This window comes from Glandiceps talaboti, chromosome 15 (assembly GCF_964340395.1).
Source record: "Glandiceps talaboti chromosome 15, keGlaTala1.1, whole genome shotgun sequence".
NCBI lineage: Eukaryota > Metazoa > Hemichordata > Enteropneusta > Spengelidae > Glandiceps > Glandiceps talaboti.
This window is the reverse complement of record NC_135563.1, coordinates 12299888-12371976: the sequence shown is the minus strand read 5'-3', so window position 1 is coordinate 12371976 and position 72089 is coordinate 12299888. Positions and strand designations below refer to the sequence as shown.

The following is a 72089-nucleotide window of genomic DNA, read 5'->3' as shown; positions in this document are numbered from 1 at the left end:
AACTCAATGCTAAAAAATAGATAATTACACGCACTTTTGTTTCTTTTTCTAATATATCTCTCCCGTGATTTGATGTATTTTCAGTATGTATACATTTTTGTACATGCAGTAGACATGTGTGTGTCTGGACGGTGTAAATAATTATATGTGTTTAAACGTACGCGTGTCTGTGGGCGTGTAATTGATTTAAGTTCTGATGAAGTGTTTGGATTTTGAAATTGCATAAACTAAAGAGAAAAATCACTTTTAACACTGTGAAGCACAGAAAACTTAAATGAAAACTGGGTCTCAACAAAGCTTATCTCAAATGTCTGATGACAAATAACACCAACATGCTTTCGTCCTGCTTAATATAGTTTCAACGGAAACAATTAACATTCACATTAGTTTGTGTATACATACTAAGATTTCTTGCTTATGATAAGGTCAAAGAAGTGTCATCACATAATTGTTTTATTAAACGCTTTCATCAAAAGCGTATTTAATCACAACTTCAATCAGAGGTTTCAAATGTCGGTTACAGACTACGGTAAACTTATCTTTGACATTTTTTCTGTGGTCTATTCTAACGAGATTACTCTTTTCTTCGTTCAATGCCGTCTGTCGTTCCGTGGTATGCGATTTTGAAGGGTGTTATATGAGTAAACATCCACTACTAGAGTGAGGAATTAGTTATTGTGTAACATTTTACAAAGCGGTTTTCGGGGGAGGGCCTAGATCTAGAAAATGGAATTAGTGGAGGCTAATATTTTATGTTGACATATTGTATTATCCCAGACTTTGAGACTTTTTTGACACCCCACTGCTGCCACAGGGGTGACACATGTCAGTGCTGTCACATCGTACCAATGCCGACATTGTTCCATAATATCAGAACATATACTTATATCAGTCAAATTACTGCTGATGGCCATACAGCGAATCAATTGTTAGTTGTGGTGTGAGGAGGGGAATAGGTCCCACAGGAGCTAACGGAGAGACATTGGTAAAATATGAAGGACACTATGGTAGAGTGGGGTGTTGACCTCGGTCACGACAAACTCGGTAGTACACCAATCTGGTTTTTTTTGAGAATTCAGGCCTCTGCAAATTAGATCCAAACACGGGAATTATTGAATACATTGGCTTCTCACAAGTTCACTGTAGCGATAGTATAGTGGGTAAGAAACGATAGCATTTAAACACAATGTTTTGATGAACTATTTCAAAGAATACTTTTCAGATAAAGGAATAGGGAGAGGGTCACATTTTACGCGACAGACCGGGCTTGATTCCCCCATGCAAGTTCTGAAGCCCCCCCCCCCCCCAACTAAGTCTTGCTTCAAAACCTTTAGCTATATATTTCGTGGTATGTCATACAAACATCTTACTGATTGACTTCGAACGTATAGGATTTGTATTGTATAACATAGAACATAGGTGTACAAACGAACGCTACATATCTTATTATCCCGCTTCGCACTAACAGCCGTAGCCACACTTAATGCATTTTTGCCCAATACAGAATCATCTAAGCAAATAAATCATCGAACGTATTAACGTACTTGTCCACAGGCCTGGGTCAGTGCGCTCAACAAATGATTTCAATTACCCCGTGAAATATTTATGGCAACTAATTACTCAGTTTGATTGGTTTGCCAAATTGGCCGATGAATTTGTTTTTCATTTACAATGGAAACAGAAATGAAAATTCAGAATGATCGAGTATTGTGACGAAAGGAGTGAATTCTCCAGAGAACCTGCTTAAATAAGTCACATGTTATCAAACATGACAGTTCAAGCGAAGATTACCATAACTAGGTATATATGGAGTTAGCTTTCTGTGTGTCTACTTCCTGTAAAAAATAAGTTCTTGTACAACCAGTTGTGTTGTGTGTCTGTCTGTCTGTCTGTCTGTTTGTTTGTTTGTTTGTTTGTTTGTTCTCTTTTTGTTTGTTTATGCGTTTGTATGTACGTGTGTATGTATGTATGTATGTATGTATGTATGTATGTATGTATGTATGTATGTATGTGTGTATGTATGTATGTATGTATGTATGTATGTATGTATGTTGGTTGGCTTGCTTGCTTGTTTTTTTGGTTGTCTTTTTTTTTTCTTTTTGTTTGTTTGTCTGTTTTTGTTGTTGTTGTTTTGTTTTGTTTGGTGGGGGGCATGGTAACTTCAGGTTTTAGTTACTATAATATACGCCTTGTTGTAAAACTCATTCCGAACTAATATTTCTGGTCCTTAAAGAAACAATAAAGTAAATTTGGGATCCATGGTCTTGCATTTAAGGAAATCAGCAATCTGTTATTTTTCCATTTTATTAACAGTAAGACAGTATTCGTCCACAATGATCAGGATAATAGTGGATTCTAGAGTGGCTTGTTTTAGATAACATTTTGACCTCCATTTCAAACATTTGCACATTGACCCCAGTTTTTAAACAGTTTATATCCGACGCGAATTTTACGCTTAAAAAATCACCAAATTTAATAAAAAGCATTTCATACCTCAAAAATTAACCTAAACGCACACTCGATCCTCGCCAATATCAGAACATCGTGCCCTGTAGCCTCATTTCCACGTACATAGCTTATAAAAAATGAAACTTACAATTCTCATATGTAGACTGATTTTGTGTTAAAATTCATATAAATGGTATGCATATAAAATTTAATGAAATGAAAGTCTGAACACACTTCCTGTAAGAAGTGATGGTTTCTGATATATGATGACAGTTACCATGGATACCGCAATATGCCATCGCGTTTCTATTGCATTTGCGTGAGCGTTGTACACCGCAAGAATAAAGATGTGCTGCAACATACACGTCATCACAGTAACTATATATATTCCAACCCCATTCATATACAGTAACTCCGGAATATTGAACAAGATGAAATGTTACATGTTAAAAATGAAATACATTTATGAAAATAAAGTGTGACGAAACTAAGCAACTTCCGGTCGATATGTTATCGGAAAGTGATTTTTGAACGACATGACCAACTGTGTATAGGACATCGATTCGTGTACAAAGGCGAATGCATAGACTTTAATAAATACAGTGTTCATTTACGTTTTCAGGATATCTATTTGTATGCTAGAAACCCTAGCAAATAGTAAAATTTATCAACGAGACAGAGGCGAACGGGTCTACACATTAGTGTTAAATAGGATATTTAGATGATCATATTAAACGTATGTGACCAATTAATTCAGTGCATTCAGTGACAAGGTGAAGGAGACGGAACTGTATATATATATATCCCCTCAAGAAGTAGTTAAATAAGTCCGACTATCCTGTTACGCAATGGATATACATACATTTTACGTGTGCATATAGACCTTGACAATCTGAATTTCACAGTCAACTGATGATCGTGCAGATCGTAGAAAAAGCGCAAAACTCCGAGTAGCGACTCATGACATCCTTATACCTTGGAATATAAGTGTGTGTGTGTACTTATACATATTAGTGTGTGTGTACTTATATATATATATATATATATATATATATATATATATATATATATATATATATATATATATATATATATATATATATATATATATATATATATATATATATATATATACAAACCGATATGCAGACAGACAGCCTGGCTGACGAACTGACGTTGAGTCAGTTGGACTCACTGTAGACAGGTGGTGAGAGCAGTTTACCAATCATCTCAGACAGACAGACAGACAGACAGACAGACAGACAGACGACAGAGAGACTCACTCACTCACTCACTCACTCACTCACTCACTCACTCACTCACTCACTCAGAACGCCAGACAAAACAGATTGGCAGCTTTAGACATGTAGACCGAGATGGAGACATACAGACATTGCATAATGTATACGTGATAATACGTTTGAAGGGAAAACAGCCAGCCAGACAGAACGACAGGCAGTCAGTCAGTCAGTCAGTCAGACAGACTGACAAACAGACAGACAGACAGACAGACAGACAGACAGACAGACAGACAGACAGACAGACAGGCAGGCATACTGACTGACAGTATAAAATTATACATAAAAGATTCAAAATTGTAGATTTGTATTTGACGGACAGACTATATAATCAACCAAACCGCAGTTAAAACCAAACATACTGCAGCAAATGCGTTTTTTTTAAACTATGAAATACAAATGTGGTTTGATTTAAAACCGTATTTGGTTTCAACAAGGCTTTGTTGTCATCACCAGGACATGCACAATATTTACAGAATGTTTGTATTTTATTGAATTCTACGAGTAGTCAGGAAAAGCAGCATGAAATTTTAAGTGAGAATCATTAAATTTCCGTGTATTCATTTGCATAATAAGCAGACCGATTGAATCTTTTCCCCGGAGGGCCTACATGACTAGATGACGTAAAATATATCTTGGATAAATATTTGTGGTTGCCAAGCAATTGTAAATAGTAATGATTGAACATAAAATACGGCTGAAAGGTTGCATTTAACACCAGGAAAGAAATATGCATTATTTTGCGGAAGGAAAGAAAATCAAATTAAGTAATATTTAATATTTAATGAGTATCATCACTTCATCAAGAGGGAAATTTGTAAGAAAATGCGAAGTGTCACAAAACGTTTATAAATCACGCTGTGTTGCAATAACGATAATGTAAATGATGTTAAACTAACACTTGAAGAAAGGACAAGACTGATAAACACGAACCACTATCTTTCATATGATTGAAATATTTGCGTGCCAGGAAATCTGAAATATGTATCTATGAATTCAAATTTAATTAGGAAACGGAGAAATTCCCTCTGTGTATTTTTTCAAATCAAAAATCTATGTCATAGGTATGTCAAATGTTTGCATGAATGATAATTGCATTCTGTTCCATACAGACTCTGCCTTTGTAAACGATTCATCTGTAGTGTGTTAGTAAAGCAGTTTATCAAATGAAACATTCTTTTTTCACAAACATCATTATGTTACCGGTCACCTATGATCTCTTATTAGGCTCACGTGTCTGTAAGATCACGTGTTTAAAATAATGAGCCAATCTTTTGACAAGGACTTATTTCAGTCGGAAATTTCATTTAATAATTTTAAAGGTTGTGTGTGAAATAAAAGTTAATTTAATACTGTGATACTTTTGTCACCGATTAGCATACATATACATACGCACGCACATACATACGCACGCACATACATACATACATACGTACGTACGAACGTACGTACGTACGTAATACATACATACATACATACATACATACATACATACATACATACATACATACATACATTGTTTGCAGGTGATGTTTTTAGGTCGCATGTATATATATATATATATATATATATATATATATAAGCGATCAAAACGTGTACGCGGCAATTCGCAACTATTACATGCTATTCATCAAGTGTACTATTAACTATTAGTGATAGGATGTGTTGATAAAAATTGTGGATTTATATCGGATCAATTATTAATTAATAAAATGGGTCTTCTACATGCTTCCATTTTAAGAAATAAGTGTTTTGTTTTTTGAAACCGAGTAAACACAAATAAGGGTGACCCTAATCTTTCTTATGTTTCTCATTACTTTTCATGGCAATTATATGGGTCGGTCGGTCGATTTAACAAAAAAGAGTCGAGTAAACAATATAAAAAAAACCACCTTCCATGTTTCCCTGCCTTTCTATTTCCTCCCTTATATTCTTTCTGTTGGATTTCTGGTACCAAGCCCTTTCCCAACTTCTCTACACAATTGCCATGTTCTAAGCCCCCTACATGAATACTTTCCGTCATGAAATAAATACTCTGATTGGGAATTAGTGTCATCACTGCCATGACTGTACATGATGTTGACAGACTAGACACTTCCTTATTCTTGACAGAGAGGGCGCTGTTCCAAAAATATTAAGACTGGGCGAAAATGAAATATATTTTTTTGTATTTTGATACCAGAACTGAAAATTTGGGTCGGTCGGGTAATTAAAAACAGAAAAAAACTGGGTCACTCTAAGTCCAGTCTGTGCAGTCTTACCTCTTCCCGATGTTTCAAACGCCATCAATAGTTTGATTACACGTTTTCTGCTATTACAACTGATTACTTGTTTTAACCCACCGGCAGTTTGTTTTTAAATCATTGCCTGTACATACCAATAACAAAATTGTTAATATTCATTTCAAAGGTATTTTTTGCAATTTGTTGAGCTAAGAAGATGTACTTTGTCTATGCTGTTTCACAAATAAAACTTGTTCAAATAGAAAAATATAGTAAAGTTACGTTATTATTTTTAAAAAATCGCAATTTCTCATCTGTATATATGGCTGGCCTTTTAAAAAAAATATTTTTAGACTCGTACATAGGATAAAGGGAATATTGAGATAGTGAACACAAGAACAAGTCTTAGATTGGTGACGATGATACAAATGCAAATTCAATAAAAGATTAATAAAAGTGACAGATATACATAAGATAAGGATTTCACTTGATTATCTGCTGACAACGTCCTCTCCGTGACGCATATTGAAAATAAAAGACAATCTTTAAATCTCACAATGTTACGAGCTTTAATTTAATATCCGAAAATTTGCACGTAAATCTACCAAAATGCGATTTCTACAAAGTACAGTGACATGTTATAATTGAGAGGATTACAGTCGCTATACAAGTTTGTCAAACTTCTGGTTAAATGGACTATGTACAATAATAATTCGTTCTTCTTAAGAGGCACATCACAAATTCACCGATATTGCAGGAGTATGTCCATTTAACCAGATGTTGGGTAACCTTTTATAGCGACTGTAATCCTCTCAACTATAGCATGCCACTGTACTGTCTAGAAATCGCATTTTGGTCGATTAACATACATATTTTCGTCCTGCAATATCGATGAATCTGTGATGTGCCTCTTAAGAACGAACTGTTATTACTTTGTTCTGATCGTTTGCTGTGTACTTTAAATCTTATAGGACAATGGTTTACCCGCAGAACGACCTCGCACGTACTCTACTGGAGAGTCAGGTTATTTTTTACAACAAAATCCAAGGTGTTCAAATAGGAATTGATACAATCACGCGATCATTACAACATTCTCTTCTGATTAAAGACTAAGACTCAAGCGGGTGTAGTAGAGGAAATGACACTAATTTTGAAAAGCAATTAAAGTTGAAATATATATATTTTTACTTTTTATCATTGACATGGGCATCAATAATACATGTCAATGATAAAAATCAATAATACATGAGTTATAGATTGAATTGGTGATATGGAACAATTCGTTTCTAATATTGAATCTAAAACAGGTCCCTCTGGCACATCATTGATAGAGCGTCACGTCTGAAATACAATGATGAAGACACATCTACTAGGCGTTATCACTAACATATTACTTACATTTTGATCACTTGCATTGTATGTCGACTCCCTACAGATGCAGCGGTCTTGCTACTTAAAGGTAGGCCGCAAGATACCAATTGCTGAGTTTTGTTGTAGCAGGACTGTAACGAGAAGCTCGCTACTCCATTTTCACTGAAATGGTGCTGTACAACGTGCACGACAAAAGTAAAGCATGAACTCATGCATCGACACGAAATTCACAACCGATGGTTGTTTTCGTTTAGTTTTCTCTCACGTATTTTCTTCTGGCTATACGTCTCATGTGCGGTGGTTATAGTCCATTTGTGCTAAAATAGTATGCTTGTTGCGGATAATCAAAATTAACATGCAACAGCTGAGCAAGCTTCCTTTCATGACTTATAATTTCTCTTTGTCATGGGAGCTAAATAATAATAATTTGTAACTGACATATTCATATTCAATTTTTGAATTTATATTCATTTCTTGTTTTTTTTAATAACCCTTCACGATTTTCGTGAAGGTTTGGGTTATACTAACCTGACATCCCAACCGGAGCATTTTCTATCATTCAAATTGTGACATTAGATATGTCAGGCAATGAAACACCTACAGTACAGTTATACGGTAGAGGATGTGCGCAGTGTCTCTTCCATGAATATACCTGCATGTCTATAGATTTTCAAATATGTTATATTTAGCCACCAAATGTCGGAACTAATTTACATGATGGTCAACAATTTCATGGCCTCTATTCAAATTTGTGAGGGACGAAATATCTTAAATTGAATCCAATCAGAGTGTTCAAGGCCTTCTATTCATTATTTCATATTCATTATTGTCAAATATTTTATTGATGGAGAACATGTATCGAGTTTCCTTGTACGTTTATTAGAACATAATTATACCGAGCAATTTAACTCGGAACTTGCATAAATTGATTCGCGATTTAAACGAATGAGAATAGTTACTTAGACCAAGCAGAGACAGCTAGTATGAGATTAAGAAATCACAAAACGTTTATTATCCGTATCCGATTGGACGAGTTATTAGGAATATTTATGAAATGTATTAATTTTAAGCTAGTCTGGGTGTGCATAAGCTCTTTAAAAAGTATAAATTTCATCCCATAAGTTGCGTCTAGCTTAGTCTCATTCACTGGAAGTTTAAAGACGATATAAATAAGCGGCAATGATAAATTCAATTGAAATATTTTAAGAGTACCGTAATGATGTAAACGACAACATATAAGTATTCTACAGATGTTTCTTATAAGCAGTTCTTGGAATTGTCATTTCAAAATCTAACGTCTGAAAAGGTATGCGTCCTTCGAACGTGTTAATTATATGGAGTTTTGATACGAACCCTTCTTATGTCACCAATAATTAATTACGTAGTCTCATTCAATGAGTGACAATGTCTAGAAAATTCAATCTCGTTTCATCAGTTGTAGTTGCTTGCGATAACCAGGGTTTCCTTAGGCGTTATACCATACAAAATCAATCTTTAGAATAATTTGATATGGGAAGTTTTGATTCAGAATCTGCAAACAGTTATGTGAGCCTCCCTCCTCGACAATATACTGATGAATCCTTGATTGAGTGTCACTTACATCTGATAAAGATCATAAATAATTCTTTGAAAAACTATACGACATATGCTCTAAAGATGCACACATACATACATACATACATACATACATACATACATACATACATACATATTACATATACATCCTTACATACATACATACATACATACATACATACATACAGACACACATACATACATACATACATACATACATACATACACACACACACACATACATACATACATACATACATACATACATACATACATACATACATACATACATACATACATGCAGACGCGCTTATTTCAAATGATTTAATGAAGTCCTTGCAACCAGAGAGTAACAATTTATTTATCTAATCAAGCTTCCAATATCGTTTTCAACTACCCTATTAAAGGACAGTCATATTTCAAATGCCATTTTAGTGAGGATGCATTTTTAAATGTCAACACGATTCTCGAAGCACTCCACAAAGGTGTGCAATTCATGATTAGACACGTAACACTTGATGACCTTACTTATTGATGCTGGTGAAACTATTAGTGCGTGACTGATGGTAGTACAGAAACGATGAAATCTTTTTCAATGCAACCAAGTCACGAATATTCACCTTTATTGGTTTCTTGTTGCTATGGAAACGTATTAGTAACTGAATACTTGTTATCACTATTTGCGGTCTTTAAAATAGGGTAATTTTCATTCAATCTTCAAGTTGCAGTTGGTCAGGTCTGGCAAGAGCTATATGCTGCAGAACGTTTTCAAACTCGATCTATCGAACATAATGTTGTAAATCGATCTTGCTTAATCTAACGATTGTAATCTTATCACGAAATCTAGTCAAACTCTTTATACTAAGTGCTCCGTTATAGGCGAGCTATTTATTCAGCCGATACTCAGTTGCTGGACATTTAATGCAGATAGTAACATTTTCCTATCATTCTATTTTTTATCTTGTATAAATAACGCTACTTATCACGTAAATTACCACAAGCTTAGCTTAGCATATGCATTAAAGTGATAATATGCCATCTATGTGCAAGATATCATTCTAGCGATGTTATCTAAGTGACAGTACACCTACCAGTATATCTTGATTTCAGGTGTACCTGAAATCTAGAAGAAAGCTTTCTAAATGCATGTACCTTCACACAAACTTGAATTGACCCTGAGGAGAAAATGCAGATTTTTCCACACACGACCTGACTAATGGGAATACACTGGAATAGTATGGTAATGGCTTTGATACTGTGACCAACTGCGCTCCGAAATGCATTTTATTGAAGGCGTTGCACCTGATAAAGTAGTACAGTGTATAGTATTATTATGCGCATACACATTATAATTCATACTCAAATGGGTATGGAATACATTTAGTTAAAGACGTGTATTTGTATACATAATGCCTAAATGTAGCCCCTGTATTGAAGTTGCTTGACTTGCCACATCACAAAATCATTATTCAATATTTAATTTAGTGATTCAACATTGTTGTTAACAACATTAAATATAAGGGCTGATGTTTGTTGCATACATAAACACATAAAGGGCTTGCGTTCCTACCACCTTGCCCGGACATTCCAAAACTTTTACACATGTTCCAAATTTTTTACTGTGTGATTTAAACAGTTCATGTATGTAACACGGGTGTATTTTCTTTGTATCTGATGGACACTTCATAGGCTTTCTTCAACAGTTCCATTATTACCATGGCAGCCGTCTTACTATCACCCTGCCTTCGGTGGGAGAAAGCATTGTAGGTCCTTTTAACCTGCCGAGTTTGTTACATCAGGTATGAACGAAACCTTCAAAACACCAATGTCTGTATCAAAAGGTTTCAATAAATGTAGAATTTTGATATTTGTGCTGCTAGCCATATTAGTTATATATTCCAACATTCGGAAGTTAGTATCGTATATTGTATGTACTCTCTCATCATCAAAAAAGTATACAGGAAAACAAGTTGACATTTCAAACAGGTTACATATAATGTTTCCATGTTTTCTAAGTCGCTAGTTACTCATCGACTGTGTGATTATAATCAATAGTATCATAATAACAAAATAGGAAAGTCTCGCGTTAAAATGGGAGATTGAAACAATTTTGGACAAAAAGAAAAAGAGTGCACAGAGTAAGATTAAGTTGTAGAAATAATTGACTCTAGAAAAATGGGGAGATTCCACCCGGAGGTAAAAGTCGTCGGAATCGAAGTACAATTCTGCCAGGTTGTTTGATAGTACATTAATGGACGCTCCTAGCACAGCGTCGCGGCTGCAAGGCAGATTCAGTATACGGCACAGTGTGAACACTTTGGCAGATACGCTATATCATGTTTGTAATTTGACATCCACAAAGGGATGTTGCGATACTAGCCGCAAGCAAACAATCCAAAAGTTTTCAACGAAAATGTTAACTATTACCACTGTTTATTTTGTGATATTCTTTGATTTCCTGCTGGAATAGAGAGTCATAAAATGTCAGCGAGCACAACGACATACGTTTTAAAAGATGTATACAAAAAAAAAAAACGTTTTGGCTAACGTTAACAGTTAAGAACTGTTGAAATGACCAGCACGTACACATATAAGTATTGATAAAGGCAGGGATTATACAAGGTATACACAATGCAGACGTCTTAAAGTCTACATCCAACAAAGACACTTTGTTCCAAATGTCAGACTAACAAATAACTCCCCTTGGTAATCTCTGTTTATAGGAATGATTATCATGTCACGTTAGAAGGGTCGTGACGATGACGGAGAAAGCCATGACGATAATAACAATGCTGGTTTGTCATAAGCTTTTATGGTTTTAGGAAGGATTTCTGTAAGTTTAGTTGCTTGTTAGGAGTGTGACGTCAATGTATAATAGTCTATGCATCTAGTCAGCCTTAACGCAAATCGTGAGCCTATGGTAAGATTATTCTAAGAATCTCTCAAAACAAAATGACGTCTTCTCGAAATCGTGTTATTCCAATTTATGACTAGCTGGGAAAATGAAAGGAAACATGCTAAGAAAATTGTAATTCAAAGAAATTTAGTGTCACATGCTAGTAAGATGTTGAATGTGAATATTTAGTCATTCTTTTATTAAAGGTAGATAGATCATTAATATCATTAATTCTATAAATGGCGTTATTATTAAACAAAATATGACCAAATATTAACAAAGCATAACAAGTAATTATAAAAACGTTTAATCTTATTTAATGGTCCTGAAATGTTTGATTATTTTGCAATTTAAAGTAAAATCAATTCAGGTGAATCCAATTCGATCCTTGATTATTCTTCATTTAAAAAAAACGAACATTCTAGGGTCATCCTGCGGCTCTTCTGCCCAAAATTATATACCAAGCAATCAGTACTGTTTAACCCATTGACGGTATTTTTTTGAAGAAAGATAGCTTTGACGTATATGTATCACACTGCCATACCTCGTACTAGTTTGCTATTATTCGAGGGTTAGGTAGCTTAGGACGTTTCACACGATTCAATTTGGAACGGACTCTTCCAAATTACTTTATCATAACAAATCTCTGTGCTATGATTTTGTACATACACTGATTAAAACCATAGTAGTGACACAAAATGCAAATTAGTGATGGTAATTATTTTTAGTAAAATGTCAATTGAACGATTTATATCCAGATTTCTGTAATATTTAAATCATTATTTTATATTGCATCAAGACATAGAAAAGACTCTATATTACCTGTTTCGAGCATATCGTTCGTTTATGAGAAACCTATTTCCCTTGAACAAGTTTTTTGATATTCAATTCCATCTACCCCCTGTTTCATCGGGTATAATTTTATAAACAATTAAATATGTAAGCAAGTGTTTATTTGATTTGAAAAGAACGCTTTAAGATATACTGTTAATGACATGTTCACCTTAGCACCTAACTATCCACCAACTCAACGGAAAGCATCACAGCACAATTTTTACATCCCCAAAGGTGTACCTCATATGAAGCTAACCCATAAAATACAGTACACTGCAAAATAGTATTGGCATTCCCGCCACGATTATATATTTTCATAGATCGTCCAGTAACTCACTGTATAATTGCCAGTTTTCTTGAAACTTCCTAATTCCTGTATTTCAATTACCGCACACATCGACGTAGACTTAATTCTCCGGTAAGTCTAGATCCCCTTGCGAAATTTCTAGACTGTTTTGTTTTTTCTGAATAAATGATATAGTTGCTACACCGAAATACTGAAAGAATATGTACGGGGTCTTATCTGTGTATTCGTATGGAAGTATGACATTAGTTTATATCTAGCAACTGAGATGCCTGTTTGTGTCTTTGAAGCAGTTATTTCGTAACGTGTATATTTCCTAAAGAAATAGCATTCCAATGTAATTTCTACTATGTAGATTTACACCCACTCATCAACACAGTTATGCAAAGTTTTGAAATTTCCAGTAGCCATATGGACGAGGAATGCAAATATATGAAGTTTTTGTAACCGGAAAAAAAGTGAGGCAATATAGATCTAGTCTCTTTCTAACTCGTATTTTGAAGAAGCCAATTAGTTGAAAAAATGTAAATGTTTGCTCTTGCGCGTATAGGAAATGATTTGCGAAGTAATATTTTACATTTTTGACATTTTTTTACAATAAAATTATTGAGTTACAAATATGGACCTAGCCTTTGCTGTTTCACCATGTCTTGTTATTATATAAAACGTTTTTATTAATCCAAGATCTAAAAGTGAATACCAACTTCTCATCCATATGGCCACTTTATTACAAATATTATACACACTTCTATTTACTTGTATGTTATTACGAATGCTCTATATAATTATGTACTGGTCATGTGTAAATATCAGCTACCTTCCTCGTACTAGGCTAGGAGCTCTGCAATACACTCATCAAAATCAAAATCGCCATGACGGAGGCTATAGAATGAGAAATGATGATTATTCACGAAAACAAGGTAAAATTCTTTTCAAGCAGTAATTTATATTCAAATTTTGTCAAGTTGGGAATCTTTGTGTATGAAAGGTAGAAAATAATAAATGGCAGTGTGTCTCCCTAACAAGATTCCATCCTTTTGTTAGATCATAACCAGGACATTTATTCGACAATTCACAAAAACAGATTCCGTGCCTATACAATAACCATGTAAATAATGGTCATGTCAGATGTCACCAATCTATGGTTTTGCTTTTTAAAAAGACATATATCTTTATTGACGGTACAACATCAATTCGCTGTGACTAGCTTAAGTAAAGGAAGTTGTGTCGTAAACTTAATGGAATACTCAATGAAATATGTTACGTCTGGCTTAGACAGAACAGAACATGGGGTAATTTCAGCCGGCATTACAAGTACCATTGAAGGTAAAGAACTATCTCAAAGGTATTACATATGAAGTGGACTGCAGTAAAAGTAAATAGATAGATTTTTAAAATACGGTATCTGAATTTTAAAAACTTTACTCAGCGTCTGAAATAATCTGAAGTAATACGCACTACTTAAGGATTACGATCTTGAATATGTTTATCTTTAAGACCATTCACTCAACTAACTCGTAGTCTAATTAATTTTATTTATGTTCTTACTTATACAGCTTTAAATCCGCAAATAATATCGCATTCATACGAGGACATTAGCATTGCGTAAATATGCTACTTAACTTAGCCCGCGGAAGCCGTACACAAATTCACAAAGTAGTAAAGCAACGAAAAGATCAAAAGATTCCAATTTAAGTATCAATAAAACACAATCAAAGCAACCGCGTATGTTATTGACCTGCTGGGCATGTCTTAGTATTTTAGCTGCGACAGAATTATACAGGAAAATCTGCTGATCAGTTGTAAGTTGTGGATGGAGTTGATGTCGTGACACTTTTCTGATTAGATTTATCTTTAATCAACAATACATTTTAGAAAGTAAATGAAATGGGCATGTGTGAATTGAACGATACAACCGTCATAGACTGTATATATAGTATTAGGCAACTAGTACTTGAAGAATAAAGTTACATCAGAGTAGGTCGAATGCTATTTAAAATGTAAGTCAGTCAAAGAGACTTTTCACTGTCCCCTGAGTTTGATTAGTTTGAATTATTCAATTAACATCCAGGGTATATTTTATTAGTATGGTTCATTTTAATTTTTTTGTACTGTTGAGATAATAAAATATAATTGTAAATACTAAGAGACTGTTAAGCCTCCTGTGTTAAATCATACTTATATGTTGTTAAGTGAAATACAGCGTATTTCGCGATAATTTGAAATTAAATGATTGTGTATACAGCTGTGTAGAACATAGCGCCCTCTCGGATAAATATATTATGTGGGGCGCGGCAGGTAGGCCTAACAAAAATATGCGCGGTTCCGATTACGCTTAATTTATAGGTGGGGTAGGTAGATTTTTTATTTTATGTTTTTTTTAAATATATTTTTTCATATGTGAGTGTCTAGTTCAAGTAGTCATTTTTCTCTGTTGTTTTCCATATGGTCACTGTGTTAATGGTTTCTTCTCATCAGATGTACACCCATTACAAATTGGAAGAACACTTTTATATATTTTTTTTAAAAGTTGATGGCAGTTTCCGCATCAACTATTTCTTGCGAGATTTTTTCTCGAATATGTAAAACAAGTTTAGGGTCGACGTGAAAAACTAGGTGGGGTCGGGAAACCGGAACCAAACAATTTATTTTTATTAGACCTTACAATATTTGGTTACTTTGGTATCCTATTTTAAGATTCATGTATCCAAATCTCTTTGTATTCATTCAGCCCGGTAGTTACTTACCAAGTCAACTACGGAAACCGATAAACAAACAGACATACTAAGAAATTTGTAAATTTGCCAGCCCGTCCGCCCGCCTGCCCCCCCCTCCCAGCATCCACCCAACCACCCACTCATCCAACCAACCAACCTACGACCCCCACCCACCCCACCCCCACACATATGCACACACGCACGCACACACACAGAGACACACACACACTCTCTCTCTCTCTCCTCTCTCTCTCTCTCTCTCTCTCTCTCTCTCTCTCTCTCTCTCTCTCTCTCTCTCTCTCTCTCTCTCTCTCTCTCTCTCTCTCTCTTACAAATATACTTTTACATACATACTTGAGGATCATTCATTTGGTGATGGTATCAGTGGCATTGATCCTTTTTAGATCAAGTACACTCTAATTCAGAGATCTTGAAGTTGCCATTTAGTTAAATACGTATGTTAAGTAGGAATTTGTATGACAAACAACTAATTAAATTAGCAAATTGGTTGACGTCTGACCTTTCCCTTTTGATCTGACATACAGACGTTTAGCCTTGACATCTATATCAATGAAGGATTGACAAGTACAAGATTATAAAAACGGATATACCTACTAACTAATAGCTTTCAGCAAATCCTGCTTTGACATTTAAGGTAGGGCAATTTATCATTTGTGAACAATGGGTATTTACGACAATCAAAAGAAAAACGATTTTGTCAAAATATTTTTGGAAGATTTTAGCAATACCACGAGTATGATGCCGGATTAAGTCTACCAGAAAAAGGAGTCGTGACTCTTTTGTTTATGTAAATTATCGCTGATATGTACATTTGTGACAGCACATCATCTCAATTTAATTTGTGCTTAAGAAAACTAGTCAATCATTGAATTTTATCTCATTAAAAGATGGTAGGATAAGTAAAATATGGTAATGAATTTACTGAATCTTTTCCATTTTATATATTGGGTGAAATTGGGTCATCCTTAGTACAAGAGCTAGGAACTATGTTGAGGCATTCGAAAAAAGACTTTTTATTTTTTAGGCAACCGCAAGTCAAGCCATGCTTTTTTCTCTGTTAGACTAAGTTCATATCGGGGAATATTAAATTGATTTAATGTTTTGTAACACTGACATTTGTTTCTGTTAACCACATTTCCGATACGTAACACAGACAACGATGTCTGTTTAAGCAATTGTTTGAAAGATGTCGACAACGTTCAATAAAGGCATTTTGGTCCAACTATCACGGTAAAATAGTGCAGTTCATACCTATTTATGTTAAAATTTTGTCAAGTTGGAGATTTTCGTGTGTGGAAGGAGGAAAATAATTAAATGACAATGTGTGTCCATAACAAGATTCCAACCGAATATTAGTTGAATAGCTGAGAAAAATGTACTTGCATTCAACAGTTTCTTTGTCTTGCTTTTTGATTTACTTCTCAAAATAAATTTAACGTGGCCCCTAAAATGATGTATTACTGACATTTGAGTGGATATACAATTAATTAGTGGATTGACAGCTTTTGTTCATTATTGCATTAAGGTAAAATTTAACAGCAATAATTTATCAAATGCATGAAATGATGCGCCGTCATGATTCACACTTTTCAACGAAAAAAAAAAAATATTTTCTAAGTCAACATCTCTACCTTATTTAAGAGTTCACCCATCAGAATTCTCCATTTGTTTGTGAGGCAACATTTCCATATTTTGCACTCATTACTAAAAGAGGTTTCGAAAAGGAGACTAGAAGGTATCTTATCATAGACACCGTAATACTCCAGAGCAGGTGGCAATGAAAAGGTAAGCTGTTTAAGACATCATTACGGCATGAAAGCATTTTTCGAGAAGGGGGGAAATATAGAGATTATGAAAATCAGTGTCATATATACAAGAAGTAGCGGCAGCACTAGTGTCATGGCATATTGACATGCACCGGAAACTATATTTTAGAATAGTTCGACATATATAACATGACTCCGCAAGATCTTTCTATCCTGTTTTATGTAAAAGGATAGTGACATTGAAAATGTTGAGGGAGTTTTGAAAAACTGCAATGTTGTGTGTTTTGCATTTTGAGTTTAAACCGGGTGGTAAAAACAGTGTAATCGCGAACACAATGATCTTCGACATTAAACAGATTATTGGTTCCAATCTATGCATAGAGTCAAATATCACAACGTACCTAATTAAAATGTTTGAAAGAAGGCGGTTTTTTTTTAGAAGCAAGAAGCCTACAACTTAAGGGGAATGCTCGGCGGAATGTTTTGTTCAAATAAACACTAAACAATTTTGGACTATTGTTTGAAAATCTCCGAGAAAATGAGAAATAAGTATAAATGTTCAAAACATGTACGAGCGTCAACTTTTTCACGATTGACGGGGACAATATGCGTCTCCTTGTTTGAATCACTACAGGCCAAAGATAAAAGAATAATACGTTACATTTGACGAAAAAATATGTTTCACATTTTCGCATGACATTGTTTATATCTCCGTAAAGGATAACAACTATAATTTGCGAAATTTTTTCTAGCCAGAGACAATTCATATAAATTTACTTAAAATTTACTTATATATGAATAGAAATGAGTAAGTTTGACACACGATGTCTTCTCATAAATCAGTAACCGTTAAAGGTTGGAAAAATGAGAAATAAAATGGCGGAACCTTTTGATTGACATTTGACATTTTGGTAATGGGTCAGAAGTGTAAAATTAAATTGATTTAATGAATACTACTATATTGCTATCGATTAAAAAAATCACAATTCTCCTAATATCATAGATATTCGTCTAAAAACTAATTTGATTAGGACTATCATGCTTGGAATACAAAATCAATTAAGTGTCCATGACCCCTTTTAATGAATTGCTTCATCGAAATATAAGAATTGATCTGCAAAGTTAAGTTCCTCTGCTAATGTTATCTATTTCGAGTGTCTGTCATATATACCTGCTGAGCGTCAAACAAAACGTCTGATTGGTAAAAACATACAAAACCTTACCCTTTGAATACTCTATGACGTCATTTCTCTGAAAGTACATGATTCAATTTTCGATTAGTAAGTGGTGAATAATTGAGGTTAAGTTTATAACACATTGAGTTTTTGAAACTGCACTCCGCCGATCGACTCTTTTACTTAGAGAGTGTAGTTGAAATTAAGGGCCTATTCATACATAAAGTGATTGTGTAACACAAGCAAAACAGTCATTAAGGTGTCGGTCAAAAATATACGTAATGTTAACAAAGAAGATAACCTCCAACATCACGAATAAGGAATACACACAGGGATGCACTGTTGGCTATTGTATTGAAAATATGTGTCGATTGACAAGATAAGGGATGAAATGTCAAAACTAGTTATATCTTTAAATATGTGTATAACAGAATCAACTACTGATTAAAAGATGATGTATTGGCATAGAATAGCAAGAATGCTTTAAAAATGGCTTAAATGGCCAGAATTCAAACCATGTTCTCGTATTTACGTGATATATAATTAGTGGAGCCGAATGATTACATATAATGTTTTGTTTTGTTCTAGAACAACCCATGCTACTGTTCCATCAGACAACTATTTATTTTCACTCCTAACCTAAACAATCCTAACATGGACTTTGAGGGTGTTTTTCTCTTTTTAATCATGTCATCAACTGTAAGTTATGGCAAACGTCTATGTAATAGTACGTCTAAATGATCAGATAATCATATACTCATTACAAAATATAACAACTGGCGTCTCTCAATATTGGCATTTTAGTTAGTAGAAACCATGTCAAGTACCATGGGGTAAATTTGAGTATTCACAATTCTAAATTACATGCCAGGAAAAATGTCAAATATAATCAGTTCTGATCATTAAAATGAATAACAAATTAAACAGTTCTTGCATTTGCACGTTTTCATGATATTAATACTTATTGCACCCCTACGATGGAAATTAAATGTGGATTGTAAACACCTATATCATAAATCTATTGTAATTACGTTTCAATTTATTTAAATTGCTATTGGTTGCTAACATTTACTAAGTCTTCTATATATAGATTCGTGGTATGTCAGTGTATACCTAAGACAGGTTCAAATGACGACAGTTTGTGAAATCTTCGGCATTATATTATATAGATCAACTAGTTGAGGAAATGGCCTAACTACGAGCTTCCATACTTGGTTACTGGTGGTTGTTTATATTACTTAACCTAAAATAGAGTAGAATATTCTCAGAGTGGTGAATCAACTGATTGAGAGTGCAGAAACGATACTAGAGCCCTTTAGTCCAAATTGCACCATTATGTTATAATTTTGTAATGCAAAGTACTGTGTCTGAGACTAAGAATGATACATTGAAAAACCAGCGAATTGTAGACTAATAACTGCGTTACCCATTCTTCAATGTAACTGAAACGTCGGAAAAGATACACACTTTTATGCTTAGGCCTAACATAGTGTGGTTCCGACTACAGGGTAGGTAGATTTTTCATTTTATCTTCTATATATTTTTTTTATTTCAATGAGTGAATGAGTGAGTGAGTGAGTGAGTCAGTGAGTGAGTGAGTGACCAGTTCAGGTGGTTATGCTTTCCGTTGTTTTCCATATGGTCTAAGTCTGTGTTATTGTTTCTTCTCATCAACCGACACCCATTACAGATTGGAAGAACACTTTTACATTGCCTTTTTTAAGTTGAGGTCAGTTTCCGCATACACTACATTTTGCGAGATTTCACAGCTTTCACGATTTCATTATTTGTTTTCTCGAATACGACAACAATTTAGGATCAGCAGTGAAGGTGGGGTCAGGTCACCGGAACCAGTTAAGTTGTTTAGGACTTAACATTGCACACTTTGTTACGTGAACGATACATGGCCAAAAACAAATTGCACTTTAAATTCGATGTGATTATCTTTGTATATTTGTTTTTATACATACATTTAAAATTGCTGTCATGGTTACATGTGATGTCATCAGGAAAGACATACTTGTTCAATACCATACTGACACTTAAAAAATATGGGTTTATTCAAGAGATGTCGTAATGCACAATTTTAAACATAACGAAAATGTATTGGTAACTTTAATAACTTTTGAATTATATACACAACATGTGAAGTAAACTCATTTACAACTCTCACCTATTATATTTGTAAGTTAAAACGGCACAAGATAAAATCGTCTGTCCTACAAAATTAACATGAAATAAATAGTACGAGCATTTCTGAAGAATTGTTATGTCACAATCATAATTTCCAAGAAAAAAAATTATCGATTTACAAGTAAAGTATCTGTATATAGTTTAGATGAAATTAGTCCGGAAATTTCGGTTGCAAGCTAGGAAATACGTTCATATGATGCTCTCTTTATATATATGCCTGTATTGTGTATCAGCCGTACGCTGTTCAAAAGCCACTTAAAATATAAATATATTCAAGAGTGAAGTAAAGTGATGCTATTTCACTACAGGAAGGCACTTCACACATATATCTTTTTTGTAGACATCATTATTTAAGGTTGACTTCATTACTTCTTTTATCCAGTACATATTGAGTAGATGTCTCGTCTGAACAGTCTTAGAATACCTCTGAACATTGGCACCACGTCATTTATATATGTCAATTCTTATCGCATTGCCTGTTACGTCATCAAGGGTTATCCGCTGATACTTCAACGGTAGTAGATTAGTTGCAATTTAGCTTGTTCGCTGTAAAAGTACTTGAATAAGAATTACCCATTTCGCTTGTGTCTTATTAAACAAGAAAGCATCACTTTTTCGTACATAACTGTAAATCTCCTTTCAAATGTCCCAATGAAATATCTACTTTTCAAAGCAATCGAAAGAATCCATCTTATAAAAAAATCTAACTTGATTTCAAATGGGTGTTTAAGTACGATCCTCGTTAATCTGGAAGCCAGACAGCGAGGCTGTCAGACAGTTAACGTTAAAAAAGAAAAATATAGACTCTATTAAGGTGAGTTTATTGGAATTTTATAAGGAAGTGAGGTACGGAATCCCATTAGAAGATGTCGACGTAATTGAACAGCAAATATATGTTGTTGGATATCTCAATATACCACAATATAATATGTGCAAATGTTCCATTCAACCAAATGTGAAAATTGATGCATTACAAATGTACACGTCCAATTCCCAGTCACGCGTAACTCAAATAAGTAAGAATACAGAAAGAAAATACGTGAATAAACAAAACAGTGTTTTGATAAAGAAGAATGTAGAAGTAATTACCTATTTAGCCTGTTATACAATATATTTCAAAGTCTGTTAACCAGGACTACCTTTTAACCTATTTCCTGGAAGTAAATATTTCGGAATTTGGCAAGCCATGCCTTTTCATAAGATTACATACATGAATAAGTGTTCCGTAATGCATATGTCGTCATTAATAAACAGTATAAATGAAAATGTGCATACTAATTATGGTAATTTGCATAATCAATAACATAATTGAACTTATGCATTCCAAATTTTGAGAGAGACTGAGCTATGGAAGAATGAGAAATCAATCGTTATTAATTGACTACAATGTTATTGCTATTTCAAATGACATTATAGTTACGCTTCAAGTTGTTTAGCACTCAAAATGTAAGAATTGATAAATCACAAGACCTTTACTAAGTTATAATAATTGCGCACACCTGTATTTTTAAAACTTGCTTTACCACTCACAAATCATTAAATTAAAGGTCGTATTTGAACATTTGCTTAAAAGTGAATAGTGTTCGTATTTGAATAGTTTCACGCAAACCATGAAGCGAAGTTAAGGAAAGAAAAGCCCGAAATAGATTATTGTCATCAGTTTGTACGGCATACATATTCAGTATAGGTAAAAGCAAGTTCCATGTGAAGACGTATGCATAGAAAAAACAGGTTTGTCAAATGTTTAGGCAAAAAACGTGGGCTTAGAGAATGTCCTTTCAATACAACAGATACTGGATGAACAATCAATTCCTTTTACATGGATCTACGACGTTAATGGAGTTGGTACGTGCAACAAGGATTACAGACATTCAGGCTAATTTGCATTCCCGCCACATGTTGTATCAAACCCATGCTGCTTATGGACTAAATCGCTGTTATACATTAACTGTATATTGCAAGGCGTACAAAATCGAACGCCAACACACTCCACACATGTACATATCTTATTTAACAATTTCGAGCTTTTCAATATGGTGAACTATGAACATGATGAGCTACAGGATCAATGCATCCCACAACTAATAAATGTGGATTTTTACTTAACATGTATAAAACGTTTGATTTACCATGGAAACAAACTTTCAAAAAGTAATCTCTCATCCATGTCTAACTCAGTGATGTGATTAATATTGGTTCAATATCGAGTGCTATAATATCGGTTAAACCATTTTCACCATTGACTTTGTTCAATTGCACCTATTTTCTAAATACTTGAATTGCAGTAAAATAGGATAGATGTCATTACTGTGAGTATGAGGGCAGTTGCCTGGCAACAGAACCACAAAACCATCTCATATTCACACGATGAAGATTTGTACTTTTGCAATGACAAATTGAGTAATGCCACTTAATAAAATATTCTTAATTCTGTCATTAGGTCTAACAGCTACGTCTAAAGTTTTATCTATATCCTGTCCAAAAGGGTTTATTAGGCGAAAGAAATCTACAAGGTTTTACCTCAGAAAAGGTAAGTTAAAAAAAAATTGCCTTTTACAACGAAATGTGTGCTCCATCAGTGCTTGTATTGCCTCAATGACCACACAAGTGTATAACTGTTATGCCATCTCATCCGAACTATTCCTGTGACCATTTTATTCTAATAACCACATGGCTAATAACCTTTGCGAACAATTGGAGTCTTGGTTGTATGGTACAATATTTTTCAGATGGGTTCAATAATTAGTTGTCAGATAATATAATGAAACACATCTACTCATCTAAGAAAACAGGCATCAACACATACCCTGATACAATACATAGGATACTAACTTTTTAATTTCAATTCAATCTAATTATATCAAGTTAATTAAATACAATTTTAATTAAAAAGTGAAATCATTTATTTGTCGAGGTAACTGTGTACATCGGTGGGCCACAGCTGTTTCCATTTCTTAATATTATGTCGACAAGGACACAGTTAACAGTTCAGTCAGTCAATCACCCTTATTATTATATTGGTTTGGCAGTTTGTAGAGACGAGCGCAACATTTCTTGGAAAATACACATCTTTGATGACTAAATCTGTATCGTATAATATCCTGGGATTTTAACATTGTGAGACACTTGAGCACATTTCAATCATATTCTCGCGAACAGTATTATTTGACATTTAAATAACATTTTTGGACTTCACATGCATGTATTTATGTTTAGATTTCTTTGCATATTAATTAACCCTCTTTTGTGTCTCCTCTCAGAAAAAAATATCGCTTTATCGATTAATTGGATGATTTGAAAAATACATTTGGCAAACTTTCATTTCACAGGTGATGTCTTTGTGCAATAATTTAAGATGGGTTAGAATTATAGCTAATACACTTAGCAATATCATGATTTATTAACAAATGGCTCAGAGTAAACGAAATCTGGTTTGCATATTTTTATGAAATTATGCTAATAGATTTATTCTTTATTCTTTATTATATCAAATAAGAATTCAAACTTGTCTAATCGAAAGAAAACTCAGCAATGTATGCTAGATAAGAAAAGCACGGTGATAGATTTTGCGCAAAGGTCGTGTAATTTCGTATAATTAGCTAAGAGCAATGACCATACATAACAATTTAGATAATTAAACTATTATTGAATAATATGAAAATGATTACTAAGTAATAACAGTAATAACAAATACATAATATTAAATCGTTAAATAATTTTCTCATGACAGTCTTCTCTCTTGAGATTTTAACCTGAGAGCAATAATCAACCTGGTTCTTTCTTCATAATTAATTAATTAATTAATTAATTAATTAAGAACGAAACGAATACTCACGGGGTATGTACTTGCTTGCTTTAGTTTATAAAGTGAGTCGATTACCTAGTTTTCAGGATACGAGTGTAGCCGTTATTAAGTCATGGCTTTATTTTTCATAACATGACATGTCACGGAAGTGACTTAATTAAACTGATCACATGCATATGCACAAACATACTAAATAGGTAAAATGGAATTCATTTTCAAATCGTGGAAAAGCTGTCATGTTCGCCTTTGTTTTCCATGAATTGTAATGTCATCAACCTTGTAAGTTTGATCCTTAATGACGGAATTGCATAATTATGACGGAACAACTTTTATTGACCGGACACAATTAGTCTTCAACTCCCTGGAGAAAGGTATTGCAGATAAAGGCACAATGTTTGATGTGTTTAGCGGATTCCACTTCAGTTGACTATATTCTCTGTTGGCTATCAATTATACAAATAACTCATTCTGTAATCATGGCAGTATTAAAATGAATCTGAAATAAGGCAGAAAGACAACACACGAAATATAAATCAAAAGGTACATATGAATGACTTATGGCATATTCATTTTCAAGTGCATAACGCTTTATAGTCTTTGGGAGGAACGACATTTCGATTGCTAAATATCACCTTGTGTTGGCCTGTACGCGACAGTACCAATTACGGCATAGATAATGTATTATCATTCGGGCACAGTAAAAGCTATTGGTACGGCAGAAAAATAAAGTGACTATTTTGGCGAATACGAACGAATGCATAATAGTTATATACTTTAATTCGTGATGAAAAAGACATTTTGTAATTAAAAGTAAATTATGTGTAGAGATGTCCACGGATCCAGTCCCAAGGTAAAACACAATATAATTACAAAGTCATAATAGCAAAATCTATTGACATTTTATATTATCAGTTGTTGCCCTTCTAGCCCATTGGGTACACAAATTCTTGTATATTTACATATATTGAACTAAGATATGGACTACTTAAAGTCTCTGAAATGTATATTTCAATGTATTTCACGGTATTGATTATACAACAGATTGTAGCCGTTTTTGTGTAAATTATCATATTATTGCAAAGTAACTACAGTAAGATTAATTCCAATGTCCTATCTCAATATTGACTAGAAATGTTGATTTGGTGACGAAATGACTTTCTTCTGATTTTGAGTGAAGATATTGATAATTTTCTTTATACAGTTCACCCTTATTCTCATAAATCATGGTAATTATTTTTGACATGTCCTGTCAACACAAATAGAATAGAGACTACCCCATAGTTATTCCATCGTATTCTCGCGATTGTCACCTTGCACCTTTAAACTACATTTTACAACAACATTTAGATCAATCTAAAGTCGGTAACACAGTTACTATCGATCTCACCAACTTGTGACAACAACAAGTAATAAATTTACGGGGAAATTAAAATGTGATAAGCATTTAATACAAATGGTACCGTCTACCTTTACATGCAGGGTATAATCTTAAGACTAAAAGTACAATGACATGCCTTTATCTAACGTTTATCAATTCATTTATTCATTAATCTGAATACATATTCATATTTCCATATCGACTTCCATCTGTGCGCTTTTAGGCGTATTGATAAAAAAATCCATTACAATGTTTCTATATATCTTATAAATCAATGTTAAATATGTATTTGCCTATAACCATCAATTTTTATTTATCCGCCTGTCCGTTTGTCTGCCTGTCTCTCTGTCTGTCGTCTGTCTGTATGCATGTATGTATGTATGTATGTATGTATGTATGTATGTATGTATGTATGTATTATGTGGTTCTATCTATCTGTCTCTTTCTTTATGTTTTTGTTTATTATAACAATATGGGTGCAAAGCAATTGTGTGGTTCCGATTACGCTCATTTGTTACTAATAGGTGGCGTAGGTAGATCTTTCATTTTTTAATTTTTTTTTCATATGTAAGTGTCTAGTTCAGTTCAGGTAGTTATGTTTACCGTTGTGTTCCATATGATGTCTGTGTTATTGATTTATTCTCATGTACAACCATTACAGATCGGAGAACAGTTTTATATTGTCTTTTTAAGTTGATGACAGTTTCCACTTCACACATTTCGTGATTTTATTATTTTTTTCTCGAATACATAAACAAATGTTTAGGGTCGGCAGTGAAAAACAATGTGGGCTCGGGACACCGGAACCAAACATTTTTTTGAGCTTAACCTAGTTCATTTATTCGTATACTTAAAATTCCAATTGGAATTTTGTTCAATTTTGGTTGTAAGCAACCCAACGTAAACGTATTACATTTATACACGTATTTTCCTGTTGCAGTAAGTCACAAATGTAAAAATAAAATCGACTTTATATCAAACCACTGAACGAGTATTTTCACACCCGCCCTCTACATTCTGTTTTGCGATATGTTTAGACTTTGATTTTTTTTGTACCACACACTTCCTATAATCTGTTCTTTTTGTATTGCCAAACACAAGTCACGGCTGGTGCACGAGAGAAGTTGTGTCAAAGGGAACAATTTTACAAAGGTGCATTTAAATGTATAATTTAAACTTAATCTTACTGTTTACCCTACCGTCGTTTCTCCTGTCATTTTGTGACAGACAGACAGACAGACAGACAGACAGACAGAGACATAAATACATACATACACGCATACACGCATACATACATACATACATACATACATACATACATACATACATACACACACACACATACATACATACATACATACATACATACATACATACATACATCCAAACCTGGAAATACAGGAATGACACACAGACACACTTCGCAATCATGTTTTCTGTCAAATTATGACACTATCTCATATTACATGTTTTGTCATTGTTTTCAAAGAGATCATTTTGAATCTATTCAACGTTATATATGAAGGGTCTTACACCTCATCAGTTATTTTTTACTTATTACGAAAAGGCACAACTACTGCTAATATAAAAAATAGGTATAGATTAGGTTGAAAAATATCACAGGATTAATATCAGAAATGACATAAGTGAAGTTCCATTGCGAAGCATATTTTCTATACATTTACATTTGTAATACTACATTTACAGTTCTGATTAAATGGCAATGTATGAGTATGCAATGATAATGTATTTCTATAACCTGGTTTAAATACGTTTGATCTTAAAGGCACAGATGAGTTTGGCTATTCCTGTAAAGAATTCTGACACTATATATTTACAAGAATTGACGAGGTTACCACCTCCGTATGTGTTTCAGAATAAAATGAATTCATATACACTATCCATGTTGAACAATAAAATTAGAAAAATCATGTCCATCATTTCTTAGTTTGTAAAGGCGTGAATACTTGAATTGTGACTTTTGTAAATCATCGTTTATTGTCTTAATGTTGTTGTTTATTAAAATTGGTTAACTTCTAGACATGGGAACACGAAGCATTATCATGTATTTTCCAAACACAGTCATAGAACTATTAGGAAAACCCTTAGGTCCTATATGATGTAATGATATCTTTGGAAGGAAAGTCGATCGAACCGTAATAAATATCTTGACTAATCCGATTCAGTGAACATCTTTACCTTAATATTTTTTTTCTGAGAAGGTTTAATTGAAATCATGCCTTCTTTTTCATCCTAAGTCTGGCCTATTCATTGCAATGCTTTAACCTTTAGATTTTACTATGTAGCGGTACGCATTAATGACATATATCAATCAGTTGTTATGGCAACACTTCCATTCCATATATGCTACTAGTATCAGTTCTAAGACATTGATAAGACATATATATATATATATATATATATATATATATATATATATATATATATATATATATATATATATATATATATCTGTTGACTGCCTTTATTAGTTACGCAAACCAAATCGTCTACGTTTGGTAAATATGGTTGCTTCGCTTATTATAAATGCTATCTTTTTATTATGTGTGGATGGTAGATAAATTTGGTTGGGGGTGGGTTTAAACCTCTGCTAGCTACAACCTTCTTGGTACGGTTTTGTTGGATATAGTGACTTACTTCTGAATAGTGTACACCATGAGGAGTAGTGAATCATCTGAATACAAATATGTGTGTGAAACTGAAAAATTAACAAGGCGAGGAATGCGAATGAATGGCCTGTGTATTTGACGTACAGGCCATAGAATCAGTGCCTCCATCGACCACAGCACCGTGAATTTGTACTTTAGATATAGTTGTCAACTGACACTTGACTCTATTCCATTATATATATTATTGCCACAAGAGTTAATTGATAGGATAGTACGAACACTATCTTAAGGATAATGCAAGTTAAGCTAAATTCAAGGTTGGAAACTCATTGTGTCAGGCTAATAACATTGTCCTGCAAGACTAGTGTTAATATAAACAGACAGCTCAGCAGAAAAACGAAAGAAGCAGTGTATCTTACATATTGTCGGCATACGGAAATTGGCAGTTACAATATGTAGAAATAATAATATACATGTATGCATTACGTATATGAATGTAAAGAAGAAGAACAAGTTGAACAACTGAAGTAAGGAATGTTCGAATTTCTTTCAGAGTCGGCAGTACATCAATACATAATTTTGATGTATCAGAAACGTTATAATGCATTTCGAAAACTTGCATGTTGACCATATATCTATGTGTATATATATATATATATATATATATATATATATATATATATATATATGTATGTGTGTGTGTGTGTGTGTGTGTGTGTGTGTGTTTACAAAACGCACATGCATAATTCATGCAAATACCTTTGGATTCTTTGGATTTTCCTTTAGAGTTGCCTTATGGTAATTTGCTTGTAACTACAAATTGTTGTGTTCATGTAACAAATTGTGTATGTGACATGTCACAAAGAAATGAGGAAAAACTGTTCCAATTCAATTGACGTATATGTACCCGCTTTGACTTCCTTCTCATGTCGGCATAAAATGTTCTACGCAATAATAGTGCATATCTACGAATGAGCAAACTAGTCACTGCCATATGGTATTGACAATAACTTTCAAAGAGAATTCTCATTACCATGAAGACATGTTACTTTTAAAATCACAAAGAACGGGAATAGTAAATCAGTTCCCGTCCTGTAACACCTGTTATTTAATTCGGGCATCGATACCATCTGCTCAAAAACATATCGACTTAAGATGAACAGCAAAATTATCAGGGTCATTGATGCTGTGTGGTGACACACGAAGTCGAAAGGTGTTCACTTCTCGATAGCATGCTAAATTCTAGTGAAAAGACCGAAGGTGACGGATGAAATGAAGACGGAAAAATCTGAAAGTGGGAGATATATAAATAAAGACAAAGGTCATTGAGTAGACAACACGTGTTGAGAATGTCATATAGCCTAGATGTAACAGATAAAGTTGAAGTAGGTGTCGTCAACTAACAAATTTAGAGTGGCGCGTTTTCCAGACAAAAATATCATAGGTATAGTGTATCCTCTTATTCGTAGATGTTTGACCATAACATAAGTGTTCATGCAATCGATTTCGTCGTTGCAATATTTTGCTTTAAGGGTGAACATTTGCAGATTTTAGATGTTACACGTTTCTATCTTTCTCTTTATAGATTTGACGATTTTCGTGCTTTTGAATATTATCCTTCTATACAATAATGTCTCCTTTCGCTGGCTATGCAAAACATAGGTAACTATTTTCTGTTCAACAATTGAAAAGATGACTATGCGTGTTTTTCCGCCAAGATGCAACATCTCAAATATTTGGGTTATTTTTTTGAAGCTTATTACTAAGTCTACCCATGTATATATAGTATGACATTTAAATAAAAGGCAGGCAGTATTTTAATGGAACTCATATCAAGTTAAGTTTGCATCAACAGCTGACATTTGACAGGTTTGTCGATTTGTAATTGTCTTATATTTATCTTACTGTCTCGTCTGCGTATTAATTCCAACACGGCAAATCTCACAATGAGCAAAATCAATATAATCAATGTCGAAAAACTTGTGAGAACAGACTACTGACTGTTGTCAAGGTTGCTGGTCAATTAGACGAGATTACTCCTTTGACCTTGCTCATTATCGTTATTACCACTCATCGCCATAAGATGCAAACATCCTCCCCCGAGGAAACACAGGGTAGACATTGTTTGATTTGTAAGTTCAATTATTGATGGCTTTGTTGTAGATTGATATATATATAAGTGGACAGATTATTTCACCGTTGTTTCATTCTCTTACTGGCACGTACGATCCTCATTTTTGACTGAATGTTCTGGAGATTTATACGATCGTCAAATCGTATACTTGAGATTTCCTACTCCACGTTTTTGGCCTGGAACCATGTCGATGAATTATTATAAATTGACATCCTATTATTTACAGTCTAATACTCAAAAACCGTTATAATTGACGGCCTTCAAAATCCAGGGCTTTCATAAAAGAAAAAAAAAATTGATCGCTTTAATCAGCTTTGGCCGCAAGGTTCTTTTTTATCTCTGGTATTCATAATGTTGATGGATTTGAAGTGGTCGTGTGTTCTTCGACGTGATAAAGAAGTGCAGCATCTATAGAATTATGTCTCACTGTATACTCAGCGGTAGACCTGTACAAAACAGACGTGAAACCAAAGTACCATCCACCAGTTATCACAATATTCCTTGTACATCTAAGGACTTCCCACTTACTTAAAACATGACGTGATCGAAATGTTACATGAAGATAGAAATACCATCGCCAATGAACTACTTAACACCTTTCTCTGTACATGTCGTCAGCTTCATTCCCGCCAAAACTGTAAAGCTGTCTGTATACATACATGATGTGCGTCGAACCTTCGCCCTAATCTTTAAACATGCACAATACTATAAATCCAGTACTAAAACGTGGTTATCACTTTTAGTATATTACATGGACATAGCTTCCGTCCAGAGAAAAGGAAGTAATTGCAATATAGATTCATTTAGTTTCTGTTTTCTTTTGTGAAGTCATGACTCCATCTTTTGTATGATTTATTATAAGTATAGAGGTAGGACAATCAACTTTCATACGTTTCAAGAGTTGCCGATACATAAAGTTATATTCATTAATCATCTGCATGGATGCGCGCGGTATTCCATACATAGCCACTAAGCATTAACAAGAGGCAACATGGAATTTCTCTGATGCGCTCGTCCATATTTGATATAGTTTCCTTTTGATTGGGGTGAAGAGTGCACTAGAAAATCAAATTCGTGATCATCGCATTAGGCACTGAAATTATCCTTTAATGTAGCAAATAGATTTAGGGTGTGTTAGGACTATCAACGAGAAGCCAAAGTCAAACTATATTACAAGAATCTTGATCCCAAATGTAGGAATGTGCCCTTGTCTGTTTTACAGGTCGTGGAGTGTAAGTCTGAAGTAAGCTGTAATTGCTGGATTTGACAAGTTTGACATTACAATCGACAATAACTACTTCTTTATATATGTGACGTTTGGACGACTTCAATGCATGAGGGGATTTGGACGTAGTTTGAAGAAACGTGAGTAGACATTGAAAGGGTATGAAATATTGGATTTTCATACTCTACATATTTACAATTTTCACGAATCTACCCTAATTATTGTTTTGGAGCGTAAGATATGTAAATAGTTCATTTTATTATTTTCACTTAGGGTCGGTTCGTGCCATAGTTACGGTAAAGTTAGACAGCTCCTCGCAAAGACGTGCCGATTGCTTGTAGAGTAAGTCTGCATATGCGTCGTACGTAGATTCTATCCCCCGAGTCAGTATCATATGAACACCTTAGTCCACTTTCGCACACAGACCATTCTATTGCTGAATGTGAAGTATTTGCAAGTAAAACACGTTGTATCATTCTGTTATATCTTAAACATTTTTGCAAGGTATGTGTGGAAAACTGTCTGGGAAAGTTATCACGATAGTTATTAAATAATAGAGTATTCGAAGACATTGTTATATATATTTACAAGACTGAGATGTACGGCCTTGTCCGGTAAGAAATGTTTAAATGTTTAAAAAGCCAATTCATTATGAATGTGACCAGCAACTAATATCTTGACCAGATTCAACCTGGCGACAAAGGCTCACTTTTTCATAGCCAGTGGTGTGTTCATTCCGATTACACTACCAATTGGTATACTTGTCATAAGTTCATTCGTCATTCTTTAAAGTTCATTTTTATATGCAAACACTACAAATGATGTGTTCAGGAACGGTGACCATGTAATTGATTTGCCTTGCTTCTTGCGATCTTTAGGGATGTGTAGGACGAACGCGTTCTATAAAACACAATTTTCGGCAAGAAAGAATGCCAAATATGACAGTTCGTGATAAATTTCTGTTTTCTTCCTATCGTGTAATTCCAACTTTATAAGATTGATGGCAACTCAAAGTTTAAACTTAAAGAAAGCAAATTTAACGATATATGTTCATATTGCTTCGTTAATACTGGAACATAGCACAAGGAAATTGTAAATTATGGGAATATTTTGATCTGAAAACGTTACGTTTGACCCGTACATATATATTACGATTTCACTCCTGCGTAGTGGTTGTTAAAAAATCTTCACACTTTTTGAAAACAGGGGATTTATTTCATTTCTCTTTTACAAAGCCACAGGAGCATTATTAATTACAGACTGCCGTAGGCTAGTTAAACATAAATCCTGTATTTAATGTATTTATCTCCATGTTATTATAATTGCGTGCAAGTTTTATCTACTTCAAACAATGTCATGGCCGTGCACATCATTGAACGCTTGCTCGTCCTATTTATATATGGACTTTGTTGATAGAACGTAATGGTCCCATTGGGACTCAAGACTTGCAACGCGATGTTATCAAATTTTTCCAGCTCGTCCTCCTTTAGTTCACGTTGCCATGAGACAAGCCCAGATTTGTGTCATCGTACAAAGTGTACTTGAGTTATCCTTGTGTTTTGTCAGAGGTTGCTCAGAACCGCCAATTACCCGTCTCCGGAAAAAATCCCTTTTTGAGTCGTCAGACGCCATGTTATTTGATTTCAATTGAAAGATATGTTGTCTGGTTACAATATTACAAGAATAATTTACGCGGAATTTTGTTTTATAGTTTTTTGTTAATCCAACAGTCAATATCATGTAGGTGACAATGTATGTATGATGAGACGTGCATGGAGTCTTCGATTCATTTCCGGTTAGGTTCATTTTTTTCATCAGTGATTTTTCATACAATATCAGTTTACATTGAAATGTATAGAAATAACTCTCTCTGATATGACAAGTAATTCAATGACGGTCGTTTCCCACTTGGGTTGTGTTAACATATATGCCACGACTTATCTTCTGTAGCTTTGTTTTCATTATAGTCTCGGAGGTCTGACTGACTAAATTTTGTAACAATCATACAAGGGGGTCACAAAGGTTGCGTGATACATTTGGCGCCTTTATGCCCATTATCAGGCTTTTATATAACAGACGTAATTTAAGTATGATATTGCTGTTTTTATGCCTGGGTCTATTAATCATACACCATCATGCGGTGACAGATAATATAGTTTTTTCTGAGGTTTTGCGTGTGTGTGTGTGTGTGTTTTATGGGGGTTTGGTTATGTGTGTGTTTTGAATGAGATGAAGCTAGAAAGTAATAATTATGAAATCATTTAATAATGTAATGAAAAACGATTATATTCCAAGAAATTGAAGACTTTACATCGATTTTTTTTCACACATGCCATCGAATGCTCTTTTACAATTTCTGTCACGCTTGACGTGAAACTCCAATCGGGCAAAACAAACACTTTGATTAACTAAACGAGGTATAATTTACTTCAAGCTCACCTTCGCCACAGGTAATTTAAACTTAAAGCTTTACGTCCATTTATCAGTGTCTTGGTTTCTAAGTGAGATATATCAGTACGTTGACTAAGAAATTTGGATTTTTCTTTTCGGTAATCATTTTAGTACATTTCCTACTATATAATAACTTACATGAATGTGATTTACAGTAACGATCATTGTCTTCACCTGTCACCATTTCACCGATGTGAATGAAATATCGGTCAGACGAATTCATTAGGATTTAGTGCCCTCTGTGGCAGTTCGGAGAGTACTTTCACTAGTTCCTTTAAAACGTATTTTTTCACTACATATACAAACAGAAGCTTTGGTTCGTCGTACTGTTTTCATCTAGGTGAGATCGAAACCACTAACGAAATCAAGCCCAGGAAGTGTCGCATATATCTATTACCTACTACAATCTCGCTATAATTTGCTATATATCGCCAAGTCACTCATGTTTGATACTATTCACACGAACACGACCTTAATGTAGGATCGAGTGCGGTTGAAGTCTTCGAGTTGCTAGTATAAATTGAGACGTGTAATACAGTAAGTGGTCTGTTAACATTTATTCCTTTTACAATGTTATACTTCTCTAACTGGCTTTCGCCACACCTTAATATATCATACTTCTATGGGTTGTTCCATGTATGTTGTTATTCTTATAGTATCGCACATTAAATGTTGTATTCATCATAAAATTCCAACGCCTGTCATGTAATATTCATGGCGAACGATAAGATAGTTAACGTTCATGTTTGATTTCTAAATTGTATTATAATTCATCTCACATTACTTTGATGATCTTGATGTCCTCCTGATGTCCATAGTACATCTATACATATTAACACAAATAAGATGGAGAATATAGTTGTTCATGGTTCCACTAGGACAACTTACAATATTTGCATGATCAAGGTTCTTATTAAACATATCGAAACGTCGCTGCATTCGTGTCCAATTTACCGTTCCAATGTGACTACATTCTACAATTAATAAAACATTTTGTCGACCAAGTAGTGTATTTTGCAAGTTAACGATCAAAATGTATATATACGTTATAGTCCAGTGCTCGGCCGATAAGCATATTCGGATTAAGTGTGATCCCTACGCACATCTCTCACTCATCCAAACGTCCGACGACCAGATTGAATTGAGCTTTTGACGTCAGTGTTCAAGTGTGTATGTATATTACCAATATGCGTGGAATAACATATTTTGCACGTGAACGGCGTAAGTAACCGTTGAGAGGAAAGAATCGAAATATTTATATAATTATGTAAACTTACAGAATATGCACGCCATGATGCATGATTTGTGGATCGATGAATTACCCAGTAGCAAGACAATGTAAGTAGAACGGGGTAATCCGTGGCTTTACACGCCGTCGTCTACGTAGTGTTGTAAATAGCAAAGTTAACGACAATATGTTGACACCGGGAAAACACGAAAAAATAAGTGCCAATTTATACAGCAATACACGAACAATTGATTTCGTAATTCTTGAACATGCGTATAATTTATGAAAATATTGTTTTATTTCACCGTTCAGTACAATTATATATAACATACTAAGTGCTTGTACCTTTAACGTCCTCATAAGAATCCTACCTATTCCCACAAATCGATCCAACTAATAGTGTATACAAGCAAATATAAAGCAGTTGTGAACAACCAAAGTTACCTTGTCTGACAATTCTACCAATGTTTCCTGTCTTTTTAGGTTGTAGATATTCTCCGCTAACAATACGTTTTCAAAACACTTGTTTGTCTGTTTGTTTTCAGCACATTTGTCTGGTTTGTTTGTAAGTAGGGTAAGCTCTTCCCTCAAGTATTATTATGTTTTGATGAAACTTTGGAGAAAGATTGCGTACATGGAACTAGCTAGTACTGTAACATTATATTCTAGTGAAGCAATAACATCACGAGCTTTACTTATTGAACTCATGCAGTCGAGGGCGCCATTTCTTAATTTGTGGTTGGTATGCAATGACATTCAAAATGATGTGTACATTTGGGACATTTATTAGAAGAAGTTCTCAGCCTTGGTGGAGGTATCAGTTGCTCGGTACCTGCAGGCATGTTTGCCAAATAATCGATCACTTGCCACAAGGCAAGATGTATCATAGACGTATAATCAACTAAGGAACTATTTGATATTCATAACATATACGTATGGAAACTGTCATTAATGAATAACTTGTTTCATTATTACATATGTACACTTAGAGCAATGACAACCTACATGGGACGTGACATGTACAATAGAAATGTAATTTTATTCGTTTGTTTGTCAGTGGTGATATTTTAATACATCAATCATACCCCACTTATATGCATATAAATTTAGGGATTTGCGAAAAACTACTTTACGAAGCAAGGCAAGAAGTGAATGCTTTTGGATAGGTCATTCGCCACTATACACATGATAACTAAATACGATATAGTCTCTTTACATCTACATCTTAATATGCCAGACTTGTATGGCTGAACTTCAAAACGGGTGATGGTTCAATATGTTTGTTTTAGAAATTGATACCCAAAGGTATCATTTAACCAACTCAAATAACCCCCAAGTAAGGGCCGCTGCAATTTAATAAAGTTGGAAAGTGCTGAATGAAAGATTTTTGAATAATGAAAACAGAACTAAGGACACTCAGAAATAGCAAAGACGTTTAAACATTTTGAATTTAAAAAGATCGCCAGGAGAATTATATTACTTGCGTTCTTGTATGTTCATAATAGTGGTAAATATAGTGCAAAGGGTAGGGTTACCCTTACAAATGTACAATCGAACTTCGAGGTCAACAGCCTGACGTTTTAACCTGCGTCAGATTCAGAAATGATTTAATCTGTATGAGGGCATTTAACTTTTTTGCGTCATACTCCGATATATAGTTTTAAGAGTATGATTGGTATTTCGCGGTGCCGTGAGAAAAAGAGTCTATGTTATGCTTAGTTTTACTCACTTAAGATCGCTTATAGTAACAACTAATTAAACCAAATAATCGATATGGTTTCAAAGCAAAACGAAGTGAAACATAAAACTAAGTACACTTTATGTGGCTGAGTAGCTATCAAGTATCAAAGAAAGGTTTAACAAGTTCACCTTAATGTTAAGCCGTCCATATTATCAATTTAAAGGTATTTTATCATATTGATGACATGAACACGTTAGTCACCACATTAGCAAATCTATTACTTGAAAATATGCTACCCATACGTTTTCTTCTAACAGATATAGCATTACCGAGGTATGCAACTTATGCATGCTATGACGTGGTGTAAACTTTCCCTACTTAAATTACAGAATGTATTACAAACTTTAAATTTAGGAGAGAAGGTGATTGTTTTATCTTATTCGTATGTGAAACAATGGACATAGACAACCTAGAGTTTGTCTAAGATTAATGACGATAAATAATAAGCGTAAGAAGCAAGACTTTAGTTAGTTACTTATTTACTTTATTTATCCTTGGTAGCTCCTTACGTAGCCCGTACTTCTTTCCAAGGAGGCCGAGACAAAAAAGAAACACAAGAAACAACATATCACAATCACAAGACTACAGCACAATGTTGTAGAATTAAAAAGACAAGGACAAATATAATTAGACAAAAACATTGCCATATGCATTCTTATAAAAATGTTAACATACAAGACAACTTGTTCTCGTGAGCAAGTGGGGTATAGTTTCATCGCCATTTTGTTCAGGAAGCGTCTGTGACTTTGCATTGCAAATCATGTTTTGTGTTTCCTTCATGACTACATTTTCAAATAACCTTAGTCCTAGAATTCAAATTGAGTTGTATATATGTTAATCACTAACTACTTTGATATTTTACTGTTGCTAAGGGCGGCATGATACGGTACGTTGTCACGAAATATTTGTTCAGTGAAATACAACATTTAGGTACAACTTATTATAATAAAAAACAGATGATAGTCCAAAAAATTGCAATACTTTTTCAACAGGCATGTCACCTGCATATGTTTTTCGAGCTTAAAGTTTCTGGTATATATTTGTGTTTGCCCTTCCGTCGTTGTATTCGTTTCAGCGACTGTAAGCCACCCCCTCTATTTACCGTCTAATTGCACTGAGCGTGCTTGCTTTGTTCGAGTTTACTCTATGTTAGCTTTAGGAACCTGTTTGCGCAAACACTAGACCAAAGTAGACATGAACATACTAATATCTTCGTGACTCAATTCGGCGATTTCAAATAAACCACCCTGCGTGCCAACCTTGTAGGCGATTATTTGCGGTAGCTATAACGTTTCACCTTTCACATAAAACAGTTCGTATATTAAGACATGTTTATACGTAGCTAGCTGGTTTGAGTTACTTTCCTTAAATGATACAGTGATGGAAATAGTTTTTGATAGCATACTTATGGACTTAAGGCATCTACATTAAACGGCAATGATTTCACGCAAAAAATAAAAGTGCAACATAATGTGTGTATATATATATATATATATATATATATATATATATATATATATATATTTATGTATGTATGTATATATATATATATTATATACATTTATTTATTTATATTTATTTTTATATATTTACAAATTGATAATTATGAAAATTGTATTTTTCTAATTTCCTTTACATATAATACAACACATTTAAAACAGCGAACATCTTTGATATCAAGAGATAAAACCATACAGCGTGCGTGTATAGACTTTGATACAGTTTTTAGCTACGGATATAATGCAAGCAAGAACGAATTTGTTGTTGTTTAATTCATTTTTGATTCAGAAACTTTAGCCGTCCAGGGAAAAAGGTATACTCCTTCAACCTTTCACAATTGTAACTGGTACAGTTTAAAAATTTAATACAATCTATTGATATTGTTGTATTATGATAAATCTCAAATTTGACGATTCAGACTATTATTTAGGGCTACACAAAAAAGAAATAAAAGTACACGTCCCTTGCTTAAAATGTAACAGACCCTGATCACCTATTTGTAATATATTTGTATTTTCACATGGACATGGGGGAGGGAGGGGGGCAATTCAAAATGTGCCTCAGTGGAGGAAGTACTATTAAAATACGTAGCGTCAAGTCCAAATTATATATACAGCGAATTTCACACTACTGTTCAGCTTTGCTGTTTGATGATACAACCACGCAGAAACCAACACGAAACTGCGTAATCATGCCACACTTCAATTATAGCAAGATCGCATACTTTTTCACATGTAATCTAAATAAAATAAACCATTGAAATGTATTGCAACTCCATGCAGACATTCGAGCGCCAATAGTTTTTCTCAGTATCAAACACCTAATGAAAAATGTAAAATGCCTGTATGGCGACATGTGTGTAATTAATTTCACTTAGGCAAAATGTAGCAAGAGACTGTACTCATTCAATCTTGCTATCTAAAGTGTAGCACGTTCAGTTTCTTATTAGTTTCTGCGTGTTTGTATCACACAGAAAGGCTAACCTGTATTGTGAAATTCGCCGTTACTATGTTGAGGTGATGAGGACAAGAATAAAGTTTTTTTATACGTATGCGCTACGAAATACATCTTTAACAAATACATGTCTGTCCAGAGATTAGACCGTTTCAATTCATGTTAAAGTTAAAACAGTTACGATATCTTCACTAGCAAAACGTTTGCCATCAATTTGAAACGCAATCACAATAATTTTCAGGAATGATCGATACGAGTTGCATCTTCAAAAGAATACTCCATTGAATGCAAAATGTTATTGTCGTTACGATACAATGGAATTGACAAATAAATTGCTCACATGCCTTTTACGTGTATCGGATTCAACAATGTTGTCCTTGATAATTAGCTTTCGTAATTATGCATTATTGCATTTACCTATATGCGACCGAACACACATTGTACCTCATGTACACCCAGGGGGATATACATACATTAAGACTTTTAATTTCCCCTTTACCTGTTTAAAAAAAGAATTAACGAACTCATAGAAACATGTCACGCTTTGCTACATTTCTCATTAGTGTTTTGCTTGCAAATTGTATCCTTGAACTGCTGGAGGTACTAATCATATGTTTGTGAGATATATTTCGAGTCTAGCGAGTATTTAGACGTAAGTGTGCTTCTACCAGCTAAGAACAAATCAATGTATATAGCAAGCCTATCTCCATCAATCCATGATATAGACCTTGTTTTAAAGGTCCATATCATGTTATTGATGTGTACTGTAATATGTACACACACGTTTTTAGTGTGTACTTTGTTCTATATTATTATTATGCCTTTCTGTTTATTCTATCTTAATGACACTAAAATATGTTCATTATTCACTCCATGGTGCCGACGTATTGTCTCATAAAGAGTGTCATTTTAGGTCATGTTGTGGGCGTGTGCTTTGTTCGCATGCTGATTATTTCCCCTCGAGGCTATCAGTGGCCATGGAATGGTCCATGATCCCCGTACATCCGATTCGGAAAACGCTGTCTCTTTAGTGACAACTTCCTCAATGTATTAATTACTTTTCTCCGACGGTACACTTTAAAACACGGTGTCACTACAACGGTAGACGGTAGTTTGAAAGGGAAGTCTGACACCACGACGGTGGCCTTACATCTAAAGAATAGCATTTCATTGTATTGGCTTCTCGATATATAGTTCTAATTGATTATTGTATCGTACATAGGATCCTAGCCACCCTAGGTAAGTACCATATGTTGATCTATCATTTCCCTGCTCCCAGCAAAGTCATTCGTCTTGTTTCATACTGCGTGTTTGCCCCTTGTATGTAGTTTGTAGGACTTGTTCAGTTAATGGGGCAGCATTAATTTATATGAAGGATGTCTTCAGCTTTATGTAGGTAGCCATATATTCATATCCAAGTAGCTGTTTATTATACACAGTGTATGTCAATACTTGGTTGATAATAAAGGCGATGTGCTTTATTACACCTAAAAAGTATACCAAAGAAGCTATAAGCATATCCACTGAAATTCTATACTTTGAAATCTGTACACAAAAGAATTCCTTAGAATTAGCTTATGAAGTGTGTTATGTACCCGCAACACGTCGCAGATTTCCCTTTTCAAGTTGTGCAATATGTATTGAAAACTGTAAGAGGCTTGATTCTTTCTTACGTAGTTATACATATTGTACATATGGAGTGATTCTTTTTAAAAGCTGTATAATGCTTCTGAAATCGTGATGTCGGGCTTGTCACTGAGGTATACGCAGTATTTATAGGTTGTTTTTACCACTAAGCATTAGTCGAGAAATAAAAAGAATACGTAATACTTCACAACGCGCATGAATGATGAATAGTTCACGACTTGGTGATTTCTCCAAACTCATCACACGTTCGAACTCAAAGCATTTGTTAAGCAATACACTTAACTGTTTCAACATGTCTGCACACAATCTATCACTCTTCTTGTCATGTCCCGCTAAATGGTCATGTTATCGCCAGCCTCTCGACTCAAGATGTACAACATAATTAGCATAGCGAAAGTTGTTCTTGTCCATTTATATTAAAAACAAACAAGCATATAGCTGCTTAAACTTCCTATTAATGTTGATGTTTATATACAAACAATATGTCATATTTTCCTAAAGTCAAATTGAAATGTGAATGTACCAATGCATATCAATGTATAATTCTAATAAGTGTTTCTGTTAATGCACTTTCGTCATTAATAGCTAGTGAATTGGTTGTTGTTTTCTTTTTAGTTTACATAGAGCTGTCAGGTTGATATTTTAAAAGGGCAGTCAGACGTTTGAATGTCTAGCAAGTGGCAGACATAAACTATTAAAGAAGATAAGATATTAAAATCAAAGAGACTGGGTGACTGCAAAATACTTCAATTATGTCGGACGCATTCAAATTAAACTTGTATAAATGCAAATCCTTTCTCTTCATCATTCACGATCGATCGCTTTGGTGTTTGGTTTGATTAAAGCCTACGTACACGTTTTTGACATTTCCTGCTACTATACTACTTGCTTCGATCGCTCAGTATTCTGATGAACTTCATTAATGGATCGTACTACAAATAAATATTGTGTAGTCAATTTCTGGTATCGATGCTGCGTTTTCATATTTTCATTATATATTTATAAATAAAATTAGCCCCCAACTGTCAATCTTAAATACATTTTGATAATTTGCATTATCCTTCTTTGCAATAAAAGAACTATATTTTGTTCACATAACTTTTAAACGTATTGAATTACACATCTATATATTTATATATATCACAATCTAATATCGAGGCTTCCTATTACATATTCGCTAGTTTTTTTTTAGTTTTTTGACAAGGCCCATGTAATTCCATTGTGTGATCAAGATCTTTAGAAGTAGACATCACAATCATTTCAAAACGGCTGTTTCAAACTAACTACATTTCGTCATACTAACCTAGTCAAAATTAAGGAAATATTTCTCGAAAGACAAATGCTCCATTTTGATGCGAGTTATTCCATTTGATCTCACCAAGGTCAAGTATCATTAAGAACTGACTGCTTCATTTCAAAATATCGTAATAATTCATTCATTCCTCTTTAAAATACTTCAGAAAATTAAAGACAAACCTCTTACATGTAGGTCATATATGTACCCCTTTGGGCAGATCTGTACTTCTAAAATAGATGATGAGATCACTTGCTATACGTGCTAGATTGTATCTTCCTCTGGATATTGAATAACAATAAGAACGACTTTCTTTACTATGTATCTCCTGATATGTGAGTTAAATCATACGTCACTAAATGCACTTACATACATACATACATACATACATACATACATACATACATACACACACACATCAACAGGAATACTTCAGTAAAGTGAATCAATTGTAAACATAGTTGGTCTTTTGATTTGCATTCGACGCAGTAGAATGCCAATGCGATATCTTCTGTAAGATCTAACAAGGGTGAAGTGTGCATGCCAACATATGTGTCAATGATGAGAAACATTGCAAAGAAAGATATCATCAATGTACGCACAAGAGGTTCGGGATCTTCAGATCAAATTACACCTCAGATGGAAAGATGTCTGACACAGCATGTGATCGATTCGTTTCAAGCACTTCGATGATAACGACGATGTATTAAAGCATCAATATTTTGACTTAAAAACGGAGAATAGAAAATCATGGTGAATTCCTATCAGGTTTGTACATCACTGTTTAGTTCTCAGACTGACCGAGATCATTTTCATTTCAATCGTGATGTAATACATTTATCATCCTGAAATATAGCTGTGTATGAATATTATTAGAAATATTAATATTTTTTGATAACATCGAAATATATAATCATACATTTCTGGTGTCTGGTATCTCATTCAGTTGTTTCGATAATGGTGTTTTCTAGGACTTATTGCGGTATAATACTGAACCCTAGTTTAGGTGATTATATATATATAATAATTTATATTCAATTATGTCTAGGTAGTACTGGAATGAAGAATCACGCTATTAGTAACCTAATCCTAATGTACCTCGAAATGAACTAGGTCAAGTCTGATGCTCTAATAATTAATTGTATTGTTAGGGTTCATTGCGATGTGGTGTACTCATTTGTTGAACTATACATTTGGTGTGTGTCTTTTAGAAAAAAAATCCGAAAATGTACAGTTACAATATCAATCGTTGTGAAACGTGTGAAGATTAGAAAAAGCTAGATTGAAAGGTGATTTGTTCCTTTCAAACCAAACTTCCAATTTCCTAATGATTTTCATTAACAGCAAGTACAGTGAGAAAATAAATTAATGGAATATGATTTTAGTAAAATGATTCAATTCCCTTAACATATAGCTGAAAACACGTCGTTTTATAAAATATACATGCTTCACTAAACATCATTATATATTTTAATAGGAGAGAGAAATACATTTGAAAAGAGAAACAATGATTGTTATATTCCTTTTGTGTAGAGTAACAATGCAGCCGTATTTCGTACACTCAACATTCCATTTCTATACCCTGTCAGCATGTTATTTAATTATACATGATATCTTAATGAAATTGAGGGATAAATGAACGAGTTTAAAGTAATGTTCATCAAGAAGCTTAACGTTATACAAAGGATAAAAGACAAATAAATGGAAAAAAACTCTCTCTTGTCAAAAATATGCGGCTAGAATAGTCCTTGTTAAAGTTCGACAGAAAAGCCTAGAGATATATTATCGGACGTTATAATGTTTGTATGAATGGCTTCACCTAAAGGTTAGATGTACGAAACGCTTACTTTAACCCAAGGCGGGCATTTTATTCAGACATGCTGCGTGTCTGTAATAGTGTCTAAGTAGACGCTTTTAACAAAGTGCAACCATGGTCTGCAGAGTTTTGTCAAATTGACATGGTTATTGTGATTAACAATGATACATCGAACTACAACCTTGCGTCATATGCGACTCAATTGGTCACGGCAACGCTACCATGACTAGTACTAACAAACAGCAATCCATTGTAAACGTCAGATATATTCATCATATCCATCCAATACATTACAAGATGGATTATATTGCTGTCTTTATATTGGCATTGTATAATGAAAAAATATGAATCTTTTTACTGAATTCATAACGTTAGTATACATTCAGCATAAAGTGAATGGTCATGTGCTGGCCTTTATTACACTATTTAATACAATTATGTGTGTGTGTGTGTGTGTGTGTGTTTGAGCGAGAGGGAGTGTGTATGTATGTATGTATGTATGTGTGTATGTATGTATGTATGTATGTATGTATGTATGTATGTATGTATGTGTGTGTGTGTGTGTGTATGTATGTATGTATGTATGTATGTATGTATGTATGTATGTATGTATGTAAACATCAACTTATTACGATTGCATTTACCGATGGAATCTCATCACGAAATGTCGTATTAGTCTCTTTGAGAGAAAGTATGTTAATTACAGAATAGCGTAATGATGTCAAGCGAAACAAGGACGCATTGAAAATTAACGTTCTAACTCATATTAATTCAAAATAGCAATAGGCACAGTTGTACAGGTGATTATCCGTATGGAGGGCTATCAAATGTGACAAACTCGGTCCACTTTGACAATATGCCCAAAAGATTACTGAAAGCTGTTGTCAATTTCCCCACATGCGCATAGAAGTATTCCCTAGTGCAATTAATAAGCCTTCTAAATCGCCGGTTTTACACCCGGTCTCCTTAAACCTGTACTCGCTGCAACCGAGACGCATTTTTGTCATCAACCAACCAAACGTTTTTGCTACACATTGTTCAGTTACTTATAAAACAAAAACTCATCATTGTATATATGTGAAATTTATCCGTAGGCGGGCTGAATTAAACTCTTGAGTGACGGCTTGGTTTTTGAATCAGGTGCGGCTGTGTTATTTTGATTTGCTTCGATACCTGTATATGATGCTGCTCATTGCGCATTCAATAACGTGGCACAAGCTGGGTCATGCACTTTCCAGTCACAGCGATCGTCCCGTATTATTTGACGGCATGTCTCGTGAATGAACGGATTGTAGGCCAGATCAACGTATTCTGGTCAATGTCTGGTCTCGGTGTAAAATGCAACTTCATTACTTTTCATGCTTCTTACCATCTTACGTACATCCGTGTACCAATAGGTGATTCAACACACCTTATTGTGAGCTCAACTGAAAGTAAGTCATTTTATCTAGCAAAAGAATATTTCAAAAATGATTCGGCATTAACTTTTTTGTTATATTAAGAAATATAATGGACATACCATACATTAAAGTCAATTTAGGGAATTTATTTTTTTTATAACTTATGAAAATTGGATGGTTATGATAGCTATTTACCATGGACATACCGTATGTTTTCAATTTAAATCTTATTAGTCCATGTGTGTATTGGTGAATATTGCATATTCTAATATTGACTTATTAAATATCCGACTTATTGCCTATGGCATGAATACCTCTCATAAAAACAGACACATGATCTATTTATTGACCGACATATTTTCTATTGTCCTAATTTGGAGACTTTGAAGCGTATTTTCGTACCACATTCGATGAAATAAAAATATCAATTAAATCTTATCAAACAACGTATTCACAAAACGGCCGGACGGTGCAATACGCATGAATCTTCACCTGAACTTAATCTGGCCGATAACTTTATGTTATATGCTGTAACAATTTTTTTTAAATCGTCTTCGCAAGAATTTGGATATAGTTTGTGGGCAAACATAATTTCAAAAAATTGTGACACGTTTTGATTTGTTTAAATATTCAATTTAAGCGAGAAGATAAGATATATTTTAATCTAACTGCCAACTTACGCGCTGCAATTTCTACCCTAGACTTGAATTAGAGCACCTTTTGTTTGGTGACTTACTTCGTAACACTTGCCAAATTCGACGAGGCCATATTGGCATCTGCTGCCTACGAGAGCTGTCGCTTAACTTTTATTGTAGATAGTTTAATTACCCTCACCCACTCACTCACTCACTCACTCACTCGTTGAACATTGCCATGCCCATGACTGATGCGTGTCGCTCATTGGTGGAGGCATGTCTAAGTATGAAATATTCTAATAATAGTGCGCAAAAATAACAACAGTTGGTGAAGTAACACTCCCACTTCACGTCATGGAGCAGGTGGTTCCATGTATTCAGTTGAATACTTTGAAAGACTCTGCTACATATACCACTGAAGATAGCTGAGAAGCTCTGCTGCTTTTTCTTCATTCGGCTCTCAGCGTCAGATCAATCACAGCTGCCTGTAGACGGTAAATTTGTTCTTTTTTAATTCTTAATACGTGTTGTCTATTTGGTTAATATCAATTTTATGCTTGGATTGTAGTGAATATGAGTTAACTAATGAAACCTTTAGAATTTGCTGTATTTTTCAATTCGGTTTATATAATCCAAGGCGAGTGTATTGTAACAGTTACTGTAATCATAAAGTGAAAACGTCGTTGACAAAGGCGGACACATTCAAGCATTATATAAATGCCTGCAGATTGAAAATCTTCACAATATTCAAATATTTATACCTTCAACATTTTAACACATTTGATATCATTAAGAAACTAGTTTCATAATGGCTACTGTACAGTATGCATTTGATGTCAACAGGCAAGAAATCATACCCTTATTTCGCCAATTTTCTCCGTATTAAACATAACGCAGTATGTGCCATTGTAATTGTAGCAATGAATACACGTACTAGACATAGAGTTAGAATTCATTTGATATGGATCTTGCGGTATCTTTCAAGCCATAATAGGGGGATCAATCATTCCTTGTATATGCCACTGTCGATATATTGATTTTAGATGTTAGTGGTTATTCTATTCTAAGTCGAACAGCACACTGCAAAAGATTAGCTCCCCCTTTTCATGTTGCCTATTTCACACACTATATAGTTCTATAATGACGAAACTACAATTTCAAACATTCTCGCGATGATTTCCTTCCAGCCAGAAAATTAATGTAGATTTCCATGTCCAGTTTTCGTCTCAATAAGCCGAGCATATGTATCGAAATTGAAAATAGTGTAGACTAATCATTCTCATCTCTCTGAGTTAAAGGTAAATACATTGTTATGCCTTATCTACGGTAGAACACTATCACGATTTTACTTATCATGATCAGTAAGTGTACACGTTTGTCCGTTTTTTAGGAGTTCATAGATACATTACATGAACGTGTTCCTGGACCTGGAATAGTTCTGTTTTTTGTCTAATGACATTAATGCCCAATTTCGTTAATGCTGGTTACGTTTTAAAGTGAAACCATAGTGTTTACTCAGTCTAGAGGGAATGAAAGCTAATGATCTCGTCTTCGTGTCTGTCGCCACTCCTCCCATTGCTATCAATTAAATGATAAAATGGTTTCTACTCATGGAATTATAAATCCATTTCCTGCGCTTCAATCAACACAGACTAAATGTGTACTCTACCAAGAGACGACTAACGATGGAGATATCAGATCACTTCCTCATGTATTGCACCAACACAGGTCATATCGTTATACGATACACACCATGTAGCGAGCATGGCGGCATACCAAGTATAAGCACGCTTAAAGCCAACAAAAGGTCAATGGTCAGTTTGCTTCATCACTTGAAAAATCATACGGTATAACTCAAGTTTCATTAGAGTCCCACTGCGTAATAGGAATCTATTTTCTCCGACATAAGGTTTAAACATTAGCAGCTTTTGATAAATGACGGGAAAGATTATCTCCTTCATGTATTTTTCATGACCGTAGCTGATTTGCCTTGATTAAGGTATTGAGAGGTAACGATATAACGAATTTCCGATGTTTTCAAACATCGTACAGAAAATGATCAAGATGTGTTTTTCTTTTATTATACTCTGTCTGAAGCTCCTTGTGTAGTACAGCTAGGGCTAAACTGTGTCTTAAAGGTTGCATTTCAACTTATATTCTACGTGACGCACATCAAAAACAGAAAGTTGTGGTTTTTCACTTCATTTATTCATTGTAGAATGTACGCGAACTCTGAAAATATCATCCCTTTAACAAAGATTACATATCAATGTGTTGTTCATGATATCAGAGACATTGGAAAGAGACAGATTAAAATCCGCTTTTTTCGGGATGTACTGCTTTGAAGGTGATATTGTAAGTTCATCGTTCGCATCTATACAACATACCCTTCTTTAAAACAATACATGCATACATAGGGAATCTTGTACATCCTCGGACTAGGATGTTCATATACTGGTGCTAGAGTGTGGTTACGTCGTAGTACTAGGGAAGAGGAACAACGTCATGTGTACCAGCTATGTGCAGTACAATCCTGTCACAGATATGTTTTTCCACAGCCCTTTTACATGGCTGTAGCAGCCCTTTCGTTCATATCCAATCAACATTACTCACAAAACTAGTCATTGGCTTTGGGAAATACGTCTGTTACAGCAATGCACATATAGCTGCTACGTGACTGTGGGAAATACTTACGTTACAACTATGCTCCATGGCTGTGCGAAAAGGCTCTTTTACAGGGTTTCTATAAACACCTAGGCTATGTGCAGATCAGAGCTGTTACAGGGATATTTTTCACATAATCGGTACAGCCCCTGTGATTCCATAGGACTGGTACAGCTATTTGCACTACCCTGCCGTAGGTATGTGGCTGTTAGTGTTACAGGGTGTGGGAGTTTCACTGTGTATGATTAGGCTAGACGTTATAATATGCGTGACTTTCAATCGAAAGATATCCTTCACCACGTCTATAGACCACTGAAAAGTCATACATGAACCAAGAGAGTAAACCCCTAACTCTTGGAAACTGTTACAATATTTTAAAGAGTGTATTAAGTAGAATCCTAATATGACAAATGTACCATAGATGGACATTATGTAGTTGGCCACAATAAACACTAACTTATCATTGGGCAGAATTCAAGGCCACGGATAGCCTCTAGACTAATATATCCTAGACACAAAGATACACACTAATAAAGTGGAGGTGTAAGATATACAATTACGCAAGTGTGCAGCAACTTCAGCTATCAAGTATGCAATGAAATGAGATGACGACGTCGACATTAGGTTCACGTCATCAACGTAATTTGTGATATATACAGATACACTACAGAGTATGATGATGCAAAAGCGTTGAAAAGGGCTACTCATAATTTCCAACGCGTATATGGGGAAAATATGCAGTAATCAGAAAAACTTCAAGTATTAATACATAAATGAAAAGCTTGTTTATTCCATTGCACACAACAAAATATCGCATGAATTCCCCAAGGTATGAATAATGAATAATGACTTTCACATGTAAGAAGCTTACTGTTATCTGTTCAAGGATATACAAATCGATTAGCAGATACTGTATCAAATGTGGTGTGTTGTTTTGTACGAATTTCATATAATTGCATTAAGCGTCGCTGTGAGTTGATATATTTCATGCATTTTTTGTCATATTCGAGCTCACGCCGAATACAAAAGGAAATGTTGCTATGGGCCGACACATCGTCTACAATTTGTGTCACTCTTGTGCTCAGGCCCTATACAGACGGAAATGTTCAAGGACAAACATGATAAAAATATGCTATTATTTCCGCCCTGTGCAGAACATGTTGAAATACGCCAGTCTGTCAATTCTCATTAAAACCTAAGATAATAACTAAGTGAGCAACAGTAACCGATACATTGTTCAATTAGACAATATTAACGTTCATCAGCGAAGATGAGTATTATTAAACATACATGGGAAGATAAGGTATCAACCTTACGTGCACATAGTCAAACCTTTACTGTAAATCAAATGAATTTGTAAAGAAGTTTAGTATTCGCAACATTAATCGTCAGATAGACTGTGACTGCTATAGTAAACATTACATCGCTTTATGGAGACACTGACCAGTACAACTGCTTGTGAATAATTGATGGCACAAATTTTCCTCTTCGCTTCATAATCAATAGCACTTCTTATTCGATGTGGTGGAGTATCTGAGAGCGATTTAATACGTTTATGATGTGATGGTAAGATGCCATTTGAGTTTTATACTTAAAATGATCACTATCCACGGTTCGACGTCAACAGATATATCGTATGTCAATGTACGTAAATCACCATGTCCACTAAACCGTATATGCCTTGCCAAGCCCAGAATATGGGAGTAGTTGAGTAGAGGGAGCTGATATACGAAAGTGCAGGTATACTTTACCGAGTATCGTCTGCAATCATTTAACACACTAATGAGTGTAGTCCCCTGACAAGGTATTGAACTTCGCCGAGTACTTCTTCAACTGTTCTATTTTAGTGGTCAATGCTGACACATAAAAAAAACTCAATTATATCCCGATAATTGTTCATTATTCGAATTTGTTGTAACATATTTACATTTTTTGAAATAACCTTTTTCGCGAACAAAAAATAGATGAACATTCCTTAACGTTATGAACATGTTTGCATTTACAATTCGCTCCTGCTTTTTATCTTGCTTGCATCTAGTACTAAGAAGAGCACTCTGAAACGACATCCTTATGTAAGAAATAAAATTGAACCGACAGCGTGTTTATATCTAGACACCTTTTGAAATCATAAGATGTGAGAAACCAGTGGTAAGCTGTGTCATATGAATGATGTTGAAGACCTCCGAATGCGAACACTGTGACTTTAACGGTTTTGAGAATGTCACGTTTTATTGCAATGTACCCTCTCATTTCTCTAACATCCATAAGTTCCACTGTGATTATAGTTTTATGTTCAAAATGATTGTACCTCGACATATGTAATTTATTGACGTTTATGTTACTTTCATTGCAATTCATTAGGGTTCATTAATGTTTATACGTTGTATCATTTAACTGGTTAGTTTTATCACTTCAAATCGAAGTTCGCGCAATTGAGCTGATGTCTTCGGCATGTGTAAGAAGAGTTACATAGTACGCGTCAGAAATAAAAGTCTTAAATGTCTCTTGTTACTTTGTTCAAGATAACCGCAACTTATTCTCACTTAAATTCAAGAAAATAAATCACGGGTCTTGAATCATGAAATTAACATAATTCTAGAATCCAATATGGCCGCCGAATACTGTAATAATTTTATGGGGAACAACGTTGTGGATTTCCTTGAAAACGAGATGGTGAACCTCAAATTTTGATTATTATTGTCAAGAAAAGACCAGGAACAAGCTGCAATTTGTAATATTTGGAGAGATTTTAATATTATCGATTTTTTGGCAAATTGGCTGCCGAAGTGTATTGTACCTTAATATCTCCGAGTCGTATGTATGCACTAACTGAAGTGTACAACGAAAGTAATTAACTTACGCTTGAATTCAAAAACCACCATCTTGAAATATCAAATATCACAGTTGTCAAAATGATCTTAAATTGCCGATTCGTACGTAACTATAAACCAAACTATACAGTGATTTGTGCTTAAACTTCGATCCTAGTTTTTCATTAAACCGTCTCCCTGGAGATGATATTGCATACAGTTCTTCAGAAATGTTTACTGAGTGAATTACCCTCGAGTCCTTCTAAGTTCTTTTTTATTGAACATTCAAAGGTCACCATTTTGTCGTATACATTATTTTGTTGAGTGAGAGAGTGAGTGAGTAAATGAAAATATTCATTACGTGTATTCATTCTTATGGAGGGAAATATGCATGTAGTCAACCATGGCCGTTTCAGATATTTAGATGATGCCAATTCAATATCTATACAATTGATAAATAAATTATTTAGCCCTGTCAGAGATGCGACATTTCTGCAAAGTTAAACCGACAACTAAATTGGATCTAATGAATGTGACCCCACTCTTCAGCCATGAATAGTTTTCTTTTGACATGTATTTTACAGTACATTGCACACAGTATTGGCAGTATATTGTCAACTTCGATACTTTATCATGCTAGTTGCTCCAAATGTGTAAGGTTCTCCTTCGGTTGAAATTTAGACAGTTTGGTTGTTGTTTTTGCAACTGAATCACATAACTCCAGATTTAACAATAATCGAGTTAAACAAATGATATTCTTACATCAAAACTGAAATAAAAAATGAAAACGATCGATGATCGCAAAACCTGTGTGCGGTAAACCGACCTGTTAAATACTTCTCCTACGTGAAACTTAGACACGTGAAATGTTTTTACCTTGGGGCATTTTATCAACATCGTCTGTGTACGACAGGTATGTGGATTGCATATGCAATTTCCTTTCCTCCTTGGGTTTTTATTTTGACGTTAATATAACTAACTTTAGCACTCACTTATCGATCAGAGCTCAGTCCAATCTAATTATATACAATAAAAGTAATATAAACACGCACCAATGTTCTAAAAATTGCTTCATTGACTTAATTTTGTATTCAAATAATAGTTTATACTAACATGGCCTATTGGGAAAACAGTAATCAAATGGAATTGGTATACCGCAATCAATACGTAGTCTACTGAAAAATCCACTAGGTATTAACCATTTTTATCACATAAAAAACATGACACGCTTTACACATCGATGGATATTTCTGACAGCAAAATATTACATTTCCATGGTAACTCTTTTTTAATGAACTTGGAGATACGATAAATGGCATGAAAAGTATCCATATATAATCCATATATTTATAACGGCATACTAGCTTATTGACGTGGTATTGTGGCAAACGCGTTTAATTTTCAATATTGCTTCAGAGGGGATTGCTTCTACAATCGATATTACATGACACAATGGGATTACAGCCAGGGTTTAGCCGTGTACAAATGACTTATACTTTATCCTTCTTAAGTAAGATAAAAGAAGGGAAAAAATCATGATTGAATGTTACAAGAGGATAAAAATCTAATATAGTTGTCAAATAACAATCGGTTTACTTTTGCTGAGAAAGGTTTATACTTGCAATGCAAAGTTCAACTTGTTCCTACGGATCTTATGCTTACTTTACACGGTTTCACCTTAATGCCAGTGTTAAGTCAATGTCGACATGCTGACCAATGTGTATTAACACAGATTTATTTCATTATCATCCATGGCCACCTAGTACAGTCAAGGCCATAGCAGTTAATACGAGATTCAACAACATTGTAAAGTACTGTAACTGTTGTGTAGTATCTGTAACAAGACGGGTTCAATGTCTTTAGATACATTATTCGTCATATGAACTTTTATCTTCAAAGTTCGACACAATTCTTTGACCAGATAACACATACGCAGTCGGGCACAGTACAAAACCGTATGGTAAAAAGTAGAGTAGAGTGCAGTACTTTACAGTGCAGTACTTTACAGTACAGTACAGTACAGTACAGTACAGTACAGTACAGTACAGTGCAGTACAGTACATATTATATGACAGTACAATACCGGACATAGTACTGCACAGCTCAATCAGTATAGTACAGTACAGTACAGTACAATACAGTACAGTACAGTACAGTACAGTACAGTACAGTACAGTACAGTACAGTAGTACAGTATAACACAGAAAGGCGCAGTGATACACACAGAGCTGAAAGTAGGGGGCTAATGTCGTCGACAAAACATATATATTTCGCAACTTTCTTAATGATACGTGTCCCAGGAGAGACCTTCCCTGTTGATGTAAAACTGAGGCATACTTCGATGTGGTCAGTCTTGCAGCGGAATATTACATGACTCAGTCGACTAGCTTGTCAGTGTGAGCGAACTTTTAAACTCCAGTAACACGTTTTTTATGACGACTATCTGCTTTTATCATTTACGTAATATAAGTCTAATTTTCAAATGAATAGATATATTGTATATCGTGTACATTTTAAAAGTTACGTCTCGTCATAAATTCCAAACACGAGTCTGAAGGTTAAGTCAGTAAAAAAACACTCTAGAGTATACACAATTGCTATATCGAAGTGATACATACCATCCATCACAATCTTACATAATTACAAATTTTCATTACACACTTCAACATTTATTATATAGCTCAGTAAAGTATTCATTTGATTTTATGGCTACATGCGTCTTGGTGTGACACATCATAAGTATATTTATAAGTATATATTATATTGTGTGAATGGATGGATGGGTGGGTGGGTGGATGAATGGATGGATGGATGGGTGGATGGATGGATGGATAGGTGTGTGTCGGGGTGGGGGTGGGGGTTGGTGGATAGATAGATAGATGGATGGATGGATGGATGGATGGATGGATGGATGGATGGATTTGTGTGTGGATGGATGGATGGATGGGTGGGTGGGTGGATGGATTGATGGATGGGTGGATGATGTCTGTGAATGGATGGATGGATGGATGGTGTGTGTGTGGATGGATTGGTAGACGGATTGATGGATGGATGGAAGGATTGATAGATGGATGGGCTGTGTAAGTGACCCCTGTGTATGTGTCTGTGTGTGTGGGGGGGGGGTGGATGGATGGATGGATGGATAGATGGGCGAGTGGACGGACATTATTGCTTTTGATGGAAAACGTTTTAAAGTGACCACGAATAGGATAAAGTCTTTGTGAAACTTCCCGAAATATTATTAATAGGTGATTACGTCAGCAGAGTTATAAATACAGAAAGGAATTAAATTATATTGGCCCCCGTTACGTTATCAAGATATACGCACTTGGAGTATCAAGTATATGTTAACGAGTAACGTTATACGAACAAAACTTTAACATGCGAAAACAAAAGGAATATTGTGAACTCAGGGATGTTATATTGATATTTTGACGTGGAAATACAGCGTCAAAGGTTGCTATTAGAAATTAATATTTCACACGCAATGGAATTTTTCTTATAATAGAAATGACGGATTATGGATGAAATGAATTGACTGAGACAAAAGCAATCTGTTTCTTATAATAGCATTCATCAAAATGGAAATTGAATTAAAATTCACGTGTATTATTTGATGATGGAAAGTGTTTTGTTGCAGTTGAGGATTTGTGCACTTATGCCGTTATTCTGTTTCTCACAAAGAGTGAAAGCGCTTTTTTTTCTGCTAACTATTCATACCGTATATGAGCATATCGATAATTCTATGAATGACTACTCAATGGGTAGTTTTTTGTTAAATTTTATAGCATAAAAATAGTCAAGCTCAACTAAATCATCACCCGAATGCATTCAGGAACGTGTGAAAATGCACACATTGTAGAATACGGCATGATTTTTTTTTATTTCACGTAAACCATATGTCGACCTGACGGTGCTTCATGTTCACTCGGTGCATGTAATAGAACCACGCTGTGTTCGGAGAGCTTATTGGATCTGGCTAAAGTATATTAATAGCCTATCAAAGGAGAAATTACTGCTGACCGAGTAAATGGACAGACGACTTTAAAAAAATTCGCTATGAAGTGCCATAAATCAAAAAACGTTCACTGAACGACAAGCAGTGATACGTCTGTCGTCACCGATATAATGATCTGCAGTTCCATGGTTGCACATTCTGAGGGAAGTCTGTATACTTCCTTCCATTTTTGTCAACTTTTAATAAAAAATAAAATGAACCCTGATCGACTTCATCTAATCTCTATTACGGATGAAATTGACAACGGCGATATTGAAATAATGAACTTTGTTGTCGCTGCAGCTCTCTGAAAATTCATCACTATTTTCTAAATGGTGCATCATTCCAAAAGCTTCATCAATCAGTGATATTCTGAAAGGTGGCTCAGTCACTTAGTGGGGATTACTTGTTATGATGAAATTCTTTGAATATTTACCGGTTTTCTACTTGCAAATAGTCAATAACATCCCTGTCCCAATCAGGACTCTATTTATCATGTTACTCGAGGGGTTCACACTCTTTAGTGCGTGCATACATATACGTTCGTAGATTGGTGCGTATGTGGTCATCTGTTACGTAAAGATTGATATGCATATCCTACTGCAAGCCGAGTTGAATTGTATCTAACGACCATTTCGTAGAGAAAAATTCAAAATGTTGAAGTAAATGTTATTTAGGAGACCGACGGACATAAGATCGATAGGCGGATAAACATGGGCTTTAACGGAGGAGAAATGCGTGGAAAGCTGTCATTTTCTAATAGAAGAGAAAACTACACCAAACAGGCAGCAAGAAGGCGATAACGTTCATGTTGAGAGATGGATGGTGGACAGACAGACAGACAGACAGACAGACAGACAGACAGACAGACAGACAGACAGACAGAGGTAGGCAGACAGGTTGGCAACTACAGGCAAGCTGATCGGTAGATAGGTAGAGAAAGTGGGTAAGCTGGTAGACAGGCAGGCAGACAGACAGTCAGACAGACAGACAGACAGACAGACAGACAGACAGACAGACAGACAGACAGACAGACAGACAGACAGACAGACAGACAGACAGACAAAGAAAGGGGTGATAATTAAAGCGAAAATCAATCACAAAAAAAGACGCAGTAAGTCTACACACACACGTATCGATAATCGTGAATTGTTATAACACATTCAATTCCCATACCTACCAGTAATACTGTAGGTCGATGTTAGCTTTTAAGGAGATCTGTAACAACTCCCATGACGACTTGGCAAATTAACAGTAACTGTGAAAGTATAAAATATTTTTTATTACTTATAACATTCTTTAGTTGACTAGCACAGGAAGATGTTCCTTTACAACAGAGTTTATCATCATCAGCATCATCGTTACTGGTAATTCATGGACGAGTTGTGTAAGGCTACAGGGATGTGTATACATGTAGTCATTTATTAATTTCTGGAAACGAGCGTGGTATAGTGAGATCAATTTGTTTAAGTAGTAGTCTGTGTAGTGGGTGTGTACCTTCGTCTCTGAAAAGAGAGTATTAACAGATCAGACGTGACAGAGTGTTGGGCCAGGTCAATCCCTCTTGTCTCTGATAATTAACAAAAATACAGGTGTGCGAATAATATTGAATTTGAGGATCGGAAGTTATGCCGAATACAAACAAACAATAAAGATTTGAGTAAAACATTACAACCATTGAATAACACGGTTATTATGGCAACTGGTTGTTTTAACAAATTACAGAACGACAGTATGATTAAAACTTTGTCCCGGAGCGAAATCGTTGATTAAATGGCATCACGTATTTCTGAGAAGGATATAAAAATTCCTAACGTGTTTTTTTTAATGGAAACATGATCATATCACAAAAGAACCTCTTTGAATATTTAAGAAAAGGGAAGCTATTTTTGACGCACATACTGAAGTCTTGAGTCAGCGTAGTCGGCTTGAACAAACATCGTAAAAGTCGGAATTTATATGCTTTCTATATAGATCAGATTCTGGCTAAGTTCGTAACGCAATTATATTATTCATCATCATTGGAACTTGAAGAAACGAAATGTATTAAAATTAATTAAATTCAGGTTTTTTCTTTATTCAATTCAAGTTCAGGGGTAAACATGTATTTTAATATTGTTATAAATCAAAACTGAACATCTGTTGTGACATATTTTATGAGCGGGTATTATTTTATCAATACTAGATGAGTGCATATTCATATTAGAGCTCCGGTTCATTGCGCAATTAATTTCTCTAGAGAAAAGTGTTTTATGTGCCGTAATCAGTAATACGGTGACTAGTTTCGGGTTGGAACTCCGAATTAGCGAGGTTAAATTGCTTTCTTATGATCTCAAACGGTTGCCAGTGAATTGATATAGTAAAGTGAAGTTTAAGTTCGCCAAGTTGTGTCATCAAAATGATAATGGCATTAATTGGTGAGTGATCGGTGATTACATTATTATCTATTTACAAGAGGAAGTGGAAGAAAAAGGTTAAGTAATAGTTCACCGCTATTCCCCAAACTACACGGCACGGCTTTCCCGGACACCTTGCTTGATAAGGGTTGAGATCAATAGTTCATTGTAGGATACAAACTAAATACTTCGGCCTCAGACCATTCCCACCTCACCTCCTCCTAACTGAATTAGCCAAAAATTGAAAATTGTTTCAGACAGCAAATAAATTTCAAGTCTGAGTTGTAGTATGTAGTCCTGTGAATACAAAGGAAGTATGTAGTGAAGAAAACATAGGTGGTTTTTTTTTTATCTGTTGGCACTTTACTATATTTTAGTGCCATGCATTTAATATTGTGAAAATTCTTTCATTTCTAAATTTGATGACGTGTTTTTGAAATATTTATATTTAGGGGTACAAAACAGATGTCATTAAAAGTAAAATTGATTTTGTTGGATGAGAACTAAAATCTGTCACAACCCCACCCCACCCCAAATGGAAAAAGAATTTTGCTTTTACCCTACATTGAACTACTGATCTTGCCCATAATAATTCGAATTTTTTCCTTGGGAATTCGCGTCCGGTACTTCAACTCATGTCGTGCACGCATCTCCCCCTGTACCCTAGTTCGCGTCATGTGCCATTGCAAAATAGCGTAAATAACCATCTTGTCTATCCATCTGTTCTCAATTGAGTTATCGATTCGTGAAAAAGAATATTTCGGGCAGAATGCTACTTACACCGATTATATTAAACCGACTAAAAAGTACAACACACCTTCATATGATGGTTGTGGAATAAGAGTTTACTACCCTGATGAAGGTTACATAATCTATATGCATGAGTCGTACAATAATGACTATATCTAAATTGAACGAACAATTTCCTCTGTGTCTCTTTCAAACGGCTTGATTATATGTGCTTGACTTAATTCAACTGTCGGTTAAAGGTCTTTACGGGGTAGTTTTCAAGGGCGATTAACATCAGTTACTATTGTAGCAATACGACATATCATTTACGTGGCAAATTATAATTATTTTCATTTGCGATTTTACGGCGAATTGACTTTGCTTTATTAGCAGTGTGATCCGAGCTGGTTTAGTTTGACATTTCTTCTTGAATAACCAATATTGACGTAAATCCAGTATGACATGTCACGGTCATTCATAGTTAAAGAAAGTAAACGGTAAGCGTGGTGTAACTCTCGTGAATTGCTGTCATTGATATGAACCAAATGTGTGCCTGATACCTTTTACCGTAATATATGTTGAAATCGTCAGTGCAGCTGTCGCGAGAACTTGAATGAAATGTAAACAAAGTCTCAAATATTCACACCTTTGCAACCAGGAGCTTATCGCTCATGAAATGGTGGCGAATTTAGCTTTTTTAAAAAAAAGGTGTTTTGTGCTTATCATTAATTCAGTCACGCTAGATGATTGTATCTCATCCTACTAGAACAAATGTCAACTGATCGTATCGAATTAGAAGACATCAGTTCTTTTGCCACGAGATTTTGGGAGAGACTTACCCTAAGAAATTCATCCGTTTGTTTGGCATATCACTGAATGTGGGATTTACCTAATTTGAACGATTAGCGAAGTTGATCTGACATGCATTTTTTTCATTCTCTTCAACAGGGTGGCGGTGGCCTTTGAATACGGCATATGTATCTGTCAGACCCGAACAAGCCAGTTGAAGTCCCGGCTCGATCAGGAAACCCCGGCTAAACCTAATCGTCTTAATGTAAGAACTTATTTCAAACTTTCGTCGACGTATTGTACCAGCCAGGAAATTAGGGATTCTGAAAAGCGCAATTTGCAAGCAGTCTCACCTGGCTTCACCGCATTTGGCCAACCCTCCTTTTCAAATCTGGATATAATGCAGCAATTAGAACGTCAAGAATTAGCATACGGAATCCTGTATATATTGATAAATATAAAAATCCAATTTAATAGCCTCTAGGTGGAAACGTTTGGAATTGGACTCAAACATCCAAATTCTTTTGTGTCTCAGTGCTGAGAAATTTTCCCAAATGAACAACGTGAGTGCGCTATATTACTCTGTGTAGCTGCTCGCGCATTCGCTCTCACTCGGCTTCATATGTGCCTAGTGCAAACAGTGGTAATATAAGAACGGACTCTACACACCAACTGAGCATATACTACGGCAACGCCAGTCACTCAACGGCGATAGTGGCAATATCCAACCAGGAGATCACGACGTGTCTTGTACGATGAAATTCTACAGCGAACGCATTACTTTATGGTGAAAATATTAATGCCAGATCTATTCTCGGTGATATAAGTGAATACGTTGTCGAAGGTTACAGGCCGTATTCTATACAGTGGTATTGTGAAATATCAGCGACATCAGCGATCATAGTGTATTATTATTCAAAGCTATGGACTTCTGACTGTACCGCTAGACATGTATCGATACCAGCCGCCAGTGAACAGTAGTGAATATACAGATGATGGGTTTAATATTACGTTGATTTTTCAACGGGAATCTCCAACGGGGTTGCAAGCGAATCTCACACCGTGCAACACTACACAGAATGGTACCAATATTACGCTATACGAAGAGGTAATTGTCAAACTCACATCTGAGAAGCTAATCGGAGTAGTACTAGTTTTCTTTCTAGTAGCATTTACAATTCTTGGCAATGTATTTGTATTGTCTGCAATTTTACTGGAAAAGAACTTACGAACGGTGCCGAACTATCTAATAGGTTCGTTAGCCATGGCAGATCTTCTGGTTGCCACCCTGGTGATGCCGATTACATGTGTTTATGATGTAACAGAACGTTGGATATTGGGCCCTGCTATGTGTGATATGTGGGTATCCTTCGACGTGTTATGCTGTACTTCTAGCATTCTCAATCTATGTGCAATCGCAATGGATCGATATTGGGTTATCACAAGGCCGATCGAGTATATGAAAAGCCGTACGCCGTGTAGGGCATTTTTAATGATTGTAATAGCGTGGAGTGTATCCATACTGATATCGATTCCACCGTTGTTCGGTTGGAGAACTGCAGCCGACACAGCCGATCCTAACGTATGTCGTATCAGTCAGGACTATGGGTACACTATATTTTCAACGTTTGGAGCATTCTACGTACCATTAACGGTAATGCTGGTCGTCTACGGCAAAATTTATGTTGCCGCCAGGCAGAGAATACGCGGGAAGAGATACCGTATTGAGATGAGTTCCAGCAGTGTGACGTTGGACTCTCCCAAAACTGCCGTTACCAGATTAACAATGAATGGACAAAATGGACTGGAAACGTCAGACCAAGTAATAACCCGGGTTAGAAGAACCAAGCGAGAACTGACTATGGCCAGAGAACGTAAGGCAACGCGTACTTTAGGTATAATCATTGGGGCATTCACACTTTGCTGGCTACCCTTCTTTATTATGGCTTTAATTATGCCATTTTGTAAGACCTGTTATTTGCCTATGTCAGTGGTGCGATTTTTCGTGTGGTTGGGCTATGTCAATTCTTTGTTGAACCCCCTCATTTATACATATTTTAACCAAGAGTTCAAAAATGCATTTCGGAAGCTCATGCACTGCCGATACTGCTATCGTTAAAAGTAGAGGTAACACCTTATACGTTTACTTTCACTGTGTGATTAATTTGCAGGGGGTTTCAACAAAAATTCAAAATGAATTGAATGAAGGGGGAATTATATATTGAACCTTTTGTCACTGTTACCTAGATAAGTCATCACCTATCCAGTTAACGTTTAGCAAACTTAGTGCGTTTTTTTTTTGTAAAGTGAAAAAAAGAGAAATGCCATTTGTATTTTAACACATTTTGAACGAACTGGATCGGGTGCTTGTAAATAATGAACGAAGACAGCAAGATGCTTTTGTATACTCAGAAATCTAGACAAGGTGTGTCTTCTAAGAGAACTCACAAGAAAATTACAAACCACAAACAAATATTTTATGTAACAAATTTAGTTTTATTTTATGTTGTTAAATTATATGTTTGAAAATATGCACTTTATGAAGACTCAATAGTAAGGAACGACATGTAAGATGACGTAACACTGAACACGAACAGCTGTGACGTTGATAGTCTTTGGCGGTGTATATATAATACCTTGTAAAATACATGATTACCGCGTTTACAGCGCAATATAGTTACAGTTTGAACATTAAGTTTATAGATAACTGCGATCATATTAGACTTAATATCTGTCATGTATTTTAAGGATGTACGTTTCAGTTAATTTCATATTAGTCATACGTAAACATGGGAAATTGATTTGACTTCCACTCAGAAATGTACAATGTGTATTTTAAATTATATGGTCTGGCAGTTGTAGAAATGAAAATGGGAAATAGAATTGTAATGCTGGGTAATTTTTTTTTGTTCCTTGCGGAATGTTAGTTAGGTTTAGTCACTTGGGAAAACGTTCTATTATTTACACATTTGGACTCAAAGGGACTATTTCGACGCACTCACCGCTATCGAAAGAGGAAATAAGACTTTACTGGAGGAATGCTCGAATGTTAAATCACGGCCTATCTTAGACTTTCTTCAAAAAAAGACCACTTGACGAACACTACGAAGATCACGTGTATATATGATATGGTGTATTTTCTATGTTTAGTGTTTGTATATTTCCAACCTTACTAATGTCTAATTTTTAAACAACTATGCACAATATTTTAATCACGTCATGAAATGCGACTCAATGGAGTGGTCGTTCTTTTGACCGACTTTCCTTACACCGCCGGAAATATATCAAACAAAATGGAGTAGTTTGTGAAATAGTTTGTAAGTATCAATGTAGATCATTTGTTAATTAATACCATCGTGTCACCTTTTGGACAGATATAATCACAATCACACGCTAACTCGGTTTAGCCCCAAATATCACTGTGTCGGTCTGTGCCGCGTCTGGAAACGGAATAATATATATATATATATATATATATATATATATATATATATATATATATATATATATATATGCGCTACTGGTAACTCAATGATGTATTGTGATCATTGCATTTCCCAGTTAATGCGATATAAGCGTTTGTTTGTTTAACTTTCACAAATCGACAGCCGTCATATGTTCTCACACCTTTAAGGAATATTTGTTAATCACAATTTAAGAGTTTCAAATTAATGGCAAAATGAATGTAATTGACGATAACGAGAGAGAAAAAAAACTTATAATAAAAAGACCACCGCAAATATAACGTCACTGAAATTTGTAGTCTGTGTGTTTCATGTTGTTACTGGTTGTAGATTACATTATGGTTCACTAGATTGGGCAAATTATATATACTGACGTGATAGTATGCATTTTGAAAGGGACGTTGACGCGTATGTGTAATCAACGCCATTGGGAAAGTCCTCCCAATTCAAATTGATAACATTTGAATTGGCAAAATCGATGGATAAATGACCAGAATGTTATTTCCCATCGATTTATCGAGAGACGCATTAGATGTAATTGGGCCGCCTGGTAAAAGTGGTCGCTTGGGGCTCGTAAAAATGCTATATGGTCACATGCTTCAATAATCGTAATGTCCGTCACGCTGAGCAATACATCCATATAGTACACACTGTGTACATTCTAGCGATGATGTTGCAGAACTCCTGACATTGCCCCGCCGGGGAGCCAGGACGATTGGTAACGTGACATCATTAAAGTACATGTCATATATCCTGACAGTATTATGGATTTGATCGGATCCTGTATTCCAATAACATGAACATGTAAGTCGCAAAATGAATGGAATTGTAACATTTATCAAACACATTGTGATCAAGTAATCGCATTTCATTAATAGTAATTGACATCAATTCTTTATCAATTTGTCGACATCTTCATTAACCGTTTAATACAAATGACTAATTGCTTGTACTAACGGCATATATGTATTATGATTAATTGTACTCGTAGTTTTTACTAGCCATTGTCAACAATAGTGGACAAGTTCGAGTAGCTAGTACTGTCGCTTCTGGGTTCCTTTGTAGCACTAGTCAAGGAATACTTAATAGTCGTACTTGCCCTACATTCAATGATATACTTATAACATGACATTGTCTAGTGTGGGCGCTGACTAATAAGTACAAGATGGCTGGCAGGCAAAAAATGCTCCGACTGAAGAAAATTCACGAAACTGTGACTAGTATACACACAATAAGATTCCATGGCATTGCAGGAAACGGATAAAGTGCTTCGGGTGTACAAATTTGGTTTAAACGAAGGGACAGAGAAGGTTCATGGTGATCAGACAAGAAAATATCCTAGCATTCTTAGTAGACTAAGTGTTTGAAGTAATTTTCAACTTTTTTTCATTTAGTAAAAACAGCTGTACATTATAATCAGCAGAAATACTTATACCATATGCATTGATTGCAATGAATGTTTTACCTTTGAATGGGAATCATTCCGTCCCTGAGAGCGTTTTCATATATGATAGCAAGGCTGCGATTATTAGGAACCTGCAGGGAAACAAATATGAAAGCACAGAGATGTCGATTAAAGCCCACGGGAGCTTCACTTTCAACACCATAATGACCATTTTGATCATTAAGTAATGGTCAGGTTTTCATTAGGTTCGAAATACCACGATCCCCACACCGAAGAACTTAACTTTACCAAAGATGTTTCTAATAAACTGCAATTGACCTCGTGACTCTGCGTTACATCAATACCGTGCTGACTATTCAGAGCTTCCCTTCGATATTCCCCACTTTTTTGCCGTCACAAATATCTTCAACTGTTGTCGATAACTGGCTCTACTATGCGGGACATGTGCAGTATTTCGTATTCAGTCATGACTGTATAAAATAGAATCGTAGCCCAGAGTGTTTGAAGGACACGTCCGATGGTCCCCAGATGGCAAAATATACGTCAGCTCACAATATGCGTTTATATGAGGATAACGAGGAAACGAAGTCGTTTCAATGTAAAATGCAAGTTCGTGTGTATAATTAATTGCATTCTCTGCACGCAGAATGACACATGTAGATGTACATGTGTTCATTTCTAAAACAAATGAACAGGGCAACAAACCTTATGTTGTCAAAGACATTCGGCACGTCGGCAAGAGATGACTTTAATCTTGACTCAGAGTAAAGACGAACTTGATAGTACATATAAATATATTCCCTGGCAGGCAATGAACACAGATGTAATATCAAGTATCACTGTGACAATATAGTTAGTTATTGAACGTCTACAAAAACACACTAAGTAATTCCATCCTCAGACATCCCTCGGTCAACGTCGTAAGATGGCAAAAGTAACAGGGAAAAAACATGGAAAATTATATGACTAATGGGTTTGGTATCGCTTAAAACCACGTACAACTGTCTCGTTACACCTCTCTGAGGGCTACATTCAATATCGAATAATGTTCACAAATTGCAAACAGATATCCGCGATACACCAACAGGGCAGTAGGTTTTATAGGGTGGTCCAATATAGTAATGTATCTTTTTTCATACGATTGAATTTTATTGCATACTAGTTTTTATGGTTTTCTAAATATATCCATGGCATTTATTGTATTACATATGGCCATTCTGTGTGTAAAGAAACAATAATGAAAATTGTACAGTGTGAGTGATCGCATAATGATTTGCAGTGTATGTCGGCCAATCCTGTTTCGGTAGTAAAATCTCTGAAATCACCCATGGCCTATTTGAACATCGTGGTATATATTTAACACTAGTATTTCATTATCACGGGTTCATTTGACTAAAGATAGCGTAGTTCATATTATGTTTTATCGTATGCTATGCTATATTAAGCTCCTTGATTCTTATCAATAAACATGTAACTCTATAGTATTTGCTCTCTTACAGGTCGTTTATGATGTTATCTTGAACTTGCTACAGGGCAAATAGATTTCAATCTTGAGTGTTCACTGCTAGTATTGATATGATAGCCTTCAGTATTTACAAGGGTGGAACGCCATGGGAAATCAAGCCAGTCTATGACATAAAATGTCCCCTCCCCCAGACTATGTTGCTCAAAAGTAACCCTCCCTCAATTTCCTTTTTCTAAAATATTGAAACATTTTTGATGCCTGTGGCGTAGTTCTTAGAGCTCAAGATTAGTAGTCAGGAGGTCCTTGTTTCAAATCCCACTAGAGACAGAGAATTGTTGTGCAGTACGATCGCGATCCCACCCCATTGTTGTTTCACACTATTATCACGACAGAGAATTTGTGTTTGTATTAAATCAATGACTGTGTTTTGATCTTATTGACTGAACTGAATGCCAGAACCTCCAAAAACTAGAAGAGCGCACAACTGACAACCTCAGGACCGAGGTCAACATCTCCACTCTAGCACATTATCCCCAAAACCCTGCCACACTATACATGTACTTCCCCTTTTACTGCTGTGGGATACTTTACAATGGTGGCCGTGGTGAATTGTAGTAGCAGAAAAATTGGGATCGGTGGCAGCGATGGGATAAAGCCAAAAATCACAAAATAATTCGAGGTTAGAAAACAAATGAGTCGAATTAAAATATACAATTAAAATGTGACCCTCCCCTAATTTCCATTTCTAAAATATGGCCCTCTCCTGGAGACCTATTTGTAAAAAGTGACCCTACCCCTAATTAACCTGGCCCTCCACCCTTTTACTTACTGAAGGTTCTTCCCTTAGCTCGAAATTGCAACTAATAGAATTATGAATACCATAAATCTGCACGTACACCAAGTCACACATATCATTGAAATTATTTTCATACCGATTTAACTGTGAGCAATGTACAGTTCAATTTCCACTAGTCCACATCTGCCCGCTGATTGATTTTCATCCCTGACTATCGTTTCATTACATTGTTGATGCATGCTTTCCCACCCTCGCTCTTGCATTATTGAAATGTACATTGCTTAAAGGGAAATTTGATGGACGATTTTTACTCTCGAGTTTTCAAGTATTTGGCCTTATTCTGACTCTTTAGCAAAACGTGATTGTACTTCAGAACGAAAATAACTATACCGTCCTTTGTATGTTTGCTTTATTGTTGTTGTTGTTGTTGTTGTTGTTGTTGTTGTTGCTGCTGCTGCTGCTACTGTTGTTGCTGTTGTTGTTGTTGTTGTTGTTGTTGTTGTTGTTGTTGTTGTTTTGAAAACAGGCTCTTGTGAAGATGCTGATAAGGCCACTGCATAAACGGTTCTTATTGAACAGTCGCTAGTTAGTGATAGACATCAAAATTGCACAGAAATGTCGGGAAATGACAGGCGTTCTCTTTCTAGCTAAACGGGTTCTTGTTTCACCTTCCGTCGGTCCCATCAATCTCTAGACCACAATACGTATTTCCCGTAATGGTCTCAGCATCGACGCAGGGGTTTCACCTTCTTCTTCATCATCCATGGGATAAGTCAGAGTGTGGCATCTAAGACGTGGGTTAAATTTTGTCGATTTGTACTTGTATACTAGTACAGAAACTGTAATCTTTGTATTAAGTCAAATGTGAATTGGTAGAAAACAAACGAATAGCTATATAAAGTAAACTGAGATCCACTGAGTCACCAGCACTTTCAAAATTTCGTCTGTAGTGAAGTTGTGATCAACCGTAGCATGTTATCAAATAAGTAATCTTGCTGTATGATTGTGTTCTTTCACAGCAAATGGTTTTATATGTCAGAGGACGTCTGCATAGTTTCGGTAAATATTTGCTTCTTTTAATTGAGAAATGCATCTTGAATCAAAACCAAACTATTACAAGTATTCTAGTCTGATATGCACAGTATTACGTTTCGTAAGTGTATCTCATGCAAACTATTTTGTTTGATGTTAAGGAAGGGGAAACATGGAGTGATATTGACATTTTAATGCGACAAACTCGCCTTCAGTATTATTATTTTTCATCAATACACATACGTATTCATGAACACGAACAGTCGCTTAACTGCTATTCCTTGACTATTTTCCTTAGTGTTCAGAATTCTTGTCGATAATTTATACACAATTTACTCAAAAGTACAAACAACTTTTTATTTCTTTTCCCGTGAAAAAAACATTCTTGCTAAGATGGTAATATCAAAACACTGAAATGTTGTTTTCGCTTTGCTATGAAATTAACACACATACGGGGTACATACATACATACATACATACATACATACATACATACATACATACATACGCACGCACGCACGAACGAACGCACACACACACACACACACACATACATACATACATACATACATACATACATACATACATACATACATACATACATACATACATACATGTACATACATACTCAAAGCAGTGACTTGCTTGTCGTCATATGCTGGTGTAGTTCGTCTCACCTCGTAGTTCACACCAATGTCGATTGGATATCAAACTTTTTACTATTAAGTGTGAACACGTAATCGCACATATTAACCACTGCGCCTAAATGGTTGTCACATTCCTACATACCGTAAGTTTATTTAGTATCGTTAAAACCAAGGTCATTTTTTATTTTCATTACCTTAACTTATTTGGACCATGGACATCACTCTATTTCACGACAAGCCACTAAACGTCTGTTCGCCTTGTAAGTTGTAACGCAGTTTGTTTAAAAACACGACATGTTTAGATCGCCATTCAAAACTAAATTAGGTATTTTAAAATGCTGCCGACAAGTCCTCAATTTATGATAATATAATGAACACTTAGCACATTTTAACAGAAGCATACCCAAAACTATATTTTAAAAAAATAACGTTTCCGAGGGAATATACGCTATGTATTTTACTTCGATCTTGACATTCTGTATTTGTTACACAATTATTTAGTTTATTTTTTGAGAAGAGTTAGTCAAGGTAACGTACGTTTTTTACATCATTGACAGAGATTAATGCGTCGAGGTTAACGAATAGAACTCCTATGGGGTTCAACAGTAGTTGTTACGAATGATAAACTCCAAGAGTTAAACAGCAGTTGCATATCATTCGCAAGTTAACGAAGGGAAAATAAAAAATGTACACAGCAGTCGCTATGTCAAGTTAACGAAGAGAAGGTTAAACATTCGCTATGTCAAGTTAACGAAGAGAACCTCCTAGATGTAAACAGCAGTGGCTATGTCAAGTTAAAGGAGTATTCAATAATTACAATGAGGAGGGCCGGAGGAAATCAACCCCAGTATGTGACATAAAATATGACCCTCCCCCTAGTCCATTGTGCTAAAAAGTAGCCTTTCGTCAATTTCCTTTCTGTAAAATATGACCCTCCCTGTGCCGTAGTTGTTCGAGACCAAGACCATGGATATCATTCTATTTCACGACAAGCCACTAAAGGTCTTGGGTTCGAATACCGCTAGAGACAGGGTATATTTCTGTAGTAAGATCCCACCACATTTATAGTTGTTAAAGGCGTTTGTTGTTTCCCACTATTACCACCACTTTGACAGTATCAATATCTCCACTCCACCACGTGCACATATTATCAACACTGTTTCCCTTTACTACTCTACTGTGAACCCCACTCCTCTACTCACACCACAACTAAACGTTGCGTTTCATTGATTCAGATGTGTTGTATTACTTCACAATGGTGGCATGGTGGGATGTCACAGATGTAGGATTTGGTACTGGTGGCAGAGGGGTGGGATCATGCAATAACCAAAAACTAATGAACAGTTAGATAAAAAAGTAAATTGTGACCCTCCCCTAATTTCCATTTTTTTAAGATATGGCTCTCCCCAGAGGACGATTTCTAAAATGTGAACACCCCCATTCCCCCCCCCCCTCCCCTCTAATTACTGAAGTCTTCCTAGCGGAGAGAAAGTCAAATTTTTAAACAGCAGTTTCTAAGCTACGTTCGATGTCAAATACAAGACTCTGTTTTTAAAAGTTACACTTGCCCAAGTAGACGTGAAATAAATGAACTAAGGGTTGGAGTTGTGATTGCTACCCATTCGTAGCATACAGCAACCTAGTGTGTCTCCTTCACATGGTAGTTTATTGACTTTTGATAACATTCAGGAATCTGGAAATACATGAGACAGAACAATCGACCGCGACATCTTTCATCGAATTGAACCCTTTTGCCGGCGCTATGAGGTTAAAGTCTAATCGTTATTAAATTTTACAGCTAGAACACTTACAGTCGGTGTTGAAAAGATTATCTGAAACAAACAAGTTAAATAACTTCAAGTGAAAAAAAAATGCAGACTTGAGTAGTTAAGTTATGAACCAACAGTTGGACACCACCAGGAATTTACGACGTGTTATTACATGAACTATTTGTTCTACTCTACCGTAACCGTCAAGCACTTACGGAAAGAATTTTCCCAAGTCTTAAAACTCTAGAGCTAAAGATACATTGACAAACAAATAGATTCATGATGATGTCGTGGCCCTCTAGTTTATGCATAATGTCACTCGATAGTGCGATTAATACTTCTAATGGGGCACCTCTCCAACATTTCACCGCAGAGAGTTGACACATGGAATGTATTTTGAAATAGACAGGAATATGTGCCTGGTTTTCTTCTTACATTACTTTTCCTTCTTCCCTGCAGACCCTCCTCAGCTTATTATTACAACTTTGTGAAGTATCAAATGAGTGTCAGCATGGTGAGAAATGTACTGATAATCCTTGCACACACACAATGTGTGTTCCGTGAAGGATATTGCTACAGTTCACAATTTTAGGGGTTACAAATATGTGATCTTATTAGAAACATTGTCAAAAATTGTTTTTTTAAACAAAGGATTATATCATTGAAGTCTTATTCCAAACCGATGTATTATGGGCCTATCTGTATAGAAATAATAATAATCATCATCATCATCATCATCATCGTCACCATCGTCACCATCATTTTTTATTTTTTTCTAAATCCCCCCCCTCTCTCTCTCTCTCTCTCTCTCTCTCTCTCTCTCTCTCTCTCTCTCTCTCTCTCTCTCTCTCTCTCTCTCTCTCTCCTGTCTGTCTCTGTCTCTGTCTCCTTATCTCTCTCTCTCTCTCTCTCTCTCTCTCTCTCTCTCTCTCTCTCTCTCTCTCTCTCTCTCTCTCTCTCTCTCTCTCTCTCTCTCTCTCTCTCTCTCGGCAAGTTGTCAAACTGGCGAGTGAATACTATTCAAGTCTAATCGGTCTTTGAGGCAAACATTCATTCCTAGTATATATACTACTAGTATGTACAATGTAATGTAAGCAATTTCGTAGAATTGCATTTTGCTACTGTTGACATACAGCTATTCCCCAAAAGAACTACGCAACACCTTCTCTCGTTGATCGAATTTATGTTAATTTGAAGACATTTATTCATTCATTCATCTAAAGTTTCAAATTTAGTGAAGATGTAAAATTCTACTCGTGCTTACATACACTCCCGACGAAGATCCTAAAAAGTTTCAAATTACCGAAACCTAGAATTAAAAGGTTTTCAGGTCATTGCACGAGGCAAGTTTTCACATCGTACGCAGTGCTTTGAAAGGATACGAAGAGAACTTAACGAAGTCGTTTCAAGTCAGCTTTTGTTTATAGTTGAGCAATTGATTAATCATATTTGGAAAGCTTGCATAATA

At 35.1% G+C, this 72089-nt stretch overlaps 1 protein-coding gene across 3 annotated transcripts; it reads left to right on the top strand.

Moving 5' to 3' along the window:
* Positions 1 to 23258: 23258 nt before the first annotated feature.
* On the top strand, positions 23259 to 63486 carry LOC144446637 (5-hydroxytryptamine receptor 1A-like). 3 transcript variants are annotated; one of them, XM_078136447.1, is made up of 3 exons: positions 23260 to 23350; positions 31990 to 32132; positions 60203 to 63486. In XM_078136447.1, exon 3 carries the CDS (start codon positions 60993 to 60995, stop codon positions 62160 to 62162), a length of 1170 nt encoding a protein of 389 aa, XP_077992573.1. In that variant the 5' UTR covers positions 23260 to 23350; positions 31990 to 32132; positions 60203 to 60992; the 3' UTR covers positions 62163 to 63486. The 3 variants fall into 3 exon arrangements, with proteins under 3 accessions (XP_077992572.1, XP_077992573.1, XP_077992575.1); XM_078136446.1 differs by lacking the exon at positions 31990 to 32132 and having other exon boundaries at positions 23259 to 23350; XM_078136449.1 differs by lacking the exons at positions 23260 to 23350; positions 31990 to 32132 and adding an exon at positions 47136 to 47152.
* The last annotated feature ends 8603 nt before the right edge of the window (positions 63487 to 72089 follow it).

Coding starts and splice junctions, on each gene's coding strand:
- LOC144446637 (XM_078136446.1), top strand. CDS start 60,993: ATGTATCGATACCAGCCGCCAGTGAACAGTAGTGAATATACAGATGAT.